Source organism: Erinaceus europaeus, chromosome 19 (assembly GCF_950295315.1).
Source record: "Erinaceus europaeus chromosome 19, mEriEur2.1, whole genome shotgun sequence".
Classification (NCBI taxonomy): domain Eukaryota; kingdom Metazoa; phylum Chordata; class Mammalia; order Eulipotyphla; family Erinaceidae; genus Erinaceus; species Erinaceus europaeus.
In genome coordinates, this window is record NC_080180.1 from 9,324,319 (window position 1) to 9,396,407 (window position 72,089).

Genomic DNA, 72,089 nt, shown 5'->3' on the forward strand with positions numbered 1-72,089 from the left:
CCTGTTTCACCTCCTGTGATGCCACCCCCCCACACACCCACACAGGTGGGGAGCTGGGGTTTCGAACAGGTTCCCCGGAACTTGTGCTTTGAGCCACAGACACCTAACCCACTACCGCCTGACCCCCCCATTTTTGTTGTTGTTGTTTGTTTTAATTATGTCTTGGTGTGTATGTATGTGGGTTTACTTTGTGTAACATTCTTTGCATTTCTGGACTTGCACATCTTCCCTTTATTCAACTGACAGAAGTTCTAAGCTCTTATCTCATCCGCTCTCTATTCTCCAACCTTTTCTTCTTCTGGGACACCTATCATGCACATGCTGTTTCACCGGATGTTGTATCATAGATCTTTAATTGGATTCTCTTTGTCTTCTACACTCTTGTCTTTATGTTGTGTGTTTGCTGCTTCATACTCAAACTCATTTGCTTAATTTCCAATGTTTGTCATTCTGCTGATGGGTTTCAATCTCCAATTCAGTATCGCTGTCTTTTGCTTAACTGTTGTAGCCATTAGTCTAGCAACTTTGGTCTTCAGTTCTTTGTTTTCTGTCTCAGTTTGGTTCTCTCATTTTTTTCTCTGTTCTTAAGGTATTCCTTCATTAGTTTCCTCATTTTGCAGAGCATGGTAGGGACTAGTGGGTTGAAATCCTACTCAGGAGTCTTACTTACCTCTTTTACAATTGTGACTTTTCAGGGATCTTGTCTTCATCTCTTGATGTAGGTATTTTCTTTATTTTTAAAAATTTATTTATTAGGGGATTAATGTTTTACATTTGACAGTAAATATAATAGTTTGTACATGCAGAAACCTTTCTCAGTTTTCCACATAACAATACAATCCCCTACTAGGTCCTCTGTCATCCGTTTCCAGGACCTGCACTCTCCCCACATCCACCCATCCCAGAGTCTTTTACCTTTGTTGCAACACACCAGCTCCCATTCAGGTTCTTCTTGTGTTTGCTCTTCTGATCTTGTCTTGCAACTGATGCAGGTATTTTCATCTATTTTCTTCTTCTGTTTTATTGTTTTCCAGCAGCCTGCGTGTGTATCCTTCCTTAAATGGGCCTCACCAGGTGCAATTTCTTTTTTGTGTTAAACACTCCTCTATATGTTACAAGAATATTTCTTAGCTACAACACTTCTGCATTCTGAAATCTAAAGAAGTCGTTGCTTGTCTGTTTGAGAACTGGTTACCAGAAAGCCTATGAAAGAGAAGTGTCTGCTTGCATAAATTATGTCAACCTCTTATAGTTAATCTATTCAAATATTGTTGAATGCATTGGTTTGTTACATCATTAGTTAAATTTAGACTACCTCCACTGCCAAAGTGTCTAATCATGTCCTACATGACATGATGCATTTAGATACAACCATCCCTTATCTTCAATTGAGTATCTCATGGAGTTTTCTTATTATCAGTTAAACAAAATATATTATTAGATGTGCATTTAGCAATTAAGATGATAGCTTCATGCTTAACAAGAATTAGTGAAATATAGTCATTAAATATCTTAATTAGATAACCTTAGAAAACCCATTATCTCATGAAAGTTGACTATTGACCCAATAACCTTGAAAAAGAAAATGGTTTGTTAAAATAAATAAGTACATCAGAAAAAAAATGAGGGGTCAGGTGGTGGCACACCTGGTTAAGAGCTCCTATTACAGTGCACCGGGACCCAGGTTCCAGCCCCTGATCCCTACCTGCAGGGGGAAAGCTTCATGAGTGGTAAAACAGGTTTGCAGATATCTCTCTTTTTCTCTCCCTCTCTATCTCCTCTTATCTCAGTTTCTGTCTGTCTCTAGCCAATAAGAAAGGATGAAAGAAAATATATAGGGGATAGTACTTAAAAAATGGGGGTTGGGCAGTAGTGCAGTGGGTTAAGCCCACAGCAAGGACAAGCATAAAGATTCAGCAACCCACCTGCAGGGGAGGGGAGTCGCTTCATAAGCGGTGAAGCAGGTCTGCAGGTGTCTTTCTCTCCCTCTCTCTGTCTTACCCTCCTCTTTCGATTATTCTCTGTCCTATCCAACAAGGAACAACATCAATAACAATAAGGGCAACACAACAAAAAGGGAAAAAAATGGCCTCCAGGAGCAGTGGATTCGTGGTGCAGGCACTGAGCCCCAGCAATAACCCTGGAGACAAAAACAAAAAAAAAAGAAAGAGAGAGAGAGAGAGAGAGAGAGAGAGAGAGGAAGAGAGAGGGAAAGGAAGGAAGAAAAGAAAAGAAAAGAAAAGAAAAGGAGAAAAAATGTGTCTGTTCGAGGTGGCACAGTGACAAAACTTTGAACTCTCAAGCAGGAGGTCCATAGTTCGATCCCCGGCAGCACATGTGCCAGAGTGATGTCTGGTTCTTTCTCTCTCCTCCTATCTTTCTCATAAATAAATAAAATCTTTAAACATAAAAAGAATAGCTTTAAAAATGTGTCTGTTCCCAGAGACATTGTTAACTTCTCTTTCAACTTTTCTTTCATTTATTCTGTAGCCAAATTTGTGTGTGTGTGTGTGTGTGTGTGTGTGTGTGTGTGTGTGTTTGCTGCCATACTTAATTTGATCAAGAAGTCTGGATTTCTCCTCTGTATCTGCTTTATTTTACCATATTACTAAAGACCATACTTTTTTTTTTACATATTTATTTTATTTATTTATTCTCTTTTGTTGCCCTTGTTGTTTTATTGTTGTAGTTATTATTGTTGTTGTCGTTGTTGGATAGGACAGAAAGAAATGGAGAGAGGAGGGGAAGACAGAGAGGAGGAGAGAAAGATAGACACCTGCAGACCTGCTTCACCGCCAGTGAAGCGACTCCCCTGCAGGTGGGGAGCCGGGGTTCGAACCAGGATCCTTATGCCGGTTCTTGTGCTTTGCGCCACCTGTGCTTAACCCACTGCGCTACAGCCCGACTCCCAAGACCATACTTTTTTTCCTGCTATTTTTTATTTGAGCTTCTATGTGTATGGTATTACATGTCCAGGTTATGGATAGACTTTATGTTATACATTCAGAAAATAATGGATAACATCCCAAATGCATAACTTGTCAGGCTTTTGATTATAATATTAAATAAAAAACATAAACACATCATCCCTGCGCAATGAAAGTCCAGTGGTTTGCAAGGAGCAGTTAGAGACAATGCATAATATATTGGTTTACCTTGAAGGAGGTATTTATAAGTCTAGTAACTTCATCAGTTACTATGGATGTGACCTTTCAAAGGAGACTGTATACTAAACAAGGAATCTTTGAAATATTATTTTTTCTTTTTTAGATGAGACTGGGCATGTTTAAGATGGTATGGCCATATACTGCTTTTTCTCTTTTATATATCTGCTTAGAAAGTCCCCCTTACAACTGAATTTCACTTCCTAAATCCCTTATGAATGTGTGTGTGTGTGTGTGTGTGTGTGTGTGTGTGTGTCCAGATGAATACAATTTCATGAAGTCTAAACTTATTTATTTGGCTTTGGAAAGTTCCAGATTGTATTTGTTTTCCAAAGTTTACTCTAGTAATTCTGTTCTTTCACATAAAATTACTCATTTGGAAATTTCTATTTTGTTTTATGAATTTGAAATTGTTTCTGGGCTTCTGGTAATAAAGGAAAGGAGTAGAAAATTGGATAAACTTATCATAGAGATTAATTCTACACTACCAGTTTCCTCATCACTGTACACAGGCAAGAAACTCAGGCAGAACCTACCTAATTTAATGAGGTAAGAGGAGAGTGGCATTTGGGAAACATGATAAGACAGTAGTTTGAGCAGATTAACAGAAAATAGAGAACTACTGATTACTACACAAGGGCCTCCTTAATTATTTTGCTTAATATTAAGCCCTGACTCCAGAAGTATAAAAAACAAACAGTCACTTAATCACTAGGTACATGGAGCTGGAAATTCCTAGAGCTCACAAAACCCGAGGATATGTTCAAGTTCTAGCTGCTGTGAGTGAAGAGTATGCCTGAAATATCCAGGCATTTAATTGAGATGGCAAAAGCATCACACTGGCATAAGACAGGATTAGCCTTAAAATATAGCTTTCTCCAACACATCTATATAATGTATTCATTGTCTGCAAAGAATATTTGGAAACATCCATTATATTTTTGTTACTAAAGAATTGCACACTTAGTAAAAAGTCCACAGTAATCATTATAACTGAAACTATGTATTATAAATAACTATGTCCTAACAGTTGTGCTTTTTAATAGAATCATTTCATTTGTCAAAGATTTAACTCTTTCTGGGTCTTTCACTCAAAGCTAAAGGATCTGAGGTGAATATGAATCCAAACTCATTTGTTTGCATTTATACTTGGTATGATAATGTCATGTGCCTGATAATGACATATGTGCTCAGCCTGGTACATCACCACCTGGCCCTGAAAGAGTTAAATCTTTAGCAAACAAAATTATATTTAAAAAGATCAAATGTGGGGGGCTGGTGGTGGTACATGAGGTTAAGTGGTAGAAGAAAGTTCTGGGGGGGGGGGTGTGGACACACGGAGAAAGAGAGACATGCAGCTCTGCGTGCCAAGGCAGATCTACTGGTTGCAAAGCTGAGAGTGAATAGCAGACAAGGAAGTCAGACCAGTACCATATCCCACAGATCAGAAGGTTTTTAGACCCGGTGAAGAACAAGGTTTGGTGGAGATATTGCACAGTAGAAAGGTGGCGTGGTCCAGTTGTCTTCCTTCATGTCTCCACCCCCCACACTTTTTTCTATCACTTAATGACATTACCATGGAAAATATAAATGTGAATGAATGAGTTTAGATTCATTTTCACCTCAGATCCTTAGTTTTGAGTGAAAGATACAGAAATAGTTTATTATTTATTGGATAGATATAATCAGAAATTGAAAGGGAAAGGAGAGGTAGAGAGCAAGAGAGACACCTGCAGGGAGTCAGGGGGTAGCGTGGCCGGTTAAGTGCACATAGTGCAAAGCACAAGGACCAGCAGAAGGATCCTGGTTCGAGGCCCTGGCTCCCCACCTGCAGCGGAGTTGCTTCACAGGCGGAGAAGCAGGTCTACAGGTGTCTATCTTTCTCTCCCCTTCTCTGTCTTCTCCTCTTCTCTCCATTTCTCTCTGTCCTATCCAACAACGGCATCAATAGTAACTACAATAATAAAACAACAAGGGCAACAAAAGGGAATAAATAAATATTAAAAAAAGAAAAACATTATTTAAAAAAAGAGAGACACACCTGCAGACCTGCTTTACCACTCGTGAATCTTTCACCTTGCACGTGGGGACTGGGGGCTGGAACTGGTCCTTGTGCATTGTAACATGTGCACTCAACCGGCTGGCCTGGCCTGAAAGAGTTAAAACTGTATCAAATGAAATTATTGTATTAAAAAGATAAGCTGTGGGGCTTGGTGGTGATGCTTGAGGTTAAGTGTAGATATTAAGTGCATGGACCCACACAGGGACCCGATTTGAGGCCCTGCTCCTCACCTGTCGTGAGTTCATTTCACAAGTAGTAAAGCGGGTCTGCAGGTGTCTGTGTTTCTCTCTTCCTCACTATCTCCCCCTCCTCTCTCAGTTTCTTTATGCTCTATTCAATAAAATAGAAAAAAAAATGTCCACTAGGAGCAGTGGATTTGTAGTGCCAGCATGGAGCTCCACAGATAACCCTGGAGGCAAAAATAGCTTTTCGACTGTAGTTATTTATAATACACAGTTTCAGTTACAATGATTACTGTGGAAGAGGAAAGGGTCTATGTTGTTATGGGTAATGATATCTTGTTTTGTTTGGAACTATAGTGGCTTTCATGGTCAATTGATCATTCCAAGGTCTGTGGCCAAAGCTCCAGGAAAGGTCAAGAGCAGTTGATATAAAGGGCACTTCCTCATTCTGAGATGCTCACTGAACAGAGTATGCAGATGGTTTCTTTAACAATTTGTTTGTCTTCACAAATGTTTGTTTACTCATTGCCTTCCTAAAGCAAGTTAGTGAACATAGCTTTGCACATTTATCTCAGAAAATTAACTATTTTTTAAATTTTATTAGTGATTTAATAATGGTTAACAAGATTGTAAGATAATAATTCCATACAGTTCTCGCCACCAGAATTCTGTGTCCCATCCACTCCATCGGAAGCTTCCTTATTCTTTATTCCTATGGGAGTATGGACCAAAAGTCTTTATGGGGTGCTGAAGGTGGAAGGTCTGGCTTCTGTAGTTGCTTCTCCACTGGACATGGGTGTTGAAAGGTCGGCCCATTAACCACCCCTCCGAACCCCACTCCACCCCATTTCTGTCTTTCCGTTGTGAAGTAAAGCTCTGGAGAGTGAGACACATAAGTGAGGTTGTCTGTCCAAGGAAGTCAGGATGGCATCATAGTAGCATCTGCAACTTAGTAGCTGAAAGGCTATTAGACAAATTGCTCAATAATCAGGAACCCAAAGGTAGGAATAGAGCTGATGAATTTAAGAGTTTTTATGTGGGAAGAAGCTAGAAGATCTATTTTAGGTATATTCCAAGGGGCACATGACTTTAGTAATTTTTGCCTGAGTCTGATAGTTAACATGCAGGTGGACTGAAAATACTGTCTGGGAAGATGGTTTCAGAGTTGAGACTGGGGCTAGAAAGCTGGACTAGGGTAGAGAGTGGTTCCCAAACATGAGGAAAGTATATTAATAATACTGTTAACTGTTTACCCCCTTGATTTGAGCTGAGTCCCATATATATTCCTATTTAACATATGTTCCTAGCTGTGACCATGGAACTTAGATTGACAGGGACTAAGAGAATAAACTACTGTAAGGATATGAATTGACCCAAGATGCATTGGATCGACCTTCTCGTGGTGCATCCCGTGAGTACCCATTCATTGGGGAAACTGACGATCCTTCCTAGCCGACTGAATCCACATGGATCCCAGTCACTTTCAAAGCCAGCAACAAGCAACTCCTGACAGCTTTCAACCTGACCTGTTGACTGGCTATGGAAGAAGGGCAAATGCTAGAAGAAGAAGACCCAAGATACCACAATATTTGTATTCTCTGTGTCTTTTCAATGTCAGTGAAAACTGCAGAGCTCAATGGCTCTGGTTGCATATGCTTCATCACTATTTAGAATAACCAAAGCAACGATTGCCATCTCAACATGCTTCACCTCAGAATGTATCCAGAGACTTCACGTGTGGAATGACAACCCTTCAGCTTCATTACTTGGGTGAGACCTTTCCTTTTATAGTACACTCTAATTTCATCTCAGGTAGTTCACTTTCTAACAAAGTCCCATAACCTAGACATACAACAGTTTCTGTGAGAGAGAGCTTATGTTCACACATATCCATAAACTACTGCAAAATATATACCTGAAAGCAGGATTACACTAGAGTTTGCAGTGAGTACCTCCCTAATACTTCCTCTCCACTATTCCAAACTTGGGATCCATGATTGCTCAACAAATTGTTTGGCTTTGTATGTTAACTCTCTTTTCAATCACCAGGTTCCAGATGCCACCAGGATGCTGGCTAGGCTTCCCTGGATTGAAGACCCCACCAATGTGTCCTGGAGCTCAGATTCCCCAGAGACACACCTTACTAGGGAAAGAGAGAGGCAGACTGGGAGTATGGACCGACCAGTCAACGCCCATGTTCAGCGGGGAAGCAATTACAGAAGCCAGACCCTCTACCTTCTGCAACCCTCAACGACCCTGGGTCCATGCTCCCAGAGGGCTAGAGAATGGGAAGGTTATCATGGGAGAGGGTGGGTTATGGGGATTGGGTGGTGGGAATTGTGTGGAGTTGTACCCCTCCTACCTTATGCCTTTGTTCACTAATCCTTTCTTAAATAAAAAATTAAAAAAAAAAAAAAGAAAAGCCTCTCAGCAGGAAACTAGAACAAAGTTCTTAACTACATTCTTAATGCTGTAAAAAAAAGTTGGTTGTGTATCTTACAGATCCAATTAAGAACAAAAAAATCCTAAGGCAGGGAGATAAAAATACTGAAAAACTGTATCAGATGAAAGATTTTTTTTCTCTGTGATAAACTGTCTTTCAACTGCTTTTGGTTGCACTAATTAATTTTTCTTGTTTTTGAGTATACTAATGGGTCAGACAAAATGTTTTGAAAGAAAATAAGCTATTAATTTTTAAACTGAACACATACAAAAGTGACAAAAATGAAATACTTGTAAGTATGACAATAAAAGTTCAAACTAAAATAATTCACTTTAAAAAATCATATATAGGGCTGAAGAAATAACTTACTGAGTAGGACATATGCCCTCTTGTGCTCACAGCCCACGCTTGAACCCAATAACACAGGAATGCTGCAAGGCCAGAGAAAGTTGTGCTGTTTCTTCTCCTCCTTCCTCTTCCTCCTCCTTTGTCCTTTCTTGGACCCTCCCACACCCATCCCAGTCTCTCTCTTTGTCTATCTGAATTAAAAGTTGACCTGGGGATGGTGAAAACACACATTAATGAAGTCCAAATTCAACAACAACGAAAAGTTATAGAAATTATATTCATTCCAAATATATTTCTTTTCACTCTAATTTTGAGAATCACTTAAAAAAAAGACTGCATACTTTAATGAAACATCTGTTCTTTCTAACTGACAGTTTCTTGTGACTTAGTTTATGCATGATAAAAGAGAGATTAGTAGAGTCAAGTTCTATGTACATTTGTAAACTCTAGGACATTATCACCAACTAAAGTTCATCATCCCTATGGGTCATCAGCATGAAGTAAAGAACTTTTAAGTTCTGTTTAATTCATCTCAGTGTAGGCTTGAGTCATCTTCTTTATCCTCAGTGTATTTTTTTTTTATTGAAATGAAAACTTCTATCTGGCTTTATCAGCTTTTACAAATTTACAAATTTATGCACCGATCACACTAGAGGGATTAATATCCACCACAAAGTTGCTGATTCTTTAGTACATGACATCAAATTTGTAAGACAAACACCTCTTGCCAGCAGTTTGTCTCCCCTCTGCAAACACAGGCACAAAACATGTCAAATTACCATCAAAAATGTTTTCATTTTAATATCTTGAAGTGTCTTTTCTGCAGGTGAAAACTCCCAATAATTTCCACCTTCTTTCTGGAAAAAATATAATCTATTTAATTACTTTAGAAGAGAGAGAAAGAGCAAGGAGGAGGGGGACTAGAATGCCAGTTTGACCTGGCATTATGTGGCACAGGAAATCGAACAGCCTCAGACATTAAAGATGGCTGCTGGGCTACTTTACTAGCCACAGTGTTTACCTTCTTTCCTGGCATTTAGTTTTTGTTTCATTTTGTTTTTTCCTCACCAGAATGTCTGGTTCCTGAGAGGAAAAAAAGCCTTGCTTCTCTAAGCTCTCTTCACCTAGAGTAGGCCTGGTTTACAGTATAGACTCAATGTAGAGTATATCAGCAAATAAACACCAGTAACTAGGGCTGATATAGCAAAGTGGCCGTCACTTTGCGGAACACTTTGATGCATCAGCTCATTTATTGTTGAGGAGAACACCCGGGGAATTAAGGCAGGCAGGGGTCATGGACCAAGTAACTCATTTACTTAATGTCACATAGCTAGTGTATGGTAGAGCAGAGGTGGGAAGTTGCACATTTTGGCTTCAAAATGTATGCTTTTGCAATGTTTTCTGAGGTTTCAAATTACCCACACCAAAAAAAAATTTTTTTTCCTCATCTCAGAGCACCTTATACTTGAGATTTGTCCACACCATTGACACTGACTTATGCACTGGAACAGGTGTTAAGGACCTGCTAAAGGAATGACAGTATAGGAGTTCATAGATGGAAGCACCTCTAGCAGGACTTTTTGTCAGAACATCAGAGACAAGTAATGTGATTTAGCACAAGCAGATCTGAGTCTGAACTGAACTTTAGTGATCCACATAAAAGATACACTTTTGTTCCTTTGAACTGGAAGTGGTGAGTAGTAATGGAGTGTCTCTTCAGAAGACTTTCGGTATGAAAGCAATGATTTAGTCTTTATAAACTCCCTTTAAAAAAACATTGCTTATTTATTATGTGATTATATAGAAATTGAGAGAGGTGGGGGAAATAGAGAGATAGAAGGAGACAGATGTAGACTTGTTTTACTGCTTATGAAGCTTCTCCACTCCAGGTGGGGTCTGGGGGTTTGAACCTGTGTCCTTGTGCATGGTAATGTGTATGCTCCATGTGTTCCACAACCCAGGCACCAAATGCAGTCATTTTATCTCTTTTAAGATTTATAGTAAAGTTTATAACACCAACAATTTAGAACATGGCACCTATATAAATTAAGTTCAAATAGATCTTCCTATAACTTCTTTCTGACACTGTTCCTTGAGTAAATGTGGTTTTCCTTCATTCTAATAACCTTTTTCAGAGGGTGGGATTATGTTGTCCCTTTCCTTTCTCACATTTTAGTTTTGATCTAGTGTGGTCACATCTTTTCCACAGTGAACTGAAACTATGCAAAGAATACCACTAAGAGGGCTGGGGACATAGCATAATGTCATTTACTGTCTGAGGCTCTGAGGTCCCAAGTTCAGTCTAGCACCACCATAAACCACAGCTGAGCAGTGCTTTGGTGTCTTTGTTTCTCAGTATCTCAGTCTTTGTTTCTCCTGTGTATCGCATTAAAATACATGAATTATGTGTTAAAATAAAACAGAAATACCAGGGAAGATCATGTGTGGCAGAGTTCATTTTCACGCGATTATTAGAATCTAGCAACACCTAGGCTTTCAGGGTGCTTTAGGGTCTACCAGCATAAATTTCAGTTTAATTTGCCTACAACACTATAGTTGAGCTTGCTGTCACGTGGTCCTCTGGCAATGGAGGCAGCATCCTTATGCAGCTTGCTTTGGAGCGTGACTTTAGAAGGAGTTCTAGGCATTCAAGCCTCAGCATTCTTAGGGGTAATAAGCATAATGATAGGAAGTAGGAAAGACCATTCTACAACTATAAAATGTAATAGTTCATCAGGCTCTATGTTTTTAAATATTTATTTATTCCCTTTTGTTGCCCTTGTTGTATTATTGTTGTAGTTATTATTGTTATTGATGTCATCATTGTTGGATAGGACAGAGAGAAATGGGTAGAGAAGGAGAAGACAGAGAAGGGGAGAGAAAGATAGACACCTGCAGACCTGCTTCACCACCTGTGAAGCGACTCCCCTGCAGGTGGGGAGCCGGGAGCTCGAACTGGGATCCTTAGGATGGTCCTTGCATTTTGCGCCACCTGTGCTTAACCCGCCGCACTACCGCCCGGCTCCCTTTCAGGTTCTATGTTATCAATGACCAATAACATTTGAAGTAGTTTCAAAGGTCTATTAGCATGCTTATTACATTCTTTGATAATCTGTTTGGGTCTTGTATTAATTTTATTCATTGGGTTGTTTGCTTTCTATTAAGGTATGTGAGTTGCTTTATAAATTATGAATACACATGCTTTCTTACATACTTGTAACTGAATATGATTCACATTCAATAATTTAGGTCAATGGGATAGACTAGTACACTATAGAAAATACTGTTTGAGAAAGTGCCATATGCGAAAGAATGAAAGTGAACCTTTGTCTCACACCATCACAAAGATCAAATCAGAATGTAACAGTGATAACAAGACTTAAATGGCAGATCTGAAACCGTAGAGTAAAACATGGAAACATCCCACATCATTGGTATTGGCAGCCATTTATGCACCAAGTGCTCAAAGTAGAGGCAACCAAAGTGATAGCAGACAACAGCGTCTACCTCCAACGCAAACTCTTCTGCACAGCAAAGAAAACAATCAGTAGACTGAACAGACATCCTAAAAAGTGGGAAAAGTATCTGCAAACCACTTCTTTGCTAAGGAGTTAATAGCCAAAGTATGTAAGGAACAGTTACACAGAGCTACATTTGTTAAAAACTAGTTAACTACACATGAACCAGACATATGATTTTCAGATGTACTTAACTTTACAGAATCCTAAATAGATGCCTATATATGAAGAACAAAATGAATGAGGATGCTTTTAAGGACTAATATATATGCTGCTTGAGATACTTAATTAATTCTCCAGAAAGTTATTTCTGTTGGAGAAAACATGATTTGCATTTGCTGAAATTGGAATAGTGAATAGGAGAAACAAATTATATATGTTGCTATGCTACTAACAGGCCTTAGTTTCTCACATGTAATTCTGTGATCTTGTTTTGTGTTTTAGCACCACTATGATTACTCAGATCATCTAAAAATACACATTTTAAAAATAAACCATTAGTTACTAATATGGAGGGACACTTGTTTTCCTTTTATTACTGATTCCTAACCAGCTGCCATTAGACAATCAATTTTGTGGAAGAAGTTCTCTGCTGAGTAAGCCAACTTTTATAAACTAGAACAGTTTGAACTTTGCTCTTCATGTTAATCCAGTCTGCAATACAGGTATTTCCTATTGCTTGGCAAATTCTAGATTTTACATTGAGTTTTGTATAGAAAATGTTGTAGTACTTAAACATTCTAGATGCAAATTTAAATTACTTTCTAAGGTAAGTGGTATATTGAAAAATAACCATCTCTTCGAGGCATTGGCTAAGAATTATGCCAAGTAATGTAAGTTACAAATAATTTGCAAACTTGTTCACTAATTAATTTCTCCCTGTACTCAAAAAAACTTGTAAAAAAACAGCTCAGCCTAACACCCTTTGTATCTGGAATAACTATGTTCTCAGGTAATTAATCATTTTCATTCTTATTATATGATGTAATAACATAGAACAGTACATGGGTAAATAATATTTGATGTTCACAAAAAATTTTAAATATCAACATCAAATAATTTATGTAGAAACTTCACAATAGTTGTATTTTATTTTTTAGTGGGGCATAATTAAGTCTTTATAAAGTGAGATAGGAAAATATGAGTAATCACATTGGATACAATCAAAATTAGACTTTGCAAAGTACAGATTTTAAAAGTATATTGTATTGTATTTTAATGAGATACAGATGGAAAGAGAGAAGGAGAGAAAAAGAGAGACAGACTAGCCAGAGCACTGCTCAGCTGTTTTTTTTTTTTTTGGGGGGGGGTGCTGGAGACTGAACTTGGGAACTCAAAATCTCAAGGTTGAAATTTTTTGCATAACCAGTATATTATCTCTCCTGCCTGCAAAGTTGAGATTTTTTAAAAAAACAAACACCATAATTACGGATTGATGCAAATGTTTTATAATACTATAAACACAACTAAATGTTAGGTTATTTTTTTAAATTTATTCTCCCTTTTGTTGCACATTTTTAATTTTTGTTGTAGTTATTGCTGTTGATGTTGTTGTTGTTGGATAGGACAGAGAGAAATGGAGAGACGAGGGTAAGATAGAGAGGGGGAGAGAAAGACAGACACCTGCAGACCTGCTTCACTGCCTGTGAAGCTAGCCCCTTGCAGGTGGGGAGCCGGGAGCTCCAACTGGGATGCTTATGCCGGTCCTTGTTTGTGAGTCACCTGCACTTCACCCACTATGCTACCACCCGACCCCCTAATTTAGGTTATTAACGCAAAAGCAATGTAATGTTTAAATCCAGAAACATGCAAAAACAAGAGTATGAAGGTATTGTTCTGCTTTTGACTTAAAATTTAATGCATTTATCGGCATTATATTTCATTTATTATTCTATTTGAAATATATTTCTAATATATAATTACATTTATTCTATTGTATATTTTGATAATTGAATTATGAAAATACATTCCCTTTTATTTCCTTTAATTTTATGTCATATAGAATTATTCTCTTTACTTAATATCATATTGAATTTATTCTTATCCAAGTGCTATATTTAACAATTATGTCTCAAAATTTCATAAATGTTTAGGTGTCCTTTTGTAGGTATCATTGTTCTATACGTAATGAATATTTCATATTGACTTCAGTATAAAGAGAAGTAGATAATGTATTTTAATAAGTTTATATTGACTACAACTATATTCTAGATATGTTTCTTGGTTAAACTAAACTGCTGTTGCTTCTGAAAAAGTGGATATTATAGAAATATATCGGGGCTAAATATAGATGAGGAATAGAAGTTTTAGTTACAGGATTTGGTAGGAAGTTCATTACATGTAGGGAACAGGGGATAGAATCTATCAGTTTGCAATAATATAATCTGGCCATTTTGCTTTTACTGAAACAAATAGCCAGTGGTTTTCACTAGTGTTTCAATGCCTCGAAGAGAAAGTTGGATGGCCAAGCAAATATAGTCAATGCAATGCATCCTACTGAGGTTTCTGGAGAAAAAAAATGACTTCAGCATGAGAGTTACTTCTAGACCTCTTCAGCATGAAATAGAGTAGAGAAGTGCCCTCAAGAAGGAAGGAAGGAAAGAAGGAAAGAAGCTAGGAAGGAAGGGAGGAAGAAAGGAAGGAAGGAAGGAAGGAAGGAAGGAAGGAAGGAAGGAAGGAAGGAAGGAAGGGAGGAAGGGAGGAAGGAAGGAAGGAAGGAAGGAACCTGACTTCAAGCCCTCGGTCCCCACCTGCAGGGGGAAAGCTTCACAAGTGGTGGAGCAGTGCTGCAGGTCTCTCTCTCTCTGTCTCTTCTATGTCTCTCTCTGTCTCTTCTCTGTCTCTCTGTCTTTCTCTCAGTCTCCCCCTTTCTTCTCAGCTTCTGGCTGTTTCTATTAAAAAAAAAAGATAATTTAAAAAAAATAAAAAAGAATGATGAGGTCACCTTTACCTCATGAGTCTTGTTAAGTGAGATAAGCCAGAAAGAGAAGGATGAATGTGGGATGATCTCACTCATGGGCAGAATTTAAGGGAAAAAAAAGAGGAAACATAAAAAATTAAAATTGGACTGACTCGTAGGGTGTATTGCACCCAAGCAAAGTACTCTGGGAAAGGAAGATAGAGGGGTGGCTTTCAGGTCTTAGTACATGATGGTGAAAAATGACCTAAGTTGTAGGTGAGAGTGATTTGCCTCTTGGTGAGGTAGAAAATTGTCTTCATGCCAACAGCTATACTGTAAACATAAACATCCACAATCAAAATAAATTAAAATAAACTAAAATATGTAATGATGTGCTGCATCAAAGTCAAAGACTCTGGGGTGTGGGGGAGGGTTCAGGTCCTGGAACATGATGGCAGAGGAGGACCTAGAGGGGGTTGAATTGTTACGTGGAAAACTGAGAAATGTTACACATAAACAAACTACTGTATTGTACTGTTGACTATAAAACCACTAACCCCCTAAAAAAGAAAAAATATATATAAGTAATCATAAATAATCAAAAATAAAATTGACAAAAATATCCCAAATCAAATACTGTATAACTCATAGCATAAATGTCACTTTTTGAAACTTGAGCAATTGACTATAGTCCAATCACACTTAAAATGCAATTTTTAATATATATATATTCATATTCATACTGAAATCACACAGTACATATATAATAAATATCTATGATTGTATAAGTAGATCTTCACATATCAATCTGTATTCTAAATATCATGAGGATGCAATATATATGCATTATATATACATATGCTACAGGATGTATGTTTTATTTGTTTTTGAAACATGTCATGTTATGTAATGATTTTGGCTTTAGAAACACTTGATTATTCGCTTGTGAGCCATGGTATTTTGAAAAGTGAAAAGTCTGGGAAAAATATTTTTAAAAGTTAGATTTAAATGTATATGATGCCATAAAAGTATCGCATGCCATAAAATACATAGAAAAGTAGTGAAGTTGCTGCTTGTTGGTATAAAATAGTAGCATTTTATGGTATAGGGGGAGTTTTATGATATCCCCTAATGATTTGCTTTGTTTGGCTAGTGGACAGCACTTTAACATCCCTAGTTTTCCACGTCTAAATTGCTAGTCCCCACGTATGCGTGGCTTTCTTCCAGTTATTTTATGAACCTCGGCTTATTAGATTTCAGTGTGGGAAATGCAGTTTCCTCAGATTTAAGGTGGCCTGTATCACCTCAGTGTGGATCATTTCTTTGATGTTGCGCTTGTATTTAATGACTGTGCCTATACATCAGAAAATAAAGTGGTGAGTTGGCAACTGCATATTTTGTCGATATTATTTATGGCTAGAGAAGGAATCTTAAATGTCTAGCTAGCTCCAACATGACCAAAGTTACTTTAAAGATAAGGAAATTGAGATACAGGGGTTTTAAATAGTTTCTTCAAGTTCTCTCTGTTCTCTGTAAACTGTATTTTGAATTACTTCAGTGTTGAGGTAAAATTAATGTTGGTGAGATTCCAAATGACATGCAATATCTACATTAAACTAAAAGTCTGTAAAACTGGGATCCTTTCAGTTAGAAAAAAAAAATCTCCCAATAGTATTTGTATGATAGTACACCCAGCAGAGTGCACATCACACATGACTGAGCACTGAGACCAAGATTCAAGCCCCAGGTCCTCACTTGCAGGGGAGAAGTTTTCATGAGAAGAAGTGGAGCAGTGCTGCAGGTTTCTCTTCTTCCCTCTGCCCCCCACCCTCTACTGTATCTCTCACTCAAATAGAGCAAGAAAAAAAATAATAACATGGCTGCTGAGAATGTTATAGTTGTGCAGGCACCAAGCTCAGGAATAAAACTGGTGCAGAAAAACTAAAAAATAAAACTCCAAATAAGTTGATAGAGTAACATGTGCATTCAACCAGATGCTCTACCGCCACGCCCTGTACATATAGTGAGGCAATGTGGAACCAGTTCATTTGAAAAATATACTTCATAGATGTAAGAGCAGAGCCTTGGGAGGTGTGCAAGGTGTGTTTGAGGATCGTATACAGCTGATGGAAATTCTATAGGCAAATCTAGGTGCATCCATTTAAAACTGCTGTTACTTTGCCTCACGTATGCTGGCACTTTTTAACCCAATAGCCTGAATTTCTAAATTTTCTTAGTAGAATCCCTTAATAATTACATGTCTAAGTATGAAGCAAAATCTAATTAGCTGTTACAAACCAAAGATAATCTATAAATAAAATAGGACCCAGGAGTCGGGCGGTAACACACCAGATTAAGCGCAGGTGGTGCAAAGCTCAAGGACAGGCTAAAGAATGCTGGTTCCAGCCCCCAGCTCCCCACCTGCAGGGGAGTCACTTCACAGGCAGTGAAGCAGGTCTGCAGGTGTCTTTCTCTCCTTCTCTCTGTCTTCCCCTCCTCTCTCTATTTCTCTCTGTATTATCCAACATCAATAACAATAATAACTACAACAATAAAAAATAAGGGAAACAAAAGGGAATAAATATTTTTTAAAAATTTAAAAAAAGGAAAAAAGTAAAAGGGGACCCAGGAGAGAGCTCCCTGGGTAGGGTGCATGCCTTGACATATCAGCAACTCTGGACTGAGATGGAGTACCACTGGGAAGTGGGGGTGACCTAGCTCTGGAGGAAGCTTCAGTGCTGTGGTGTCTCTCTTTTTATGAGAATGACAATGTGCAGACTGGTGGTAAAAATCACACATGAGTTAAATGCTGGTTCTGCTCTCTAAAAAAGAAGATAATCCATACTTGGATTGTAGTGGGAAATGTTAAATATTCATTTCTAGGACACTTTTTCAAACATGAATACTGAAAAAAAAAGCTACTGATAAATTATTTAGATTTTCCTATTGAATTATTATAATGCCTGCTATTTCGCTGTGAACTTCTTTTTAATTTTTTTATTGGGGGATTAATGTTTTACATTCGACAGTAAGTACAATAGTTTGTACATGCATAACATTCCCCAGTTGTTATATGGGAAACTGGAGAACTGTTTTTTTTTATTATTACTAACAGCTATGTATTATACTAGACATGTTAAAAATTCATTGTTATCTCTGTAGTTCTGTTTCTGGCCCCCAGGGATGTTTTGGCCATAGTAGGATAAACACAAATAATAAATGATCAATAGGCCCTTCAGGCTTATGTGAATCCTGCCTTCTCTGACATCCCTGAATTACACCTTTATCTTTGAAATGAGGTCAGGATTTGCAGAGTAAACATAGAATCTGATATAAGCACTAGAATTGGAGATGATAAATCTGATAGAGTGGTCTATATACGCTAAAGAGATCATTCAATTTTGCATACCCTCAAGATGTATATTTTTATGTATAACCTTAAGGTTTAAGATACTTGACATAATGGTATGCACATATACCCAATAAACAGAAAAACAGTGAACTTGCTTGAAAGAGAAATATTAGAAAGTGCATGAAACATTCTGCAGAACCTCATGGTAAGATGCACACTATATTGCTATATTTCAGCCGCTACATATCCCCTCTCTTTTCTCACTATTGATGATGTAATAAAGTCTATTTCTCAACCGTAAGATGTTAATGAAACACTGTCTCCCCAGTACTCAGAGAATCACAGCTTGATTTTTCAACAGAATGGTATTAAAAGTAAGTGAATTCCATCAAGGCACTAGAGCATACCTTTTAAATATCTCAAATTCAGTGTTCCTAAGTTAAGGATATTCTTTAATTTGGAGTGAAGGGGTGGGTGTTTGGGAAGCAGGAGGGAGATGGAGGACCCATCAAGAAGAGGAAGGTCACCCAGGATCTACCTGGAAAGAGGTAGAAGATCCTGGTGGTTGGAGTGAGAGGATGACTTTCTACAAAGTTAAGTAGGGTTGATTGGTAGAAAAATTCAGATCTAAGCATATTGAAGAGATAGATGTCTAGCACTGTGCTCAGTGCAACTGCTCTATTGCAACTGAATTCTCAGTGAATTCTCTTATGCTAAATGTCACTGACTCTCTGGAGCTGGTGCAAGAAAAGAGCAGTCACAGCACCAAGCACATATGAATTGATCAAAATGCTTGCTTCGGTCCTTGCACAAAGACTGTTGTCAGGACACGATTATCCTGTGTGAATGGTTGCTTGGTAAGGTATTGCATATTAAGATGCTCATAGAGTTCAGGTGCTGTTTGCAAATACAAAACTAGGAAAGGGCCCATACCACTTGCAACTCTTACTCCTTTCATCACATTTCTGACAGTGTAGATCTCCTTGAATTATTTATAGCTGACAACACGAACTCACCGATTTAGTTCATTTTAACTCAAAATTATATACAGTGTTTCAAGAAATTCCCTTAGTTTCTGCATTATTGAGAGATGATATAATAATAAAGATCCTCTGAAATTCAATTAGACTTTGGATCTAACTTCTTTTTTTTTAAATCATATTTATTGATTTGATAGAGATACCTAGAAATAGAGAGGAAAGGCAGATTGAGGAGAGAGACAGAGAGACACCTGCAGCACTACTTCACCACTCATAAAGCTTTCCTCTTACAGGTGGGGACTGGAGGTTTGAACCTGGGTCCTTGCGTACCATAACATGTATGCTCCACCAGGTGCACCACCACCTGACCCACTAATTCTTTTCTAAATTTAACGTAAGTTATTCAGAAAGATACAGGGAGAAAGATGAGAACACTGCTCAGCTTTGCTACTGGGAACTGAACTTGGGGCCATGGAGGGATTTAGTTCCTATTGTCCTTATAAAAGATCTGTGAGTTTGTTTATTTATTTATAAAATTAGAATACAAGTTCCTTTTTTTCTTTTTTATTATCTTTATTTATTGGATAGAGGTAGCCAGAGATCGAAAGGGGATGGCAAAGACAGAGAGGGAGAGAGACAGAGAGACACCTGCAGCCCTGCTTTACCACTTGTGAAGCTTTCCCCCTGCAGGTGGGTACAGGGCCTCAAACCTGGGTCCTTGCACACTGTAATGTGTGTGCTTAACCAGGTGTGCCACCGCCTGGTCCCTCCTTTTGGCTTTCATATGTCTGATTAAATACATAATAGCATTTAAATGACTTAGAAAAATTATGACTAGTACTGCCATGCATCTTGGGCATTCCTGTTCTATTTCATCTTATGGCTGTTGTAGTTGCTTTTAGTTCCATTTTATTTATGGTATTCTTCCTGTTCTTTGATTTTTCTTAAAACATATATCAACCTTCTTTCCTCTTTTCTAATTAGGTAGTTTAATTTATGTGTCTTTTAATTTTTTCAACTGTTCCCCTATATTTGCGATTCATTCAGGATGTTTTCTTTAAAAGTTAAAATGTATAATAGAAGATGTAAAATTCTGGAAGAAACTGTGTAAATACTGCCTTTCACCTTCCCTTGATGAGAAGGTACATGTATAAACAATTCATGATTGAAAATGAGAAGTTAATAACTAAATTGCCCAAGGACAAAGAAAAATAATTTGACAGTTAAGAAATTTGCTGTGTTTTCCAAAAGAAAGCTCTTGCAACAATCAATTATGCTTATACAAGTACTTTAAATTATGTGTATTAAAATATGGTATTGCTGTCACAGACAGAATACAAAATAAAAGAAAGTTAACTTCATAGTCAGTATAGAGGCACCCTGTGTCCTAGAGGCCAACAGCCCCTAACATTGAAGAATGGGTGACCTGGAGGCAGGGAGCTGGGGCAAGAAAGAAGCTGTCTATCATTACATAACCTTTCAGGTTATATGTTAGTAGAGGTTGCAATTTTTGCTATTAACTAAATTAAGCTTAAAATGTTTTAATGAGTTAATGGGTAAAATAAAATTAGTGGTAAAAGAAACTGATACATAAGAAAGATTAGGGGACTAAAAAGCACAGGGGCCAAGTCACAAGATATTTTTAAATGGCTGTAGAAAAAAAATAATAAGGATAAGCAGAAGCAGTAGCGTGAGTTTGAAAGAGTGTGGTCTGTAAATCCTAAAAATACTTCTCTCCCTTCACAAGTAAAGTTATAGATCTCTGACATATGGCATTTATTTTGGTTAGAATTTCTTTCTTTTTTTTATTTAAAAAAGGAAATATTTGCAAAACCATAGGATAAGAGGAGTACAACTCCACACAATTCCCACCACCAGATCTCTGTATCCCATCCCTTCCCCTGATAGCTTTCCTATTCTTTATCCCTCTGGGAGTATGGACCCAAGGTCATTGTGGTATGCAGAAGGTGGAAGGTCTGGCTTCTGTAATTGTTTCCCTGCTAAACATGGGCGTTGACTGGTTGATCCATACTCCCAGCCTGCCTTTCTCTTTCCATAGTAGGGTGGGGCTCTGGTTAAGCAGAGCTCCAGGACACATTGGCGGGGTCCTCTGTCCAGGGAAGTCATCATCATCCTAGCATCTGGAACCTGGTGGTTGAAAAGGGAGTTAACATACAAAGCCAAACAAATTATTGAACAATTATGGACCTAATGTCTGGAATAGTGCAGATGAAGTGTTGGGGGTCCTCCATTTTGGTTAGAATTTCATTATATTTTTCTCTTTCCATAATCAATTTTATATGAGCTTGCCAATATTGGGGGAAGAGGTAAAAATCATACCCCTGAAATACCAACACTACCCTCAATAAAAATAATAAAATAATTTATAACATTTCTTTTGACTATTTGGAAACATATAAAATAATTGCTTTCTTATGTCTAAATAGCCCCCTTTTTTTTCAAATAGAAAAGTAGAAATAAGAATCAACAGTTTAGGCTAGAGACAGAAGAGAGAGATTAAAAGCAATAACCAAGAAGAATTGGCCTCAAGGCCTAAGAGCATTGGGAATCAAAACGGGTTCAAGTGGCAAAAGAGAAGCTGGCGATTCGTGATTCACAAGTCGCGAAGGGCAACACATTACCAAACTGCATATGCACATGCTGACATACACAGATCAAGCAGTCATGGTAGGCACTCAAAAATATAGTGGTTCTGTTTCTTTTTTTCACAGAGGTTGTCTCTAGGGTTCAATGCCACATAACCCCACTCTACCCAGAAGCTATTTTGTGTGTTTGTCTTATAGAAAGTGGAGATAGAGAGAGAGAGAGGTGGGAGAGACAGAAGGAAAGAGAGACACAGAAAGCACTGATTCACCACTCCTGAACCTTTCCCCCTGTCAACATTCTCCTGTGAAGAGCAGCGATTTGAACCTTGGTCATCACATATCATAAAAGTAGCCTTTCTTTTGAAAGAACTACCACCCACGTCTCTCAAAAATAGATCTAAAACAAAAATTCTATTAATATATATATATATGCATTGCTGTTGAGAACAAATACAATAGTTAGTGTTTAAGTTCAATTAAAATAAACTATATAGGGAGTCGGGCGGTGGCGCCGTGGGTTAAGCGCACGTGGCGCAAAGCGCAGGGACCGGCGTAAGGATCCCGGTTCGAGCCCCCGGCTCCCCACCTGCAGGGGAGTCGCTTCACAGGCGGTGAAGCAGGTCTGCAGGTGTCTATCTTTCTCTCCCCTTCTCTGTCTTCCCCTCCTCTCTTCATTTCTCTCTGTCCTATCCAACAACAAAAGCAACGTCAACAACAGCAATAATAACCGCAAGGAGGCTACAACAACAAGGGCAACAAAAAGGGGGGAAAATGGCCTCCAGGAGCGGTGGATTCATGGTGCAGGCACCGAGCCCAGCAATAACCCTGGAGGAGGAAAAAATAAATAAATAAATAAATAAATAAACAAACTATATATTAATTACTATGAGAAAAAGTGATGTATTCTTAATATCAATTTATATACTTTTAATTATAGTCTAAATTATCAATAACTACTATTAGTACTGAAATTAATAGAGGGTGAATTCTGTTTTTTTACATATTTTATTATTTAATTTTATTTTTATATTATTATTATTATTTTACCTCCAGGGTTATTGCTGGGGCTTGGTGCCTTCACTACAAATCCACTGCTCCTGGAGACCATTTTTTCCTGCTTTGTTGCCCTTGTTGTCATCATTATTGTTGTTATCATTGCTGCTGTTGTTGTTGTTAGATAGGACAGACAGAAATTGAGAGAGGAGAGGAGACTGAGAGGGGGGAGAGAAAGATAGAGAATTGCTTCACTGCCTGTGAAGCGACCCTCCTGCAATTGGGCAGCCAGGGGCTTGAACTGGGATCCTCCTGCCGGTCCTTGTGCTTTGTGCCATGTGCGCTTAACCCGCTGTGCTACTGCCTGACCCCCTTCATTTTATTATTTTAATGAGAAAGATTCAGTAAGAAAGACATAGAAAGACCAAAGCACTACTCAGCTCTGGCCTATGGTGGTCCTGGAGATTGAACCGTGGACCTTGGAGCCTTGGAGTCTTTTGCCTAACCATTATGCTATCTCCCTAGCACAGAGGGTGAATTCTGTCTAGTTAATTCTTAACACGATTTACAAGATAGAACCCCTAATCTGAGAAAATGTGTGCTTGCATTCTTCTCAAATTCTAGATTACTTGTGGTAAACTGGTGGCAAAGGAAAAGGCGTGCAAGTTCAAGGACACTGTCTGCTCCCATACAAGTTCTACCAGAAATCATGCCAACATAGTGCTGATAGTACCTATTGAGTTTTTTATTGATTATGCAAGAGCTTCGTATATACTATCATTGACTAGACAGAAGACACCTCTCGTAGTGGCAGACCACAAGTGCCAGAAAAGTAGTATAGGAAAAGCATTTTAGTAAGACGTCTGAAAACCTTTTGCTGGGTGCTCTAATGTTGGGTCATGCTTCTAGTCGAGACTACTCAGAGACCCAAAGCTATTAAACTTTCTCTAGGTAATGGTAAATGGCAATTTTCCTTTAGAGCATTTTCTTTTGAGAACTGTGACAACTATGCTATCAAACTGTGAATTACTATTAGCTTGTTGGCTTTGGTTTCCATAACTGTGCCACTCAAATTTATTGTGAGGCCCTTCTGCCATGAAAATGCTGAAAGAAGTTTCCCAAGTAGGGCGCATGTGCCAGGTAGTGCCGTGATGTTTGCTGTCAACACTTTGTCCTCAGAAGAATTGTAAAATATTGATGAAACGTAAATATTTCAGAATTAGAGGAGATTAATAGCAATCATACATTTAGTATAGATACTTTTTAGATTAATTTATCCCAAATATACTTCTGTCGACAGTTTCCCTGGAAGCAAATATATTTCATAGTGCCATAAATCTATAGGAACTTTTATGTGATTGCCTGTTTTTTAACATTAAACAGAGGGAGGATATTATCATTGAAACACTACTCAATGTAATACTTTCCAATAGTCATTAATCCATGGAACCTTGACATTTGCATTCTGGCAGCAAAGAAAATAAGGACAGATTTTGGAAAAATTTGAGTATATGTTATCTGCCAGTTAGTATTGCTGTGTCAGGTCTACACACTCTGCTTTGCAATTTTGTGGATCAGATTTTGCCTACTGCATTGTTGTCAGGTATGTGCCTCCCTGGAGAAGTGTCCTAATACCTTGAGATAAGGGGGGGGGGGGCAACTTGCCTTTTCCTGGTGTCCTTCTCTTGCAACATGAATTCAGTGAGGACCCTTTGTCTTGACAGGGTGTTTAGACGTGTGTGTGTGTGTGTGTGTGTGTGTGTGTGTGTGTGTTGTCAAATTCCCACCATCTCAATCCTCTCATACTATCCTGGACTTCAGAGGACACTGAAATCACTTCTCAAGTTTCTGGGTACTGATGACTCAAATGATGACCTGTTATTTGCCCAATGATTTCCACAGTTTGTACTTTATAGCTGTTTCTTGTGCTAATTCCCAGCTGTCAAAAATAAATGATATTGCCTCTGTTTTTCATACTGGATCATGACATAAACAATATTGAATAAAATGTGACATTTTGATTTAAAAACTGCATTTCACACAGTGATTACTGACAATAGGGTCTTCCCTGATACAGGGGGGAAGATCTAGCAGATGGAGACTTGTCTCAAGTGGCCTCCCCCAGGGCTCTGTTCTGGCTCCTACGCTATTTAATATTTAATCAATGACCTCCCAGAAACTTCTTCAAGGAAGTTCATCTACGCCGATGACATCTGCTGTGCAACTCAGGCATCCAAGTTCAACATCCTCGAGGAAACACTCACGAAAGACATGTCTCTGATATCTGATTACTGTAAAAAATGGCGACTAATCCCTAGCACTGCAAAAACGGTATCATCTGTTTTCCATCTATACCATGCCTCGGCCTCGCGTGAGCTTAATGTGCAGCTTGGTGATACGAGAATCCAGCATGAAGCCCAGCCAGTCTATCTTGGTGTTACTCTCGATCGCACTCTGTCATTTCACAAACATCTCATAAAAACTGCAGCAAAGGTGGGCGCGAGGAGTAACATCATTGCAAGACTGGCCAGCTCCTCATGGGGCGCGAGCGCTTCCACACTAGGATCATCATCTCTGGCATTATGCTATTCCACTGCAGAATAATGTGCCCCAGTATGGTTCCGTAGCCCCCATGTCCACTTGGTCGATTCCAAATTATATTCCTCCATGAGGATCATTTCTGGAACCATCCGTTCCACCCCGGTTCCATGGCTGCCAGTTCTTAGCAACATCGCCCCGCCAGATATTCGTCAGGATGCGGCATCATCTAAGTTCATTTCCCACGTCTACGCTCGACCGGACCTGCCAATATACACGGATATCTTCGCCCACCCTGTCCAACGCTTGACGTCTCGTCACCCAATCTGGTCCCCTACGCCTACACTGAACTTCTCTGTTCCAGACTCTTGGAAACAGAATTGGCAGTCAGCTGAGGTAAAGAACAAACACCTCATCACAGACCCCTGCAAGCTTCAACCCGGCTTTGACCTAGCACGTTATGATTGGGCCCTCCTCAATCGCTATCGAACAGGCCATGGCCGATGCGCCGCTATGTTCCATCGCTGGGGAGCCAGAGACGACCCGAACTGCCCCTGCGGCTCCAGACAGACTATGACCCACATAGTCAACGACTGCCACCTCTCCAGATTCAAAGAAGGTCTCGAAACTTTACATTAGGCTCAGCCTGACGCTGTTGACTGGCTACGGAAGAAGGGCAAATGCTAGAAGAAGAAGGGGGGAAGATAAAGGAACTCTTACAGAGAGAGCTGTTACATTGTATCTGCAAATGCCTTTGACAAGGAAGGTAGCTCAATGGTGGAAAGCAGAATTGCATCTGTAAGGTCCTGAGTTTGATTCCTGATAGATCATGTGCCAGATCATTTGCCTCTCATAAGTGCTTTTTTATTTGAAGAAACTATGCTTATAAACATTTATTAAATGGAAGGCCCTATTTTTCTTAGCCCAATTCTCTAGTGTTTATTTTCTTTTTTATTTAATTTTGGCACCAGGGTTTTGCTAGAGCTTCACATTGGCACTATTCCAATGCAACTAGTCTCTCTCTCTCTCTCTCTCTCTCTCTCTCTATTTTTTGGACTAAGAGTGAGAGACAGAGAGGAACAGAGGGAGAGACACAAGAACATTATCCCACTTACCTGACAGCGTCTCCTCTGCATGACAGAGTCTGATCTCTGTCTAGCAGGTCTTGTGGGTGTAGGTTTTTGGAATCTTGAAGACAGTCATGAAGATTGGCCCTGCTTTTCCGTACTTCTATTTGACCAGTGACATACAAAGTGGAAAGTAAGCTAGGTATTTGAGTAGTTGCTAATATTCTAAGTGGTGTTCCTTCAGTCTAGGCCTAGTTGTGATTTTTTTTTTTTGTCACAGCAAATAGAGATTTATGTATCTTTAGCTAGAGTCACTAAACATCAAAGAAATAAAAGAAAAACAATGAGATAATTGATTGTAACCCTTTACAGAGGATGAGAAGTCCTGGCAATGTTCCTTAGTTTAGTAAAGGTTATGTACAAAAACCCTGAAGTAAGCACCATGCTCAGTGGTGAAAACCTAAAGCAAACAGTCATTTAATCATACTATTTGATTCGCTAGTTTTCTTTATCACATTTTATTTCAGAGAGATTTGTACTTACATAACTTATTTCTGAATGTGAAGAATTCAACTTTGAATGAAATCTCTAAAATAAATGTCTGCTGTTAAGTGATGGATGCATATCTTGATAGTATTCTACTAAAATTTGATTCTTAAATATGAATAATGTGTTCATAACTAAAACAATTGTGATTTGGGGAAATTTTTATTCTAAATATTCTCTAAGTTAAATGAAAGAGGACTAGCTAGTGATGTCTGAGACATAGAACTAGACCTGCCTACACTAAAATAAACAATAAAAGGACACTTGGCTGTGTTTTACTCTTAATAAAAAAAACCTTAAATTCATAAAGATAATTATATACTATAAATCAACTATTTTATACTATATTTTAATTTCAAATTCTCTCTCTCTCTCTTTGTTGGGGTTGTACCAGTTCTTGTCTCTTCGAGGGAAACAGATATCTACACACATGCAGAGACAGAGACTGAGGGGAGAGAGAGAGTGGACAGCATGCACACTTGCTTCAGTGCAGTGAGGACTAGGCTCAAACCTGGGTGGACTACATACAGGTCAAGGCAGATACATTGTTCAGGTGAATTGTTTTCTTGGCCAATCTTATTTTTATTGTACATTTAAATGCTTCTCCCTAATTTTATAAATTGCTGTTAGCACTTGGTTTTGTTTACTGTCTTATTGACTACCAGGATTTCATTTGCATGAAAGATGAATAGCAAACTTGAAAGTAAAATAATAAGGTTTTAATATGCTGCCTAGAAATACTGATTTAGATCATTGCTTTAATGGGATGCAGACTCCGTTGCCCCCTTGTGAGAGAACCCCAAAAGATAAATCCCTCTCCCTGAGTTTGCCCCCTTTGCTTTTGATTTGCTATTGAAGTATGCTATAAACTAGACCCTCCAGCCTCTGACGATCCTATTAACAATCTTCACTATAAACTGAACATGTGAAAATAGCCTAAGCTTGACATTTGTCCCCAAACTCTGTTTCCATCATCTTAACTTGTTTTGTATTTGTATTTTCCTCTGAGTAAAAATAATCAGCCTTTGACAAAGGTTTCTACATACTCCCATCTGCTCTGCATCCCATTTATTTAGTAGTCCAGTTGAATTTTCTTGATTGAGATAAAAGGAAAGGTAAAATGGAAAATGCATTTGATGGTTTCTATCCAGTTTGCTGTTGTTTTTGAAATTAAGGGCTCTAACTAGAACCAGATATCTTAAGTTCTACTTAGGCTAATAACCTCAGGCTCTGTAAAGTTGTACAACTGAGTAATATCTTCTAGTCATTGCTTACTTATTCTTACTTAAAGGCACTTAAGTTACGTTTTCTCCATTTTTCCAATGTTCCAGCACCTTTAGATTTGAATTAAGCTTTCTATAAAATTAACTTCCATTTAGTTATTTAAGATATGTTTGAACTGTTTGGATTCCTTCCTATCTTTTATTTAATATTTAATGATTACTTTTCCATTTCATAAGAGTAAACAGTTTCAGAAGTGCAGAATTTCAGAAGCCATAGACATTGAAGGTACTTGAATGTTGTTATTCCAGCACTATTGTTAGTGAAAGGTGAATTACGGGGCAGTGTGGATTTCAGATCTAGAAAAGCAGCATCAGGATCAGAATCTCCCCATTATTTCAGTTGAAATGTTCTCTGATATGTACACGTTCTGAAGAGTATAGTGTGGGTGATTACCAGGCTGTCTGGAGACCTCCAACAGATGGGGAGATTTGGAGGTGGGGCATGTGTGTGAAATTTACCATGGGATAAAAAAAAACTAGAATAATGGAGAGAAAGGAAAAGGAGGTGCAGTACTAGACTTCCTAACACATTCACTTATTATTTTAAGAAAGTGATTAGACATTTAAGAAACAAAATGCTTTATTTTCAAGGTTTAGGCATTTATTTAAATGTTAATGATATAAATGATATTTAGAGAATGAATTCCAAAGATTATGAAAAATTGTGAGAATCTTTTAAGGCAAATTTTATACACCTTATGTCATTCCTAGCTGGATCCCATTTACACTTTTAAGCTTCACTTAAAAATAACTACATGCCACATAATTTCAAATGGCCTTTCTCATCACAGTGTGGTTATTTAAAAAATCTAATTTGCATTATCATAATTCTAACTGACATTTAAATTGGTGGACTTTACATTCCTCACAGAGTGTAAATTTTATCTGAAAATGATAAAGAGTATATCATCATTAAGTCAGTGATCAGATATGGAAATAAATTCAATAAATTTCATAGCAAAATATCTGTCTGATATCAAGATAATTAAATTGAAGTGTGGTGAATTTGAATTTGAATTCATCTGTTACTTAACATGCTTTGAATACTTAATTAAGCATGTGTATGTTAGTACATATGTACATGTATGCATGCAACCAAGCACATATATGTACCTGTAAGATTTTTTTCATGACAGCTTCATTCAGCCATACGTGCAATATACATAGATACATCAAATCAAAATTATATATACATAGTGAAGTTAATTTGATTAATTATACTAGTCAGTCAAAATTGCATTTATAAATTTGATACCTATATATAAAATATCACAGTAGTTTATATAAAATTAAAGATAGATAAATTGGTATATTATTATTTTTAAATGAGATAGGGATGCATGAAATTAGCAATGTAAATGTTTCAGTGTTTGAATAATAAGTGAACCTTTAAATTATCACACATTGATTCAAATATTTCAGATAGCAAAATAATTTGTTTTATATTCCACCTGCTTATATCTCTCCAATTTCAACTGATGTGTTTCTCAACAACTAATAAGAAATACAGATAAAAAAAATGAGGTTAGTGACCCACTAGGAAGAAATAGAATGCCCCACTAGGGATATGGATTGACCTGTCAAGGTTCATGCTCAGTGGAGAAGCAAATACAAAAGCCAGAACTCCTACCTTCTGCTCCCCCAAAACAACCTTGATCCATACTCCCGGCAGGGGAGAAGTTATAGGACAAAGATAAGAGGGCTCTGAACTCCAGCTCCATCAGCACCCAGAGAGAGAGGAGGAAAAGGAGAGGGACATATGGAGGTAGTTATGATGTCATGAGTGGCTTTGAGGGGGAGAGAAAATTGAATAAATAAAAATAAAATTGGGGTGGGAACTGTGTATAGATGTGGACAGATATTTGTAGAGATGGTGGTTGGCCGATGTCTACAACCTTAGGGGAACTATGGTGGATTGCAGTGGGAAGACTGAAAATTCAGAATTCTAGTGGTGGGAATGGTGTCGATTCTAACTCTTGTTGACATGGAATTCTGTAATAAACAAACAAACATGTTAAATTAAATATAATGAAAAGAAAAATGATATTAGTTCTTAGTATACATCCTTCTATATCTGGCTCATTTCAGCTAGCATCCTGTTATTTTTTTGTTATATATTCAACATTACAGTGTTGCATCTTTATATTTCTGTATATTTTTTGTTAATTTGCTTAGTCTTTCTTTAGATGATAGATATTTTCTTTGGGCAAGAATTCCCTCTAATCATTTAATCCTTTTGAGACTTCTTCTTTAACTTTTGGGGCCCAGAAAAAGTTGCAAATGTGTGAAGTTCATTTCTTCAACTAAAAGTGTGACTTCTCCACAAATGTCAGTAAATATATTTTGAAATCCCTGATGACTGTATGGGCTCGTAGTTATTGTAGTCAGATATATCTCCCTTTCTATTTGAGTTCTGACCATTACTAAGTGTACCACATCTCTCTTTTCCTAAAGAAGCTCCCTTCTATTTATTTACTTATTTGTTAGTATTTATGAAGTTCCATTCTTTCATATAAAACCTAGCAACCAGCAAAAATCCCAGTGAGAACCTAGGCAGATATTTGAGGTTCTTTCTGACCCATTTTCCTTCCATTTTCACCATTTCCGTACATCGTGGATCCTTTGTATTCTGATTCCATCTTCTTGCTTCATTAAAGACAAGGACAACTTCATAGTTGATTTAATTTGTGTCTCTTCTTTCAGGATGTCCTTCGTTTCTTGACAGATTAAATGTTTGAAAGTGGAATGTCTTTCAATGCTTTTAGGGTTTTTTTTTTAATTTAAAAAAGGAGACATTAACAAAACCATAGGATAAGAGGGGTACAACTACACACAATTCCCACCACCAGATCTCCGCATCCCTTCTCCTCCCCTGTTAGCTTTCCTATTCTTTAACCCTCTAGGAGTATGGACCCAAGGTCATTGTGAGATGCAGAAGGTGGAAGGTCTGACTTCTGTAATTATTTCCCAGCTGAACATGGGCATTGACTGGTCGATTCATACTCCCAGCCTGCCTTCTCTTTCCCTAGTAGGGTGGGGCTCTGGTTAAGCAGAGCTCCATGACACATTGTCCAGGGAAGTCTGGTTGGAATCATGCTGGCATCTGGAACCTGGTGGCTGAAAAGGGAGTTAACATATAAAGCCAAAAAAATCGTTGAACAATCATGAACCTAAAGGCTGGAATAGTACAGATGAGGTGTTGGGGGTACTCACTGCAGACTGTTGTGTACTTTTGCTTTCAGGTATATATTTTGCCCTAGTTTATGGATATGTGTGAACATATGCTCTATCTCGTGGGACCTGGTCTATATCTGGGTTTTGGGACTTTGTTAGGAAGTGAACCACCTGGAATGGAATAGAGAATAATATGAAAGGAAAGGTCTCACCCACATTCCACACCTGAAGTCTCTAGACGCAGTCTGAAGTGAAGCATGCTGAGGTGGTACTTGTTGTGTTGATTAGGTTGGTATCAGTGGATGCAATATTACTTGGTATGAATTGATAGAAGCATGCAGGAAAGTGCGCCCCACCCTCAGGTTCCAGGACTGGGGAAGATATAATAAGCTCTATAGTGGAAATGTGAGGTTCCTGCTGTCTTAGGGTTCAAGAAGACAATAGATAGTTATTGTTATAATCACATTAATCGGTAATTGGGTTAACTTTGAAAAATAGGACAGAGAGAAATGAGAGAGTAGGGGAAGATAGAAAGGGGGAGAGAAAGATAGACACCTGAAGACATGTCTCACAGCCTGTGAAGCAACTCCCCTGCAGGTGGGGACCAGCATAAGTAGTTGTAAAGAGTTCATGTCCAAGAACATCAAGGTTGCTTATAACTCTGCTTCTTTCCTCAGTTTTAGTTCACATAATACCCTCCTTCTTAATTATCAAGTACATATGATTTTATTTTTACATATCTAAAATTCTTTTTATATCTTCACTTTGCACTTTTGAATTCCAAACTTATGAATAAAGTGAGAAAGTTCTTTTACACTAGTACATGTTTCCTTTCTTAATTTCAGCTCATAACCTCCATCCTCCACCAACCTCAGTGTTTCATAATACATGTAGAATACTAGTAATATACAGAATTTAAGACATTTTGGAGCTCCAGTGGTGCAATTGGTTAGCACGCGGTACTTATACAGAATTTAAGACATTTTAAGATGACTCTCATTGTAGATGTTTTATAGTGATATGCATCTCTTTCTGGGGGAAAAAAATCATTCTTTCCCTGTGTTGCCTGGCCTAGGTCGTTCTGAAGAAAAACCATCTATCTATATTTGTACTTAGACAAATACACAAGCTGCGGCGCATGCCATATCCCCCACATTCATTCTGCACAACAGGCAGAAATTTGGCTTATTTATTCACTTTCTATAGCCTAGTAAAGATGCTGAGTCAAACATCTGACATGTAGCAGTATGAAGGAGAGGGAAGCAGTACTCTTCTCACTAACATGAATAATGTGTCAATGGTGTGTCATCAGTAAGCTACCGCTATTATTCAGAAGTTAATATAACTTCGAGCAGTTTTGATTGAATATATCCATATTTTTTATTGTGTCTTAGTGATCTCTCCCAGCCATTTTGATAATCTTTTCTGGTATGAATATAGGAAATATAGGTAGAACTTGCTTACTGATTTCATTTTTTTCCCCCAAAGACAAAATGCACTGAGTAGTTAAAGTATCAAATTCTTGACTGGCTTTTGCTGTTTGAATTTCTTTAGTAAATCACTATTATCCTGAGACTGGATCAAATTCGAATTTCCATGATAAATTTTTCTTCTTCACACCTGTGGTTACAAGGACTGGAGGCCTTAGAACTATGATGTCCTAAATTTCTGCCTGGCATCTTCAGATGAGGCTTTTTATTTCCTGCTTACTCATCATTCTTCTTGTACAACTAAGCCCTAACATTTAAATTATGGAGTGAAAGTTCTTTTCAGTTTTCTTGATCAACTAACTGCAACAAGCACACAGGTTGGAATATGGAAATAATCCATGAGTTTCCACAGGATATACTTATAATGAAGGTTAAGAATATTATTCACATGTAGCAAGAAAACACAAACACAAGTCCATGTTTTTCAGGTGTCTAATAAGAATTTCCCTATTAGAAAAGGATGCATTTTACATTTGAAATATAAGTCACTAAGACCCTTAAGAGATATTTTACCTGAAGAGCCAAGATTTCAATTTATCTAGTAGCCTTTTGTACCTCACCAGTCACAGTCGGAAGCTTGCTGTGTGATTAGTTAAGTCAGGTGCAAGCCAAAGGTCTGTATATTTTCAAAATAAAAACTGAACCAAGCTGCATCAAGCACTTTTGAGAGTGATTTTTATGTAGATCTATTCCTCAGTAGTTAGTACATTTCATCTTTATTCTGGACAAGGGTCAGTATGTGCTTGCAGATATCCCTGGAGATAAACACAAAATTACAGCAGTTTAGGTACAAGTTAACTCTCTCTTGTTTGCACTTGTCACACAAGTGTAACAGTTACCAGCAGCTTCATTCAGTTAATTGTTCAGTAATTCTCTATATTCATGTGTCCCATTAGGATTTTGTTAAGTACCTGCTTTTGGTATCCATTTTAGCTTGTTGTCAGTTATTTATGTCAGTATTGAAGTGGTTATAAGTACTTTGCATGTTTTCCTTTTATGCATGTTTTGTTTATTCTGTGCCTTTCTTCTTCCCCGCTTCCAAATGCAGTCTTTTAGTTTATTTCTTTGACATTTTTATTAGGTACAAAGTCACCACCAATTACAGAGAGATTGATTAATAACTAATAATAATAACAATCTACAAGGTATTATATTAGACTTTTATGCCTAATTTATTAATCTTAACAGTAATTTGGGAGAAAGAAGCTACTGTCTGGGATATACAGTTACAGTTTGTTTAAAAAGTTTACATAATACCAGTTAGAAAGTACTTCATGATAGGAAGCTGCAGAGAAAAATAATATCATAAAGAGTTAAGGCTATGAACTTTAGTCAAATAAATATTTTGAGGATATATAACATTTCTATAAATGCGAGGCTAAAAATCAGTAATTCTGGGACAAAGACATGACGATAGTTAACACGTGCTATTCCTTGTATGACAGGAACTACTCTGATCACTTTTTTTTAACTTATTAAATCATCGCAATAATCCTTCTAGATAGGTCTGCATTACTAACCTGGGGTATAAAGAAATCCTTGTACTCACACATATTTCATAGTTATTAAGCAACAAAAATAAGTTGTATATTGTTATTTGTGTCCACATTCTGCACACATTCACAGGATAGTAGACACTTCCTTCCCTGTAGATCAGTTTACTGGGAAAAAATGTGAATAAGAGTGAATAATCTGCTTCTGTATCTATATCAAGATACGAAAGAAAAGCTATTAGAAGTAATAAATTAATGCAATGATAAGCAGGCCACAAAATAAAGAAATATAAATCTTATGTTTCTTTTTTTTAGACTTTTTTATATTTATTTTATTTATTCCCTTTTGTTGCCCTTGTCTTATTGTTGTAGTTATTATTGTTGTTGTCGTTGTTGGATAGGACAGAGAGAAATGGAGAGAGGAGGGGAAGACAGAGAGGGGGAGAGAAAGACAGACACCTGCAGACCTGCTTCACCACCTGTGAAGCGACTCCCCTGCAGGTGGGGAGCCGGGGTTCGAACCGGGATCCTTATGCCGGTCCTTGTGCTTTGCGCCACCTGCGCTAAACCCGCTGCGCTACAGCCCGACTCCCAAATCTTATGTTTCTATGCACAAGTACTGAATTATCAGAGAAGGAATTCAGAGAACAATTCCATTTATAATCACGCAAAAAAGAATAAAATGGCTACAAATAAATTTAACTGAGATGAAAATCTTGTTTTTTTTTTTTTTTATTCTCTGAGCAATTTTAATGATTTCTGAAAGGTATGGGCATCCCATGTCAGTTTCCAGAGTGGAATAAGGGCTTAAACCCAAAGAACCCCCTCCCTCCAGCCCAGTGTTTTCCATAGTGATCACAGAAACCCCAAATGCAGCTTGAGTCTGCTTGTGCCTCCATCTTCTTTCTTATAACTCGGTGAGATCATCATTGAAATGAAGCGTTATTGCAGGCAAGTAAAGGGGGTCATCCATTTTGAGAAGTTCAAAGTCATCCTCCTCATTGTAGATCCCATTTTCTTCCAGAGTACGGTCCATGTTCAGTATCCTCCCATCATATTTCCATGTGTAGCTGGCAGCATGTGCATTGTAAGCGAGGAATCGGTGTACGATTTCCCACATGGTTTCCAGGGTGCCAACCTCCAATATGTGCTCTTGTGCGGTGAGCAAGTTCACGAGGCGGATGTGCCGGGTCTTAGAGATCAGTCGTCCCACCATATATTGAGTCCCCTGCCACCAAGGCTTACCATAATCAGTCGCCCAGTCCGAACGGGGCAACTGGGGTGGAATATGGATGAAGCGGCCCCACGGGGTGCGGTATCTCAGAGTATTGGTTAGTGGATCTACGTGCTTGCGGATGTCTTTTGTCTTCGCATCAAACCAATGGCTGATATCCGTCCCTGCTGCTTCTACAATGGGTTTCAGGAGTATGTTTCCCTTGTACTCCTCGGCCAGTGGCGTTAGATCGTACACATGTCCAAGGTAAGATACCCAGAGATCTCCCTCTTCTTTGTGTTGAGCGACCTCAGCAGCTGTGAAAGACCGACGCTGGAAATAACGAAAATCTGGTCCTTTTACCAGGCCCCGGCGCTGTGAGCTTTTTCTCTTATTATCGGAGTCCGTAGCTGCTTCTGCACTCTTCGACATGTCTTCACAACTACACCCTTCCTCTGGCCCTAGAGCTAAGACTAGTGTGCTTATCTGCTGGTATGGAAACCACTACGCAGCCAAACCACTGCTGAGATCACAAAGGGAGGAGGGGCATGGAATGTCTGCCATGGGAAACAGTCCCTTTCAACTGCTCAACTAATTTAAGTCCCTCAAAAGTTGTTTGTGTGCAGGGGTTTGGGGAGGACATACTGGCTGCCTTTATTGAGTGGTCTCAGCTACAGGAGACATTTACTGTAGAATCTCTTGTGAGCCATAATTAGAGGAAAAACCTCTTGTTAGCCATAATAAGAGGAAAAACACAACAGTGAGAAAGTATTTTCACTAAAGTCCAGGTCTTCTTCTTCTTCTCCTTCTCTCTCTCTCTCTCTCTCTCTCTCTTTCTCTCTCTCTTTCTCTCTTTGTTGTTGTTGTTGTCACCACCAGGGGGTTATCTCTGGTATCGAGAAATCACGGATCCCAGGGGCCATTATTTTTTATTTGATAGATAGAGAGAAATTAAGAGTGAAGAGGGAGCAACAGAGGGAAAGAGAGAAAGACATGTGTAGCATGGCTTCACCACTCCTGAAACTCCTGAAGTTTCCCCCTCTACTGGTAGGGATCAGGGGTTTGGACTCAGGTTAATGTGAGCAAGAGAAATGTGGGACTGATCAACAAAATGAAGTAATATTTTGAAGAGATTCCATTGATTTCTACAATGATTGCAACAATTCCTATTCCCATGAAAATCTTATACCCTACAAATGTTAAGATATTATTAAAATGAACAGAATAAAAAAATAATAAAAGATTCTGTGCTCATCAGTTGGAAAAATGGCCTAAGTGGCTATTCTACCTAAAACACATTCTAATTGCCAATTTAAATATGCAAGTAAATATGAAAAAAGTCTTTAAAAGGAATTACAAATCTTCAACAAGTTATGCTGAACAAATTTCATTGTTTGGACATCTCTAACTTGTGGCTACTGACACTTTCTTTTTTATGTTTTTTATTATTATTTTAAAATATTTATTCATTCCCTTTTGCTGCTTTTGTTGTAGTTATTGTTATTGATGTCATCATTGTTGGATAGGACAGAGAGAAATGGAGAGAGGAGGGGAAGACAGAGGGGGAGAGAAAGAAAGACTCCTGCATACCTGCTTCACCACTTGTGAAGCGACTCCCCTGAAGGTGGTGAGCTAGGGGCTCGAACCCTGATCCGTAGGCCAGTCCTTGTGCTTTGCGCCACCTACATTTAACCTGCTGTGCTACTGACTGACTCCCTTTATATTTTATTTTTATTAGTGATTTAATATTGATTTACAAGATTGTAAGGTAACAGGGTATAATCCATATAGTTCCTAACACCAGAGTTCTGTGTCTCATCCCCTCCATAGGAAACTTCCCAATTGTATATCCTTCTGGGAGAATAGACAGTAATTCTTTTGGGGGAACAGAAGGTGGGAGTTATTAGTGATTTCATATTTATTTACAAAGTTATGAGTTAAGAGGGGTATAATGTCACACCATACTCACCACCAGAGTTCTGTATCCCGATCCCTTCTATTGGAAGCTACAGGAGTTCTCCTAATGTTGCAGATATGGGTTAACTATTATTTCTACAACTACCTGTCTGTATTTGTATATATTTGCCCATTTTTTTTCCCCTATGGTCCCATCCTCTCTTCCTTTCCAAGTCACACCTAAACCTACTACTACTTTCAAATGTCTTATTTTTTTTCTATTCTCTTTCAGGATCTTAATGGAGATGGAGTTTAGAGTCCTCTCGTCATCTTCCTCCTATCATTTCTTAACCGCTGTGAGTGTATTTCTTTTTGGGCTGCATAAAATGAGAGATTGGGTTTCTGTATTTGTTTCTCTGCTGGACATGAACATTGGAAGGTTGATTCATACCCGCAGTCTGTTTCTGTCTTCCCCTAGTGGGGTAGGGCTCTGGAGAGGTGATGTTCTGGGATATATTGGTAAGGTTGTCTGTCCAGGGGAGTCAGGATGGAATTAAAGTAGCTTCTGCAACTTGGTGGCTAAAAGGTGGTACGATATAAAGCAGGAGAAAATGATTAATGAACAGGAACAAAAAGGTAGGGATAAAGCAGATGAGACTAGGGATACTAGCAGGAAAATAAGTGAGGAACTTTATTTCAGGCATATTCTTAGGGTCTTTTGGCTTGAGTTTGATATGTAACTGGAGTTGGACAAAAAATATTGTCTGAGATGATGGTGTCAGAATTGAGAACAGGGATTGATAGTTGCATTAGAGCAGTGAATAGCTCTTAATCTTGGAGAAAATCTATGAATAAAATTAACTGTTTACCCCATCCACCTTATCCAGCGCCAATGTATATTTATATTTAGCACAGGAGCCTGTATAACCTCTGAGTCCCTGTCAGTCTGAGCTCACAGTTCATGGTCACAGTTGGAAACATTCTTTTTTAAATATTTATTTATTTTCCCTTTTGTTGTCCTTGTTTTTATTATTGTTGTTGTTGTTATTTTTGTTGTTGGATAGAACAGAGAGAAATCGAGAGAGGAGGAGAAAACAGAGGGGAAGAGAAAGAGAGACACCTGCAGACCTGCTTCACTGCTTGTGAAGTGACTCCTCTGGAGGTGAAAGCAGGGGTCTCAAACCGTGATCCTTATGGTGGTTGCTTTGCGCCACGAGTTGGAAAGATTGTAAGCTGCGCTCATTTGAGAACCAGTCTTCCTCGAATGGCAGGGCAGGATGACCCAGCCTTCCTTTGGAGAATACTACTTTATGCTTATTGTGAAAACGTATTAATACCAGAATAAACCTATTGTTTCTTTTGTTTTTTTATTTTAAATTTTTTATTTAAGAAAGGATTAATGAAGAAAAACATAAGGTAGGAGGGGTACAACTCCACACAATTCCCACCACCCAATCTCCATAACCCACCCCCTCCCCTGATAGCTTTCCCATTCTCTAGCCCTCTGGGAGCATGGACCCAGGGTCATTGTGGGTTGCAGAAGGTACTTCTACCTTCTGGCTTCTGTAATTGCTTCCCCACTGAACATGGGCGTTGACTGGTCGGTCCATACTCCCAGTCTGCTTCTATCTTTCCCTAGTAAGGTGTGTCTCTGGGGAAGCTGAGCTCCAGGACATATTGGTGGGGTCTTCAGTCCAGGGAAGCCTGGCCGGCATCCTGATGACATCTGGAACCTGGTGACTGAAAAGAGAGTTAACATATGAAGCCAAACAATTTGTTGAGCAATCATGGATTTCAAGCTTGGAATAGTGGAGAGGAAGTGTTAGGGAGGTACTCACTGCAAACTCTAGTGTACTTCTGCTTTCAGGTATATATTTTGCAGTAGTTTATGGATACGTGTGCACATAAGCTCTCTCTCACAGAAACTGGTGTATATCTAGGTTATGGGACTTTGTTAGAAAGTGAACTACCTGAGATGAAATTAGAGTGTACTATTAAAGGAAAGGTCTCACCAGAGTAATGAAGCTGAAGGGTTGTCATTCCACACGTGAAGTCTCTGGACACAGTCTGAGGTGAAGCATGTTGAGGTGGCAATCGTTGCGTTGGTTAGGTTGTGATTGGCGGATGCAATATTATTTGGTTTGAATTGGGAGATGCATACAGGAAAGTGGGCCCTATCCAAGGGTTCCAGGACTGGGGGAAGTAGGGGCTCTATAGTGGAGATGTGAGGTTCCTGCTGTCTTAGGGTTCAAAAAGACAATCGATAGTTAATGTTATCATCACATTATTTGTTAATTGGGTTAACTTTGAAAAGTCCTTTTGTTATGGTTTGCTGTACAGTATCCAGTATCTTGTATATAGCTGTGCTATTGGATGCTTCTGATCTACTTGGTCTAGGCTTTTTGAGAGTCCACATACACAGCCTATATATTAAAAAGATTCAGTTTGTGTTTTGAAAAACTTTGAGACATACAACTGATTTTCCCCCTCGCATATTAATTAACTACTGATTTATATATCTACATTTTGCTAGGAGTGTACATAAACACCATTCCCACCACCAAAAGACTGTGACCCATCCCTCCCACCCACTCCCACCCCCCACTGGCCCAGGAAGCTGCATGTCTACCCCTCACCACAGGGTTTTTACTTTGGTGCCCTACTTACAATTTGGTCAGGTCCTGCTTTTAGTTTCCCTTTCAGATCTTCTTAGTCAACTTCTGTTGATGAGTCGGATCATCCCATACTCATCTTTATCTTTCTGACTTAGTTCACTTAACATAATTCCTTCTAGCTCTGTCCAAGATGGGTCAGAGAAGGTGGGTTCACTGTTCTTGATAGCTGCATAGTATTCCATTGTGTATATATACCACAGCTTTCTCAGCCACTCATCTGTTGTTGGGCACCTGGGTTGCTTCCAGGTTTTACCTATTATGAATTGTGCTGCTATGAACATAGGAGTACACACCCCTTTTTGGTTGGGTGTTATGGAGTCCTTGGGGTATAACCCTGGAGAGGAATTACTGGATCATATGGAAGGTCCATGTCTAGCCTTGTGAGAGTTTTCCAGACTGCTCTCCACAGAGGCTGTACCAATTTACATTCCCACCAGCAATGTAAAAGGGTTCCTCTGTCCCCACAACCTCTCCAGCATTTGTTGCTGCTGTCCTTTTTGATGTATGCCATTCTCACAGGAGTGAGATGCTATCTTAGTGTTGTCTTAATTTGCATTTCTCTGACAATCAGTGACCTAGAGCAGTTTTTCATATGTTTGTTAGCCTTTTGGATCTCCTCTGTGGTGAATGTTTTGTTCATTTCCTCTGCCCATTTTTGGATGGGGTCATTTGCTTTTTTGCGGCTAAGTTTGCTGAGCTCTTTATATATTTTGGTGATTAGTTTCTTGTCTGATGTATGGCATGTGAAGATCTTCTCCCATTCTGTTAGGGGTCTCTCTGTTTGTTTAATAGTTTCTTTGGATGTGCAGAAGCTTTTCAATTTGATGTAGTCCCATTGGTTTGTTTCTGCTTTAGTCTTCCTTGCAATTGGGTTTGATTCATCAAAGATGTCCTTGAGATGTATGTGGGAAAGTGTTTTACCAATGCTTTCCTCTAAGTATTTGATTGTTTCTGGTCTGACATCAATGTCTTTGATCCATTTGGAGTTGATATTTGTTTCTGGTGAGATAAAGTGGTTCAATTTCATTCTTCTGCATGTTTCAACCCAGTTTTCCCAGCACCATTTATTGAAGAGAGCCTCCTTTTTCCATTTAATCCTTTTGGCCCCCTTACCAAAGATTAGATGCCCATAGGTGTTGGGATTTACTTCTGGGCTTTCAATTCTTTTCCACTGGTCTGTTTGCCTATTTTTGTTCCAGTACCATGCTGTTTTGATGATGATGGCTTTATAATATAGTTTAAGGTCTGGGAGTGTGATGCCTCCATTTCTGTTTCTTTTCCTTAAGATGGTTTTGGCAATTCTAGGTGTTTTCAGGTTCCAGATAAATGATTGTAGTGTTTGTTCTATTCTCTTAAAGAGGCTTGGTGGAACTTTGATGGGTATTGCATTAAATTTGTATATGGCTCTGGGGAGAATATTCATTTTGATGATATTTATTCTTCCAATCCATGAGCATGGGATATCTTTCCATTTCTTGGTATCAGTTTCTATTTCCTTGCGTAGCGACTCATAGTTTTCAGCATACAAGTCTTTCACTTCTTTGGTCAACTTTATTCTTAGGTATTTGATTGATTTTGCTGAAACAGTAAATGGGAGTGATTTCTGGATGTCGTCTTCTTCAGATTTAGTGTTTGCATAAAGAAATGCCACTGATTTTTGTACATTGATTTTGTAGCCTGATACCTTGCTATATTGCCTAATAACTTCCAGTAATTTTCTACTGGATTCTTTACGTCTTTCTATGTATACTATCATATCATCTGCAAATAGTGAGAGCTTGACTTCTTCCCTTCCAATCTGTATTCCTTTGATTTCTTTCTCTTGCCTGATTGCTATGGCAAGAACTTCCAATACTATGTTGAAGAGTAACGGTGACAGTGGACAGCCCTGTCTAGTCCCCGATCTGAGGGGGAATGCTTTCAGCTTCTGTCCATTGAGTATGATGTTGGCTGTAGATGTGCTATATATAGACTCCACTATCTTGAGGAATTTCCCATCTATTCCCATTTTCTGTAGAGTTTTGAGCATGAATGGGTGTTGGATTTTGTCAAACGCTTTCTCTGCATCTATTGAGATAATCATGTGGTTTTTGGCTTTGCTTTTATTGATGTGGTGAATGACATTGATTGACTTATGGATTCATCCCAGCCTTGCATTCCTGGGATGAATCCCACTTGGTCGTGATGAACAATCTTTTTGATGTGTTGCTGTATCCGGTTGGCCAACATCTTGTTTAATATTTTGGCATCTATGTTCATCAGAGATATTGGTCTGTAGTTTTCCTTTTTTGTTCTGTCCCTATCAGCTTTTGGTATCAGGGTGATGTTGGCTTCATAAAAGGTGGAAGGGAGTATTCCTGTTTCTTCAATCTTATGGAATAGCTTAAGAAATATGGGTATTAACTGTTTCCTGAAAGTTTTGTAGAATTCGTTTGTGAAGCCATCTGGTCCAGGACTTTTGTTGTTGGGGAGATTCTTAATAACGGTTTCAATTTCTTTGTCTGTGATTGGTGCATTTAGATTTTGTAGTTCTTCTTGGTTCAGTTTTGGAAGTGCATAGGTTTCTAGGAATTGTTCCATTTCTTCCAGATTCTCTAGCTTGGTGGCATATAGTTCTTTATAGAAGTTTCGCAGGATTCTCTGGATTTCTGTGGTGTCAGTTGTGATATCTCCTGCATCATTTACAATTCTATTAATTTGAGTCTTCTCTCTTTTTTGTTTGGTGTGTCTGGAAACCTATTGTTTCTATAAAAATATATTATGGCATGGCAGTTTACCCTAAGCTATACAACTCAAAAAGGAACTACACTCGGGATGATTTACAATTCCTGTGTACAAGTAGAAAGTCACATCCTTACTGTCTTATAATTTTGTAAATCTCTGATATATCAGTAATAAAAAGGAAGTATTAAAACAAATAAATGTACCTTGACATATATGTATATATATATGAGAGAAATTAGACTGTATATTCACTGTAGTAAAAAGGAAAGTCTAAGGTGAAATAACTTTGTCAACATTGTACTGTATCTTTCTCCCTTTTTTTTTTCATCTAGGGGGTTGTGGGGACAGCATGAGTTCATGATTCCACTGCTCCCCATAGTATACCCCCACCGTCAAATAGACTGTGAGAGAACAGAGATTACAGGAGATACCACTTCATCATTTGTGAAGCAAAGGTTCTCCAGTGTGGTGATTGGGGAGCTCAAACCCAGGTTCTCAAGCATAGTCAAGTGTGTACTGAGAGTATCTCCTGACTCCCATCTCCTGTTTTGTCTAGCTGCTATTATGAGCTCACTTTTGAGCATCATATGCTCAAAATATGCTATTATTGCTTTAGAACTCTTATCCACTTATATTTCAGATATCAGTTAAAAGTTTGAATCTATTCCCCAAAACTCAATTTAAAATCGATTTAAAATGTATGTTTAGATACAGTATTTAGTTTAGAGTTAAATCTACTAGAGTGAAAATAGTTGCTTTATTAAGTTGAACAAAATTCTGTGGACCTGAGTATTTCCTCAAAAGAAAACTATCTTAAGATTACCATAATGAGCATCAGTATAGTAGGACAAGCCAAAATAAGGGGTGTGCTGTTTGCATTTATTTTTATAGGAAAATATAGAACTCTAAGAATGACTGTTCCTAATGCATTTCACCTGGTAGGTGGAGCTGAAGTCATTGAAGGTCATATGGTCCTCAGGAGAAAATATTCACTCCTAGCATGACTCTAACGAATACTGACTACACAGATTTAGGGAACATCTCCAGAAATAGGCTATTTTACTGGATTCACATGTCTTAAAATAGAGCAAATATCTAGAGACATGAGTCTGCCTTGTGAAGTTGTTCATTTTCATGGTGTTAGATCCCTTCTTTTTGTTTGACATTTCACACTCCTATCATACTTCTTTTTTTTTTATTTTATTTATTTATTTTCCCTTTTGTTGCCCTTGTTGTCTTTTTTTATTGTTGTTGTAGTTATTATTGTTGTTGTTATTGATGTGGTTGTTATTGGATAGGACAGAGAGAAATGGAGAGAGGAGGGGAAGACAGAGGGGGGAGAGAAAGATAGACACCTGCAGACCTGCTTCACCGCCTGTGAAGCGACTCCCCTGCAGGTGGGGAGCCGGAGGCTGGAACCCGGATCCTTACGCCGGTCCTTGCGCTTTGCGCCACCTGCGCTTAACCCACTGCGCTACCGCCCGACTCCCTGCCTATCATACTTCTTAGCTGAGCATACAAAGCCTCAATTTGTTTTAGTTAGAATTCACAGCTATATAGATACTCCTTGTATATAATGAAATGTGATCTTGTCCTTCAACTACCTGGCACCTAATTATCTGCATTTTTAGCCCAAGAAAGTTCCAGGAGATGGGGAAATTCTTTATTGTTTCTCAATAAAGGAGGGGCATGTGTGTTTTCTCTCTCTCTCTCTCTCTCTCTCTCCCCCCTCACCTGAGATGAAAGCAAATGTGCCTAGTGAGACTTGGGAAAGACTGATGAGTCACAAAATTACTATTTTAAAAGTATGAGAATTGGGGTCAGGTGGTAGCACATCTTATTAAGCGCTCAAATCACAATGCATAGGACCCAGGTTCAAAACCCTGGTCCCCACCTGCAGGGGGAAAGAAGTGGTGAAGCAGGGCTGCAGGTGTTTCTTCTGTCTCTCTCCCTATTTTCTCTTCCCTCTCATTTTTTCTCTGTCTCCATCCAGTAATAAAGAAATAATTTAAAAAGTAATTGTGATAATTGTAAGCTCAACACTCTAACGGGACAGGAAAAGGTTGTACGAAGATATATAAATTTATTGTGTATTTAATCACCTGATCACCTGTTTATTGTTTCAGGAATCAAACCCTTATATAGACTGCCTTATATAGACTCAGTTATTTTATATTGAGATACAATTGAGACAGCTTTTATATCAAGACAGAGAAGATTTATTATTCATAGTGCTGCAATAATAAAAAAGATAATTAAGAAGCCAGGTGGTGGCACACCCAGTAGAAAAAACATTTTGCCATGCCAAAGGACCCAGGTTCAGGCTTCTGGCCCCCACCTGTTGGGAGGCAGCTTCACAAGTAGTGAAGTAGTGCTGCCTGTGTCTCTCTTTCTGTTTTCCTCTGTATCACTTCACTCTCTCAATTTCTCTCTCCTTCTATCCAAAATAAAGACAGAGATATAATGCCTTTGAATCAATATTGATTCATCAATCACTATTTTATTTTTGATATTGTTATGTGTAGAAATAAAATTAAAATGTGTGAAATGATCAAAAACAACTCTCATCCTAATAGCTCCGAACTTGGGATAAATAATATATGAATGAACAATCTGTCACAAAATGGAAATTCATAGAAATAAGTGGGGGCAGATCCAAGATGGTGACTTGGAGATAACATCTGGCACGAGCTCTGTAAGGAGGCTGCTTTAACCCTGGGAATTTTGGGTGAGGGTAGGATTTCCCAGGTCAGTGGTTGAGTGCAGGAGGCAGCCAAGGTGGAACCAAGGGAGACCCTGTAACCTAGCCTTAGGCTGGCAAATGGACACTGAAAAGGGCAAAGGAATCAGAGTTGGCTGTGGCTGTGGGGTTTGCTCTTTCCCTCTACCCCCCAAGACCAACCCCCACAACAGAAGGGTGAGGGAGTCAGCTGCAGACAAGGAGGTGCTCCTTTGAAGTCAATCTTTATTTTATTATCCTTATTATTTTTATTTATAAAATGGAAATACTGACGAGAACATAGGATAAGAGGGCTACAACTCCACACAATTCCTACCACCAGAACTTCGTATCCCATCCCCTCCCTTGAAAGCTTTCCTATTCTTTATCCCCCTGGGAATATGGACCCAGGAACATCATAGGGTGCAGAAGGTGGAAGTTCTGGCTTCTGTAACTGCTTCCCCGCTGTAATTAAATGATTAGTTATTGGTAAAATGAACCTGAAGAAATAAACCAAATGTAAAGAAATGTGCTATATCAGGTACCACCCTTTACACTGTTTGTAGAAAATTGCTAATGAAGGCTTGTATTGAGGTAGTAATAAATGAATAATATGTTAAATGATGATTTCATGAAAAGTTTTGAAAGATTTTTACCCACTGTACATGTTGCAATAAAATTGAAAACATTTACATAATGAAGAACAAATACAAGGGGCTGGGTGGTAGCACAGAGGGTTAAACACACATGGCATAAAGTGCAAGGAACTGGTGTAAGGATCCCAGTTCAAACCTCCAGCTCCCTGTCTGCTGGGGGCGGGGGTTGCTTCACAAGCTGTGAGCAGATCTGCAGGTGTCTTTCCTCCTGCCTGTCTTCTGCTCCTCTCTCGATTTCTCTCTATCCTGTCCAAGAACAACAACGGATATAACAAAAATAACAACTACAACAAGGGCAAACAAAAATGGGAAAAAATAGCCTCCAGGAGCAGTGGATTCATAGTGTTGGCTCCAATAACCCCACGATAACCCTGGAGGAAAAAAATAAAAAAAGATTTGTGGGTATGTCACATAATGAGCATGCCAGAATGGAATCTATTTTTAAACTGGTATTTTTAATTCATTAAAATTAATTCATTGGCATGTATTATTAGATAAAAGTGAAAGTTGTAAGAAGAAACTATAAACTAAACTAAGTGTAAAAAGGGTGAAACTTGGGGCCAAAAATAGAACTCACCTGAATAATGCGTCTGTTTTTACAACACTGGGGGAGACTTGAGTGCTGTAGTGTTTGTCTTACACCCCTTTCTGTCCTCTCTCTCTCTCTCTCTCTCTCTCTCTCTCTCTCTCTCTCTCTCTCTGACTCTCTCCCTCTATCTTATACAACCAACCTGAAATTATGAAGTTGCCGGCTCCAGCAAAAAAAAAAATGAAGCATATCATCTGTCATAATTTTTTTTATAAAAATAATGCAGTAGCACCTAACTTGAAATTGGCTTGAACAGAAAATTGCACATACAATTTGCGTTTAAGAAATAGTTGAGTGAATGATGACCGGCTCCACACAGAATTACATGCACAACCTATCATGCTCTTTTCACATTTTCTGTTAAGTCTCAACCCCAGTGAGAATCCTACTCTTATTATTCCAGTCTCTGTAACAGGAAATTGAGAAATATACTCAGCAATTCAAAATTAGTTCTGACTTTAACATCTGTGCTTCCAATAGAATGAATCTCACTACTAATTGGGCATCTGAATTTCAGATGGAATTTAAATTGCACAGATTTATACCATTACTAACAGTCATTAAAACTAAAAAAGACTATGCCTATCATCTATATTTTAATAAAATTTCATGACTTTTACTTGAATTCACATTCCTCTATTAATACATGAACAACTGTGTGGCTTTTAATATGTATCTGTTTCCACTTATTCAGTGATGTGATTGTGTCATTGTTCCTGGTTTTTGTTTTTTCAAAACATTTTCTTGCTTTTCAGAGTTCCATAGAGAAGCCAGAATTCTGACTCTCGCCTGCTGTCCGTATAATATGTTCCCTATGTAAATATGGCATGCTTATGCTGCTTGCATGTTCTTTCTGTGTTCGAAGATTATGATGCTGTGCTTTGGCTACCTCTATTCATATATTTCTGCTTTGACTTTCAAGGTAAATTGGCCTACCAGATGACTAATTGGATGTTTTTTATTTATTTATTTTTTGCTTCCAGGGTTACTGCCGGAGCTCAGTGCCTACACTATGAATTCACTGCTCCTAGAGGATATTTTTCCCATTTTGTTGCCCTTGCTGTTATTATTGTTATTGTCGTCTTTGCTTCTGTTGCTTAATAAGACAGAGAGAAATCAAGAAAGGAGGGAATAATGGAGAAGGGGAGAGAAAGACAGACACCTGCAGGCCTGCTTCACCGCTTGTGAAGTGACTCCCCTGCAGGTGGGGAGCCGGGGGCTCGAACCAGGATTCTTAATGCTGACCCTTGCATTTCGCGCCATCTGCGCTTAACCTGTTGCACTACCGACCCCCCCCCCCATTGAATATTTTTGCAGGGGTTTTCTATAATCAATTTAATTTAAAATTTATACTGAAAATAATGACAGTTATTACATCAGTACTCTCAATTTTTCAACATTGGTACAAATGGTTGGAGCAATGAGGAAGTGTTAATTGATTGCTTGTGGGATATTCACGAGTTGTCAGTTTCTTCAGACATTTTGACCTGAGAAGATAGGAGATAAGAGTGACTACTTCTACTATGGTGGGTAAGGTTAATTAAAAAAGATGAGGAAATGTTGTCTTTTATTTTATCATTGTTTTAGGGAAGAAAGCAAAGTTGGTTTTGGTTTAGCCCAGTTTAATTTTGAGATGTTATACAGTCATAAGACTAACGCATAATCACTCAGAGTTTAATGATACAGATAAAAATATAGCAGGCAAAAAGGCTAAAGTTGAGTATGAGAGAAGTCCCCTTACACAGGAGTTAGGAAAGAAGGAAACCGCACTAGAGAAGATTGTTTAGGATAAGATCATTTGATAAGTGAAAAACTAGGACATTGTGGTGTTACTTATGTTTACTTGAAGTAAATGGCTCAAAGTTTCAAGAGAACTGATCAGCTAAGTCAGTTGCTAATGTATTACATGAGACGAAGAAGGAAGTATTGCTTTTGCATTAAGCACAATCATGAGAAAAACAAAAAACACACAAAGAAAAAAAATGGTGGTGAATTTTAGAGGAAGGGAAGTATACTTTTTATTGGGGAATTAATAGTTTATCATAAATGCAATTAATATGTGTAAAATTTCTCATTTTTCTGTAAAACACTTGCACCCCAGGCCTGTATCCTCTTCCACTGTCATGCAGCAGGACCTGAAAGACCCTCTCCCCAGAGTCCTTTAATTTGGTGCAATACATCAAACCCAGATCAAGCTCTATTTTGTGTTTCCCCTTTCTGTTCTTCTTTCTCATCTTAGTTCCATGAGTCAGGTCATTCTATATTCATCCTTCTCTTTCTGGCATATCTCACTTAACATGATTCCTTCAAACTCTATCCAAGATGAGGGGAAGTGGGTGACTTCATCACTTTTTTTTGCCTCCAGGATTATTGCTGGGCCTCAGTGCCTGCACTATGAATCCACTGCTCCTGGAGGCCATTTTTCCCCTTTTGATGCCCTTGTTGTTACCCTCATTGTCATCATTATTGTTGTTGTCATTGCTGCTGCTGCTGTTGGATAGGACAGAGAGAAATAGAGAGAGGAGGGGAGATAGAGAGGGGGAGAGAAATATAGACACCTGCAGACCTGCTTCACCACCCCGTTAAGAGACCCGCCTGCAGAGAGCTGGGGGCTTGAACTGGAATCCTTATACTGGTCCTTGGGCTTCATGCCATTTGTGCTTAATCCATAGCACTACTGCCCAACCCCCAACTTCATCATTCTTAATGGCTGAACAGTATTCCATTATGTATATATAGGACTACTTACCAGCCACTTACTTATTCATTGTTGGATATGTAGGTTGGATATGTATTTCAAATTGTGCTGCTGTGAACAGAGGTATACCCAGATCTTTTTGGATGAGTGTGTTTGACTCCCTAGGATGTCCCTAGGAGAGGAAATCTGATAAAATCTAAGAGAATGAACAATTGATGATGCAAAAGAGAAAAAAAAATATGCCATGTAGCTTGATAGATTCATGAGATGAGTCAATTTCCTCAGTAAAAATAACAAGCAAGTTCTTACTTTAGAATAAGTTGAGGAAATACCAATGTGATACTGAGATTTTACGAATAGTAAGGAATAGTTATATCAAAGCAAAAGAATGTGACTAGCAACACATTGTAAGACTCCCGTCCACAGAAAGTTTTTTTTTTTTCATAAACTTGGGAACACATCTGTATTTTCCCATCCATTTTCAACTAGAAAGTTGCAGGTAGAAGAGGGTTAGAGCAGTGAACTTCAAGCAGGTTCCATTGAGCTAAAGGGATTGAGTGAAAGGGGAGACAGATGCAATTGTTGAAGGGTAATTAGGATGACTGAGCATAGATTTTTATCAGAAGAAGAAAATTGAAATCAAGAGCGTAGTGAGTAAAAGTGAAAATTAGTGGGATCAGTAGTTTTCTGCATACCATTCGTAATTTTTCAAGTTTTGTCAGATACTGGTAAATGCTATGAAAATAACAGGTTCTTGATAACTTTTTCCTGAATAAGTAATATGGCCATGTAGGTAATAATACAATAATTTAATGTGTCAAGTAATACATACTCAACATGAGTAATTATGTTCCAATAATATTAGCTTGAAATAGGAATAAACATAAAATATAATATCTAGGGACTTCTAAACATCCTATTCTGTAAGAATAAATACAACAATCATGGTATCTTTGCAGAAATCTATAAATATCTGCAGTATCAGACACATTGTCATGTAGACAGGCAGCTTTGGTGCTTTTGACAAATTGTGATGGCTGGGACTTTTCCCAGAATCTCTGTGTGATGCGTATGCAGATTCAATCTAAATTAGTGGAGGTCAGCCCACTTGTTACATACTTGCAACTGGATAAGAATTAATGTGCACTGTTTCGGGAAAGGCTCAAAAACATGTATAGTGAAGGGAAGCCTATTGCCAGTGATCATTATTTATCCCACACCATTTATTTCAGACAGGAAAAGATAATATCACTGAAATGCTTATATTATTTAAGGGATGTGCACTCCTCCATTGTCAAGTATTCAGGACCTTATTCTGAATATCATAGAGCTATGATATTCAGAATAAGAGCATAGCTCTCATATTACTACATTTTTGGTGAGGTTATATAAGACAGTTTTGCTTCATGATCAAGAACACTGAGATTTCCTTAGTAATTTACTCTCATTCTTGTTGACATCTTTCATCTCTCCTACACATGACAGTCATTTAGAAAGCAAATGAATCCATCCTAATGAATAAGTATAGGGATTTAAAAAATTGCGATATGTCATTTTTAAATGACATTTGTTTTTAAGAAAATGTTTTTTTTAAAAAAATGTTTTACTACTTATTTATTGGATAGAGACAGAGAAAAAATGATAGGGAAGGGGAAAATAGAGAAAGAGAAACATGTGTAGCTCTGCTTCACAACTCTTGAAGCTCCCTCATCCCCTACAGGTAGGAACTGAACACATGAACCTGGAACCTTGAGCACAGTAATGTGTGCGCTTTACCAGCTGTGCAACCACCCCATCCCACAATACCATTTTAATTTCTATAACAGATGTATTAGGGACAGATAGTTTTTTTTTAATGCAAAGATAGAAAATCAATGTTTTTTTCTTCAAAATTGTCTTCTATTTTAAGTTTTCCTCTAGTTTGATAAAAGTGTATTTAATTTCAGTGAATCAAGACTATAACGTAATTTTCATGAAAAAATGCAAAGTGTATAATAAGCCCTACTCAAAGTTTTCTTTATGTGTCTGTGTATGAACACAGGTCACTGGGAATTTACTACTCTGACACCACTTTTCAAATACAGGCACAACCCTACGGGCAGAGGAAGAGAAGGAAAGATGACAATGAAGCAAAGCCTCCTGTGGTGTGTTGGGGGCTGGACTCAATTCTAAGCGCTGTGCATGGCAGAGTCAGTGCACCATCCCGGGGGAATGTCTTGCTAGCCTTTAAAAATTTTAATTTATCTCAAGCATTAATGTTGTGTTTTAGACATCAGCGTTGATGATATCTGTATATTTGTAAATTAAATGCAAAGTATCAATATTCTTATATATTGAAACATGTATGCAGATTATTGCAGGGGGCTGGGTGGTGGCACGTCTGGTTGAGAGCACATGTGACAATGTGCAAGGACCTGGGTTGCAGTTCTTGGTCGCCCACCTGCAGGGGGGATGCCTTGTGAAGCAGTATTGCAGCTGTCTCTCTGTCTCTCTCCCTCCCTATCTCCCCTCTTCCCTTGCAATTTCTGGCTGTCTCTATCTAATAAATACAGATAACATAACTTTTTTAAAATAGCTATATTTCAGTGAATTTATAGATGAACTTTTTATATTGCATGCATGTTCACTGAAATATTAATGATTAATTTATAAGTACTGAAAGGGTCAGGAGATAGCTCAGCTAGTAGAGTACATACATTACGATGTGTGATGGCTTGAATTCAAACCACTTTGGCACTCACTGCAGGGGAGCACAATTCACAGGGATCATTTCCTAATTAATGAAGTGAAGCAATACTGTCGTGTGTCTTTTACTCTCTATTTCTTTTCCTTTTGCTTTAATTCTATCTGTGATTGAAGGGGGGAAATGCAAACAGAGAATAGTGGGATCATAAAGACCCTAAAAAGCCTATATGCCAAATAATAAATAAAAATAAGTTAAAATTATGTACACCCATACTCACAGCAGAACAATTTCTAACAGTTCAAACTTGGAAACAACCTAGGTGCCCAACAATTGATGAGTGACTAAAAAATAAAATTGCATTATACATTCACAATGGTATATTAGAACCCTATTAAGAATGTCGAAGTCACCTTATTCATCTCATCTTGGATGAAATTTGAAGAAATCATGCTAACTGAGTTACGCCAAAGTAGAGAAGGATGAATATGGAATGATTTCACTTGGAGAGAGAACTTAAGAAACAAGAACAGAAAGGGGGAAAAATAAGTAAAACTTGGACTTGGTTGGTGTATTCCACCAAAGTAAAGGACTCAGGGGAAGGAGAGCAGAGAAAGCACTTGGGGAGGGGAGCCTTTAGGTCCTGTGCACAACAGTGGAAACGGATCTAAATTTGGGATGAAACTGCTTTGTAGACACCTGTCTTGATGTGATGAAAAATTGTACCCATGTGACAACAACTATACTATAAATCATTATGCCCTCAATACAATGATAAAAAAAATTTGAGACTATGGATAGTATTATCTGATTTAAGTCATCTACACATGATGCGGATCTATGTTTTTTGGTATGTTTGTTTGTTTTGCCACTAGAGTTATTTCTTTTTTTTTTTTTTTAATTTTTTATTTAAGAAAGGATTAGTGAACAAAAGCATAAGGTAGGAGGGGTACAACTCCACACAATTCCCACCACCCAGTCCCCATAACCCACCCCCTCCCATGATATACTTCCCATTCTATAGCCCTCTGGGAGCATGGACCCAGGGTCGTTGAGGGTTGTAGAAGGTAGAAGGTCAGGCTTCTGTAATTGCTTCCCCACTGAACATGGGCGTTGACTGGTCGGTCCTTACTCCCAGTCTGCCTCTCTCTCTCCCTAGTAAGGTGTGTCTCTGGGGAAGCTGAGCTCCAGGACACATTGGTGGGGTCTTCAATCCAGGGAAGCCTAGCCAGCATCCTGATGGCATCTGGAACCTGGTGATTGAAAAGAGAGTTAACATATGAAGCCAAACAATTTGTTCAGCAATCATGGATCCCAAGCTTGGAATAGTGGAGAGGAAGTGTTAGGGAGGTACTCACTGCAAACTCTAGTGTAATCCTGCTTTCAGGTATATATTTTGCAATAGTTAAAGGATACGTGTACACATAAGCTCTCTCTCACAGAAACTGGTGTATATCTAGGTTATGGGACTTTGTTAGAAAGTGAACTACCTGAGATGAAATTAGAGTGTACTATTAAAGGAAAGGTCTCACCCGAGTAATGAAGCTGAAGGGCTGTCATTCCACACGTGAAGTCTCTGGATACAGTCTGAGGTGAAGCATGTTGAGATGGCAATCGTTGCTTTGGTTAGGTTGTGATCGGTGGATGCAATATTATTTGGTTTGGATTGGGAGATGCATACAGGAAAGTGGGCCCTATCCAAGGGTGCCAGGACTGGGGGAAGTAGGGGCTCTATAGTGAAGATGTGAGGTTCCTGCTGTCTTAGGGTTCAAAAAGACAATCAATAGTTAATATTATTATCACATTATTTGTTAATTGGGTTAACTTTGAAAAGTCCCTTTGTTATGGTTTGCTGTACAGTACCCAGTATCTTGTATATAGCTGTGCTATTGGAAGCTTCTAATCTACTTGGTCTAGGCTTTTGAGAGATTCCGCATATCAAATACGTAGCCTATATATTAAAAAGATTCAGTTTGTCTTTTGAGAAACTTTGAGACATACAATTGATTTCCCCCTCTCATACTAATTAGCTACTGATTTATATGTCTACATTTTGCTAGGAGTGTACATAAACACCATTCCCACCACCAAAGGACTGTGACCCATCCCTCCCGCCCACTCCCACCCCCCACTGGCCCAGGAAGCTACATGTCTACCCCTCACCACTGGGTTTTTACTTTGGTGCCCTACTTATAATTTGATCAGGTCCTGCTTTTAGTTTCCCTTTCAGATCTTCTAAGTCAGCTTTTGTTGATGAGTGGGATCATCCCATACTCATCTTTATCTTTCTGACTTAGTTCACTTAACATAATTCCTTCTAGCTCTGTCCAAGATGGGTCAGAGAAGGTGGGTTCACTGTTCTTGATAGCTGCATAGTATTCCATTGTGTATATATACCACAGCTTTCTCAGCCACTCATCTGTTGTTGGGCACCTGGGTTGCTTCCAGGTTTTACCTATTATGAATTGTGCTGCTATGAACATAGGAGTACACACCTCTTTTTGGTTGGGTGTTATGGAGTCCTTGGGGTATAACCCCAGGAGAGGAATTATTGGGTCATATGGAAGGTCCATGTCTAGCCTTCTGAGAGTTTTCCAGACTGCTCTCCACAGAGGCTGTACCAATTTACATTCCCACCAGCAATGTAAAAGGGTTCCTCTGTCCCCACATCCTCTCCAGCATTTGTTGCTGCTGTCCTTTTTGATGTATGCCATTCTTACAGGAGTGAGGTGGTATCTTAGTGTTGTCTTAATTTGCATTTCTCTGACAATCAGTGACCTAGAGCAGTTTTTCATATATTTGTTAGCCTTTTGGATCTCCTCTGTGGTGAATGTTTTGTTCATTTCCTCTGCCCATTTTTGGATGGGGTCATTTGCTTTTTTGCGGCTAAGTTTGCTGAGCTCTTTATATATTTTGGTGATTAGTTTCTTGTCTGATGTCTGGCATGTGAAGATCTTCTCCCATTCTGTGAGGGGTCTCTCTGTTTGTTTAATAGTTTCTTTGGATGTGCAGAAGCTTTTCAATTTGATGTAGTCCCATTGGTTTGTTTCTGCTTTGGTCTTCCTTGCAATTGGGTTTGATTTATCGAAGATGTCCTTGAGGTGTAGGTGGGAAACAGTTTTACCAATGTTTTCCTCTAAGTATTTGATTGTTTCTGGTCTGACATCTAGGTCTTTGATCCATTTGGAGTTGATTTTTGTTTCTGGTGAGATAAAGTGGTTCAATTTCATTCTTCTGCATGTTTCAACCCAGTTTTCCCAGCACCATTTATTGAAGAGAGCCTCCTTTTTCCATTTAATCCTTTGGGCCCCTTACCAAAGATTAGATGCCCATAGGTGTTGGGATTTACTTCTGGGCTTTCAATTCTGTTCCACTGGTCTGTGTGCCTATTTTTGTTCCAGTACCATGCTGTTTTGATGATAATGGCTTTATAATATAGTTTAAGGTCTGGGAGTGTGATGCCTCCATTTCTGTTTCTTTTCCTTAAGATGGTTTTGGCAATTCTAGGTGTTTTCAGGTTCCAGATAAATGATTGTAGTGTTTGTTCTATTCTCTTAAAGAAGCCTGGTGGAACTTTGATGGGTATTGCATTAAATTTGTATATGGCTCTGGGGAGAATATTCATTTTGATGATATTTATTCTTCCAATCCATGAGCATGGGATATCTTTCCATTTCTTGGTATCAGTTTCTATCTCCTTGAGTAGTGACTCATAGTTTTCAGCATACAAGTCTTTCACTTCTTTGGTCAACTTTATTCTTAGGTATTTGATTGATTTTGCTGAAACGGTAAGTGGGAGTGATTTCTGGATGTCTTCTTCTTCAGATTTAGTGTTTGCATAAAGAAATGCCACTGATTTTTGTACATTGATTTTCTAGCCTGATACCTTGCTATATTGCCTAACAACTTCCAGTAATTTTCTACTGGATTCTTTAGGTCTTTCTATGTATACTATCATATCATCTGCAAATAGTGAGAGCTTGACTTCTTCCCTTCCAATCTGTATCCCTTTGATTTCTTTCTCTTGCCTGATTGCTATGGCAAGAACTTCCAATACTATGTTGAAGAGTAATGGTGACAGTGGACAGCCCTGTCTAGTCCCCGATCTGAGGGGGAATGCTTTCAGCTTCTGTCCATTGAGTATGATGTTGGCTGTAGGTTTGCTATATATAGACTCCACTATCTTGAGGAATTTCCCATCTATTCCCATTTTCTGTAGAGTTTTGAGCATGAATGGGTGTTGGATTTTGTCAAAGGCTTTCTCTGCATCTATTGAGATAATCATGTGGTTTTTGGCTTTGCTTTTATTGATGTGGTGAATGACATTGATTGATTTACGGATGTTGAACCAGCCTTGCATTCCTGGGATGAATCCCACTTGGTCATGATGAACAATCTTTTTGATGTGTTGCTGTATCCAGTTGGCCAAGATCTTGTTTAATATTTTGGCATCTATGTTCATCAGAGATATTGGTCTGTAGTTTTCCTTTTTTGTTCTGTCCCTATCAGCTTTTGGTATCAGGGTGATGTTGGCTTCATAAAAGGTGGAAGGGAGTATTCCTGTTTCTTCAATCTTATGGAATAGCTTAAGAAGTATGGGTATTAACTGTTTCCTGAAAGTTTTGTAGAATTCATTTGTGAAGCCATCTGGTCCAGGACTTTTGTTGTTGGGGAGATTCTTAATAACGGTTTCAATTTCTTTGTCTGTGATTGGTGCATTTAGATTTTGTAGTTCTTCTTGGTTCAGTTTTGGAAGTGCATAGGTTTCTAGGAATTGTTCCATTTCTTCCAGATTCTCTAGCTTGGTGGCATATAGTTCTTTATAGAAGTTTCGCAGGATTCTCTGGATTTCTGTGGTGTCAGTTGTGATATCTCCTGTATCGTTTACAATTCTATTAATTTGAGTCTTCTCTCTTTTTTGTTTGGTGAGTCTGGCTAGGGGTTTGTCAATTTTGTTTAATCTTTCGAAGAACCAACATTTGGCTTCATTGATCTTTTGTATGGTTCTTTTATTTTCGTTGTTGTTCATTTCTGATCTAACTTTAGTGATTTCTGTCCTTCTGGTTGCTTTAGGGTTCCTTTGTTCCTCTTCCTCTAAGTCCTTGAGGTGTGTAGTAAGGTCATTCATTTGGGCTTCTTCTTGGTGTTTAATATGTGATTGTATGGCTATAAGTTTCCCTCTCAGTAATGCTTTCGCTGTGTCCCAAATATTTTGATAGGTTGTGTCTTCATTTTCATTAGTTTCCAGGAACATTTGAATTTCCTGTTTGAGTGAGTCTCTGACCCAGTGGTTCTTAAGGAGCATGTTGTTTAGTTTCCAAATTCTATGTCTCTTAATAATTTTCCGTTTGTTGTTAAAAGTTAGTTTTACTCCACTGTGGTCTGAGAAGATACTTGGGATGATTTCAATGCTCTTGAATTTATTGATGCTGTCTTTGTAGCATAACATGTGGTCTATCCTTGAGTATGTGTTATGTGGATTTGAAAAGAAGGTGTATTCCAGTTTTTTTGGGTGGAGGAGTCTGAAAATGTCCAAGAGGTCTAGTCTGTCAATCTCTTCATTCAATTCTCTTGTATCTTTATAACTGTTGATCTGTCTAAGTGTGAGAGTGGGGTATTGAAGTCTCCCACTATTATTGTATTACTATTGATGTATTTTTGAAATTCTTTCAATAGGTGTTTAATGTATTTAGATGGTCCCTCGTTGGGTGCATAGATGTTAATAATTGTTAAGTCTTCTTGGCTGATTGATCCTCTTATCATTATGTAATGTCCTTGCCTATCTTTTATTACTTTATTTAATTTAAAATCTATCGTGTCTGAGATGAGAATGGCTGTTCCTGCCCTTTTTTGTGGACCGTTAGCCTGTATGATAGTTTTCCATCCTTTCACTTTAAGTCTGTGTTTATCTTGTTGTGACAGATGTGATTCTTGCAAGCAGCATATGGTTGGGTTATGTTTTCTGATCCATCCCCCCACCCTGTGCCTTTTGATGGGTGAGTTTAAGCCATTGACATTTATTGATATTATGGATTTAATGTATTGTAGTGCCATTGTTCTGAAAAACAATTTGTTTACTCTGATGTATTGCAAGTATTATAGTGATGTTCTTGTTTATAAGAGGTCTTTTAGTACCTCTTTCAGGGCCGGCTTGGTGATAGTTGCCTCCTTTAACTTTGTTTGTCTAAGAAGGTTTTGATCCCTCCATCTAGCTTGAATGAAAGTCTAGCAGGATATATTATCCTTGGTTGAAACCCTTTTTCATTCAGGGCTCGATAGATATCTTGCCACTCCCTTCTGGCTTTTAGAGTTTGAGTTGAGAAATCTGCAGATAGTCTTATGGGTTTTCCCCTGTATGTGACTTTTTGTTTCTCTCTTGCAGCCTTTAGGATCCTTTCTTTATCCTTACTTCTTCTCATTGTGACTATGATGTGTCTTGGTGTCTTCAGGTTGATTCTGTTTGGTACTCTCTGGGCCTCTTGAACCTTGATATCCTTTCTAGCAGGCCAATTATGCGAATGTTACTTCTTTTGAGATCATCCCATATGTCTCTGTTGTTGTTTTCAGTGTCTCTCAATCTCTTTAAGCTCTTTTCACCTCTTTCTTAGTTTTCTCTAACTCATCCTCTGTCTGACTAATTCTGTTTTCTGCTTCTGTTAGTCTGCTTTCCCTTGCCTCAGCTTCTTTCTTCATTACAGCTATTTCAGCTTTCAGTTCTCTAATTGTCTCAAGATAGTCAGTATTTTCCTTGGGGGTCTCAACTGTTGTTTCCCTAATATTGCCATTCCTTTCCTCCAATGTTGTTTTCATTTCTGTGATTAATAAGTTTATTATTGCTTGCATACTTTTCTTATCTATGGTTACTTCTGACTGATTTGTGGTTTCTTCTGGGCTCTTGTCTTCATTCATTGGGGTAGCAGTTTTATTTGTTTTTAATCTACCCTTTTTTTTTTATTTATGTGTTTCTCTCTTTTTTTTAATGCTCTGTTGTTCCTCAGTTGTTGTGTTTTGAGCACAAGTAACACTGTACTAAATACCTTTATGACAATTGCACTCACCAACCTCCGGAATAACAGTAGCAACTGAAGTAAGTATTGAAGGAGTTTAATCGTTACCAGTTAGCCAAACAATTTTTCCAGTCCGTGAAAAAATAGTAACCAAATCCCAGTGAAGAAAGAGAAAAGAGAGAGGATAGCAAGAATAGACAGTTATGCAAATCTACTATCCAGTGTATATTCTAGGGGTAACAAGAGTGTAAAGGGAACTAGAGCAGAGATACACACATAGAGAGTCCACTCTGGGTCAGATTTCTTCCCCAAAGTAATTCACAAATTCAGAAAGGCAAAGAAGAAAGAAGTGTATGACAAGATAAAAAAAAAAAGAGATAGAGAGAGATAAGAGAGAGAAAAGGGAGAAGATAAGAAGAAGAGCTGTAATTAAAGAGCAGTGCGAGGAACTTCCCAAATGTGTATCAGTGAATTAAAAAAAAAAAAAAAAAAAAAAAAAAAACACCCTGTTTGGTGGTATGGGGTATCCTGCTAGTAGCTGGTCCCAGGCATTGCTTATGGGGGGGGGGGGGGGCGGGAAGGATGTATGCTTGAAAATTAAAAGGAAGAAAAAAGAATTTTTTTTCCCCTACTCTAATTCTTAACCCAAATTAAGTTAAAGACACCTCCTTGTTGTTACCGCTATGGCCCCTTATTGGCTGGCCTGCTAAAGGCAGAAAATCCTATTGTTTACACGAGATGTGTCCGGAGCTCCAAGGCTAGCAGCTTCTCAGTCCGCCAGCTTCCGGGAAACCCCCCCCCCCCCAGACTTTTTTAAAGGATTTCTCAAAAATTAGCTCCAAGTCCTTTGATCCAATGAGAGCTATACTCAAGAAGTCTTTGGATCCGCCCTCAGGGTCGCAGTGGACCCTGGAGACTCCCAAGAGGAAGACCCCGAGCTAAAGTGCTCTCTCCGGGTCCTCTGCCCGCAACCGGGGGAGGAGCCGCCTTCCTGGGCTGGCGGAGGACAATGCCCGGCGCACTCGCCTTGCCCAGCGCCGCCTGGGAATTCTGGCGCCCCGCTAGTCCGTGTCTCCTTTACTCTAATTCTTAACCCAAATTAAATTGTAATCACTTTTTGGTGTCCCCCATTATTGACTGGCCTGCTAAAGGCAGAAAATCCTACCGTTGCCGACGATGTGATCAGAGCACTCGCTGTTAGTGACTTCTCAGGCCGCCATCTTCCTAACTCCCCCACTAGAGTTATTTCTGAGGCCTTGTGCCTGCATGACAAGTCCACTGGGTCCTTGCATGTGGCAACATGTGCACTCTGCCAGGTGCACCACTGCCCAACCCTTCGTGTAAATTTTCTTAAACTACAGAAATGACTAATGGAAAGATGTACATACAGTATCATTTCCAGCCATGAAATACTTTCTCCTACCCTGTTTCTACTTTCAAATACTACTGGTAAAATTCATATGCCGTTTTGTTCTTTTACTTTTGTTATAAATTTCCTCTTATTTTGGATACAGACAGAGAAACTTAGAAGGGAGAAAGAGAGAGAACAGAGTAGAGAAAGAGAGTCAACTGCAGCACTGATTCACCTCTTGTGAAGCTCCCCCCATGCAGACTGGGACCAGAGTCTTAAACCCAGATCCTTGTGCCTTATAACATGTGCACTTAGCCAGGTGTGCCAGCACCTAGGCCCTGTTATTTTCATTATATTGGATGTTAAAATCAGATATAATATTCTATAGACCAATCATAGAATTTTAAGCACAAATTTGGTAGGTCTGTAAGATATTTATTTTTCTACCCAATCAACCAAATTAACAAATTGTCTGAAGTATTTTTTACTGTCCAGAATTTTCTATCTACCAAAGCTATTTCTTGTAATTTGCTACAATTTATCTCATTAATGATCTCTGTTAGGTTCACAGTCTTTGTTGCCAGTAACCTGGTTAATCTTGGCCAAATATGCTAGTAATTTATGGACTGTTTGGTTTGATTCATTTATAAGCATTCACTGGTGCTATATTAGAGTGTCATCCACACTTATATTTTTAAGACTGGTCACATAATGCTATAGTATTGAATTACCGATACATAATTTTCAATAAACTCAGTCATCTATATCCAAAATAGGGAAGTTTGATCAGCAATTCAAATTTTAAACATAAAAAAACTTTATAGGTATTAATACAACAACATAATCCACAATATAGGTTTGTACAATTCTTGAAAAAGTTGTATAATGTATCCTTATAATTTTTATAAAGAAAATGTAAACATTAGAGAAACCTAAACATATACCTTGTAAGTACATACACACTCCTGCAAAAGCACACAGCAAGTTTTAGTAGTACTAATTAGTGTATATGGTTATCTAGTTCACAACTTTACAGTATTAGTGTAGCACTTGAGCTAATTAAAATACAAACAGTACTTCCTCCAAATATTAGTAAAACAAACTTCACTAAGGTGTATAAAACATACATTATAAATGAATTATAAAACATATGTTAATACATGTCTATTATGGAGCAAAAAGTTCTGGAAATAAACTACAAATCCACTGCTTTTAACGGCAGTTTTCTCCATTTTAACTGGGTAGAACAGAGAGAAATTGAGAGAGGAGGGGAAGACAGAGACATCTGCAGACCTGTTTCACCATTTGTAAAGAGACCCCCCCCTGGTTGGGGGCTCAAACCAGGATCCTTGCACGGGTCCCTGTGCTTCACATCATGTGTACTTAACCTGGTGTGCTACCACCCAACCCCCTCATATGATCTTTTTATCACTCAATCTTATTTTCCCATTGGAATAGAATCATCAGTTATCAAAGACCATTTGAAATATATAGACTAGTGGAAGATAATTCAGGATCTACAGTATACCCAGGATAGTTTAGTGGATTAGTTGGTATCTGAATCCTATATCAGGAATGGAATTGACTTTTTTTATTTGTGTACTTAATTGTTCAGTGATATAAGAATTGGCATCACTACCCATTAGTAAAGTAATAGTAAGATAACAAAGTAGACTGATTGACATGAGATACAGCCAGGTGCATTGAAGTTGCACTCTGTAGTATGTTTTCCTTGAAAAATTTATGTCTGTTTACACAGATACGGGGATATATATGGCATGTTAATGTAAAATAAGTTGGGGTTCATCTTAATGAAAGGCATAGATGCATGGTCCTTCTAAGGTTGTTCATCTTGCTTCATCTTAGTGTTTACTTAGTGAGACATCATCTACTGTCATTGATGGATACTCAAAATATGTGTAATATGGCAGAAGTATATAGTATACATAATACACTAAGAAAAATATCAGAAACATAAAGTAGGCACAATTTTCATGTTTCCAGATCACAAGTAGCATTCACGTGTCGTAAATGTGCAGTTGATGTGCAGTTGTCATGATTAAACACACAAGTTCAAGCCCAATGTCCACTGTTTTACTTCTGATAGATGATTTTTTTTGTTTCTACTGTAACAGCTTACAGTAAACTTAGGGTTTACATGAACATGAATGTCATGTCTTAGAGTTCTGTATGATGATATATGTCTCATCTGTTTAAAATCCAACTGACTTTGTGGTCACAGTCCTTTCTGGAGTAGGTGAGTAGGGATGCATCCTTTACCTGGTCTTTCTTTACCTGTTAAGGCACCTATTTTTTTATTTATTTTTATTTATTTTTTATTAAAAAACGATTAATTAACAAAACCATAGGGTAGGAGGGGTACAACAAAACACAATTCCCACCACCCAATCTCCATTTCCCACCCCATCCCCTGATAGCTTTCCAATTCTCTATCCATCTGGCAGCATGGACCCAGGGTCATTGTGGGTTGCAGAAAGTAGGTCTGGCTTCTGTAATTGCTTCCCCGCTGAACATGGGCATTGACTGGTTGGTCCATACTCCCAGTCTGCCTCTATCTTTCCCTAGTAGGGTGGGTCTCTGGGGAAGCGGAGCTCCAGGACACATTGGTGGGGTCTTCAGTCCAGGGAAGCCTGGCCGGCATCCTGATGACATCTGGAACCTGGTGACTGAAAAGAGAGTTAACATACGAAGCCAAACAAATTGTTGAGCAATCATGGACCCAAAGCTTGGAATAGTGGAGAGGAAGTGTTAGGGGGATACTCACTGCAAACTCTAGTGTACTTCTGCTTTCAAGTATATATTTTGCAGTAATTTACAGATATGTGTGAACATATGCTCTCTCTCACAGAAACTGGTATACTAGTAAACTATATCTAGGTTTTGAGACTTTGTTAGAAAGTGAACCACCTGAGATGAAATTAGAATATACTATGAAAGGAAAGGTCTCGCCCGAGTAATGAAGTTGAAGGGTTGTCATTCCACACGTGAAGTCTCTGGACACAGTCTGAAGTGAAGCATGTTGAGGTGGCAATCATTGTGTTGGTTAGGTTGTGATCGGCAGATGCAATATTATTTGATATGGATTGGGAGAGGCATACAGGAAAGTGGGCCCTATCCAAGGGTTCCAGGACTAGGGGAAGTAGAGGCTCTATAGTGGAGATGTGAGGTTCCTGCTGTCTTAGGTTTCCAAAAGACAATCAATAGTTAATGTTATCATCACATTATTTGGTAATTGGGTTAACTTTGAAAAGTCCTTTTGTTAGGGTTTGCTGTACAGTAACAAGTATCTTGAATATAGCTGTGCTATTGGTTGCTTCTGATCTACTTGGTCTAGGCTTTTGAGAGAGTCTGCATATCAATTACACAGCCTATATATTGAAAAGATTCAGTTTGTGTTTTGAAAAACTTCTAGACATACAATTAATTTTCCCCCTCTCGTATTAATTAACTAGTGATTTATATGACTACATTTTACTAGGAGTGTACATAAACACCATTCCGACCACCAAAAGACTGAGACCCATCCTTCTCACCCACTCCCACCCCCCACGGTCCCAGGAAGCTGCATGTCTACCCCTCACCACAGGGTTTTTACTTTGGTGCCCTACTTACAATTTGGTCAGGTCCTGCTTTTAGTTTCCCTTTCAGATCTTCTTAGTCAACTTCTGTTGATGAGTGGGATCATTCCATACTCATCTTTATCTTTCTGACTTAGCTCACTTAACATAATTCCTTCTAGCTCTGTCCAAGATGGGTCAGAAAAGGTGGGTTCACTGTTCTTGATAGCTGCATAGTATTCCATTGTGTATATATACCACAGCTTTCTCAGCCACTCATCTGTTTTTGGGCATCTGGGTTGCTTCCAGGTTTTACCTATTATGAATTGTGCTGCTATGAACATAGGAGTACATACCTCTTTTTGGTTGGGTGTTATGGAGTCCTTGGGATATTCCCCCTCAGATCGGGGACTAGACAGGGCTGTCCACTGTCACCGTTACTCTTCAACATAGTATTGGAAGTTCTTGCCATAGCAATCAGGCAAGAGAAAGAAATCAAAGGAATACAGATTGGAAGGGAAGAAGTCAAGCTCTCACTATTTGCAGATGATATGATAGTATACATAGAAAAACCTAAAGAATCCAGCAGAAAACTACTGGAAGTTATTAGGCAATATAGCAAGGTATCAGGCTACAAAATCAATGTACAGAAATCAGTGGCATTTCTTTATGCAAACACTAAATCTGAAGAAGAAGACATCCAGAAATCACTCCCATTTACTGTTTCAGCAAAATCAATCAAATACCTAGGAATAAAGTTGACCAAAGAAGTGAAAGACTTATATACTGAAAACTATGAATCGCTACTCAAGGAAATAGAAACTGATACCAAGAAATGGAAAGATATCCCATGCTCATGGACTGGAAGAATAAATATCATCAAAATGAATATTCTCCCCAGAGCCATATACAAATTTAATGCAATACCCATCAAAGTTCCACCAGGCTTCTTTAAGAGAATAGAACAAACACTACAATCATGTATCTGGAACCTGAAAACACCTAGAATTGCCAAAACCATCTTAAGGAAAAGAAACAGAAATGGAGGCATCACACTCCCAGTCCTTAAACTATATTATAAAGCCATCATCATCAAAACAGCATGGTACTGGAACAAAAATAGGCACACAGACCAGTGGAACACAATTGAAAGCACAGAAATAAATCCCTACACCTATGGACATCTAATCTTTGATAAGGGGGCCCAAAGGATTAAATGGAAAAAGGAGGCTCTCTTCAATAAATGGTGCTGGGAAAACTGGGTTGAAACATGCAGAAGAATGAAATTGAACCACTTTATCTCACCAGAAACAAAAATCAACTCCAAATGGATCAAATACATAGATATCAGACCAGATACAATCAAATACTTAGAGGAAAACATTGGTAAAACAGTTTCCCACCTACACCTCAAGGACATCTTTGATGAATCAAACCCAATTGCAAGGAAGACTAAAGAAGAAACAAACCAATGGGACTACATCAAATTGAAAAGCTTCTGCACATCCAGAGAAACTATTAAACAAACAGAGAGACCCCTCACAGAATGGGAGAAGATCTTCACATGCCAGACATCAGACAAGAAACTAATCACCAAAATATATAAAGAGCTCAGCAAACTTAGCACCAAAAAAGCAAATGACCCCATCCAAAAATGGGCAGAGGATATGAACAAAACATTCACCTCAGAGGAGATCCAAAAGGCTAACAAACATATGAAAAACTGCTCTAGGTCACTGATTGTCAGAGAAATGCAAATTAAGACAACACTAAGATACCACCTCACTCCTGTAAGAATGGCATACATCAAAAAGGACAGCAGCAACAAATGCTGGAGAGGTTGTGGGGACAGAGGAACCCTCTTACATTGCTGGTGGGAATGTAAATTGGTACAGCCTCTGTGGAGAGCAGTCTGGAAAACTCTCACAAGGGTAGACATGGACCTTCCATATGATCCAGTAAGGCACCTATTTTTTTTTTAACTTTCACTTTCCCTGTTTTGGTACTGAATCCGTCTGCCACGCTGCCTGCCTTCTCTCTCTTTTAGAAACCTTACTTATATATTGGGCTTTGGTGGATAATACATGATAATTTCTTTATTACAGTGTGAGGGAATTAGCAAACATATTTCTATCCTCAAACTTAATTTTCCTTTGCCATGTAAAATAAAACATTCATAGGCTCCAGAGATTCAGATATCAGTGGTAGAGGAAGGTAAGAAAGCCTTTAGTTTTCCTTTCTCACTAAGTAACCACTGAAGTCACACACATCAGAAGTATATCTTGATGGCACAGTGTTACCATGGGCAAGGTTTCTGCTTGGAAACCAAGCCTCTTGCAAGGGGAGGGAGGTTGCTTCATGAGTGGTGGAGGAGGTCTGCAGGTGCCCATCTTCCTGTCTCCCTTTCTGTCCTATTAAATAAAATAACAGCAAAACAGAACAAAAAATGCCAAAAAGAGCAGTGGATTCATAGTACTCGCACGTGAGCCCCAAAGGATGTTAGTAACAAGAAAGAAAGAAAGAAAGAAAGAAAGAAAGAAAGAAAGAAAGAAAGAAAGAAAGAAAGAAAGAAAGAAAGAAGGAAAGAAAGAAAGAAAGAGAGAGAGAGAGAGAAAGAAAGAAATAAAGAAAGAAAGAAGGAAAGAAAGGGAAAGAAAGAGAGAGAGAAAGAAGACTTAGTATATAAAACTTTTATCATCTTTTATAAATGGGGACTTCATAATATTTCTTGAAGACTTTTATTTCTGTAAACATAAGTAGAATATTATTAAGAATTAAATGAATATATCATAAAATACATTTTGGACAGTTTTCTATTCCCTGTAACTAGTTTATAATGCAAGAGTTATAAAAGCTTACACCTCTTCTGTATCTACCTCAGGGAGAAATCAGTGGAAATTTCTTAAGTTGAGTTCTTATGAAGCTCTCTGACATAGAAGCAACTCCAAAGGCTTCAGGAAAGAGAAATGTTCACCACAAAGTAACACATCTCCGGAGTCAGCCTGTTTGGGAGATTTGCTGCCACTTTCTTGAATTCCTCAGGGGTTTATTCCTTAAGCATTTACTCTCAAATGCATGAGCAAGAAAAGGCCCTAGTCCTGTAATACTTTAATATGTCTCTTCATGTAAATATTTACTAGAACTAAGAACAATGTTATAAGTCAAAGCAGAATTATCTGGGGACTTTTGCCTCCTTTTAGCTTGGAGAAGAGGAAAGATAGGAGTTCAAATCCCACTTTTTCACATTTTATTTTGAATTTTAGAACTTGCCTTTTAAATATTGTCATTAATAATAAAGGGACGTAGTAAGACTTATATGATAGTACTGCCACTAGGTTAAATGGAGCAGCTGGCACACTGTGAGCTTCAAATTGGTTCTAAGTTCATTGATATTTCCTTTCAAATTATCCCTTTCTGATTATGTTCTCATTATTGTCTTTTGTATTTTGAATATATATATATATATATATATATATAGCATAAAAGTCATTAAAATGGAAATTTATACCTGTGGCATTTAATATCCTTTGCAAATGTAGTTATATAATTAAGCAGATGGTGTTTGGTGAAGAAAATAATTAAGTTCTCACAAAAAATTTCCTCTTTCTGTGGCTTATGAAACACACCTCTCACCTTAGTCACACTGAAAATTTCTTCCACTAGAGCATTACATATAACTAGCATAATGCTTATCAACAAAAATAGGTGAGAAAATCTAATTTGGGTTGGTTTTATGTTGTCAATAGTATTGAAAAAACAAAACAAAACAAAGAACTTACCAAAATTGGTAAGTTCAGTGGGTTAAATAGAACCTAGCTCTTTTTCATATGAGTAAAAGTAATTCCTACAGCATATTCTGTAGCTAAGAAAGTTGTAGATCTCAAGTGAATGTGTACTCTACACTATTCATGACATGGAGAGAGGCAAGGATTGCTTCAGGGAGTAGATTTTCAATTATCAAGTTGACTGAGGAACTAAGCAAAGAGTACAACTCACTTATATGGACACCTAGTGGCATGACTTCTAATAAAGAGGTGGTCAGGACCTCCTATTTGCATCTCAATGAAATAGCTCACTGAGACCATGCTATTTTCATAATTATGATAAGTAATAATTACAAGATCAAATTATGGAAGCCTGCATGGTATGAGGAAAACGTCCACTGGGTTGGGGAGGTATAGGTGCGAAGGTCTCAGTGCAAAGCTCTGTTTCACTTTTAGTTTCATCATGATTTACCGTAGATGAGAAGTTGACGTTCATTTTTCAGTTCTCAAATGAGCTGCAGGCTAAGAAATCTTAGGATGTTGCACAATGATAGACCTCACCATCCATCCTGTTGCTAATTTTACTCTGACAGAGAGATCTGAGACTGAGAGTGTGCCCACTTTCATCTGTATTATACTTGAACTACCCTGTTGCTGCTAACTTGGAGAATGCTATCTAATCCAACTCAAAGGTATTCAGAAATGTGAGCCACAGTGGAAGTGAGAGAAGGGCTAGGGATAGAATTAATTATCTGCTCAATACCATCAAATACTAAAAAGTGACTTCAAGTAATACAAAGTAAAGGTAAACCTGAGAGTAAAACACAAATAGATGGAGACAGAAAAATAACTGTTTCAGGAATCGGGCTGTAGCGCAGCGGGTTAAGCGCAGGTGGCGCAAAGCACAAGGACCGGCATAAGGACCCCAGTTCGAACCCTGGCTCCCCACCTGCAGGGGAGTCGCTTCACAGGCGGTGAAGCAGGTCTGCAGGTGTCTATCTTTCTCTCCTCCTCTCTGTCTTCCCCTCCTCTCTCCATTTCTCTCTGTCCTATCCAACAACAACAACAATAATAACTACAACAATAAAACAACAAGGGCAACAAAAGGGAATAAATAAATAAAATAAATATTTAAAAAAGAAAAATAACTGTTTCCTTTTATTAAAAATTTGCTTCCTACTATTCAGTGTGAATTGATAAAATTAATAGGACCTGAAGATCTGGAAAAAGAGAAAAAATGCATTTCCAATTCAGTGAGAATGCACTGATAAACAACTTTGTTTCAAGTGTACACACAGAACTACCTTGATAGAGCTTGTCTAAGCCTAGCATTCTTAATAGCAAGAATCTGCTGGGAGAAACTAAAGCAAGCTATTCAGCTAACTTAACTTTCAGTTTCTCTAAATGTGAAATATACTTATCTGTCTATATTGTAGATATTTATATTTTAGGCAGGATGAGAAGATAATGTTGTGATAGACTATTTTTTTCTTAATTTTTAGTAGTGATTTAATATTGATTTACAAGGTTGTAAGATAACAGTGGTATAATTCCAGGCAGTTCACATCACCAGAATTCTGTGTTCCATCCTCTCCTTTGGAAACTTCTCTATTGTTTACCCCTCTGGGAGTATGGATCAAAATTCTTTTTGGGGTGGATAAGGTGGGAGTTCTGACTTTTGTAATTGCTTCTCCACTCGACATGGCTGTTGACATGGTCCCTTTTATTGCTCTTGTTGTTTTACTGTTGTAGCTATTATTGTCGCTGTTATTGATGTCGTCATTGTTGGATAGGAGAGAGAAATGGAGAGAGGAGGGGAAGACAGAGGGGGGAGAGAAAGAGAGACACCTGCAGACCTGCTCCACCACTTATGAAGCGACTCCCCTGCAGGTGGAGAGCCTGTGGCTTGAACCAGTATCCTTATGCCGGTCTTGTGCTTTGCACCATGTGCGCTTAACCCAGGGCATTCAGACTCTCTAGACTGCTTTTTTTTATCTGTTCTTCCACTATGATCTCAACCATTTCCTTCTTTTTTGCCATAATAATTGTTTGTCACAGTAGATGCCCAAATGGCCAGAAGGCATGCCCCACATCCAGATCATTGAGCCCTTGGGTTAAACATTCCATTCCTGGTAAAAAAAAAAAATAATCAAAATATTTTCAAGTAGGTAGTTATATGCGTTGGTGTGACGGATCCCATAGAATTTCATCCTGTCAAATTTTTGAGGTTTTTTTTTTAAGGATAATTGAGTTTCCACAAAATATTGACTATTCTTTGAAGATAAAATAAATACTGCATCAAATAGATAACCCTACACAAAATGTTTTTCTCCAATTGAAAGGAAAAATTTATAGTGTATCGGGTCATTCAGCCTTCCTATCAAACTAACTTTCTGGGTGCTGGGATTCCTTATAGAGCTAGTAGACTCCATTCACTTTTGTCTATTGCCACATTTCTTCATGATAAATTATGACATGATGTGGATTTTGACAGCAATATAAAAGCTATTATCTCACTTCACAGTGATGATGTTGGCAGATGTCCAATGACAGAGAAGACAAATCCATAACTGAAAGTGTTTCATCCTTTGAGCATGAGGTAGTTTTCTTTCCATGACAAAAGGAATCCAAAATTATCCCTTTGTCTAATACTAATGAGCAGAGCCACAATGTAAGCGCTGGTAAGTTAGCTTTCTGACATGAGCAAAAGATCTGTATTTGTACATTTTACTGGTTTTCATAGTGTAAATATTCACATCAATGCTAACTTAGTGCTAGCTATATGATGCTGTAAAGCAGAAAAGAAACATATTATTTTGGAATCTGCTACAGGTTTGTAAAACATCCAATGCTACTGTTGGAAGTATGTAGTCAAAGTTCTGGCAGTAACTATAGCAACCATAACGTGAGAAAGACTTCTTATTTTTCATTTTTTGACCTCACATCTGAACTTGAAATACATAATCTAGAATCCATTCTGAGGATCTTTTTTCCTAGGTGGAAGAGAGAGAAATTAGAAAGAAAAAAAAATGATCAAGAGGGCATCTAAGAACTTTTGCATATAGAATTAAATTCTTGAATACATCTAGGAGGGAATAAATGATTTATATTAAAATGTGGACAGTGTAGGTCTAAAGTACACCATCTAAATAATGTTTCAACCATTTTGTTAAGGATTTCTATATGGTATATCATGAGTATAGCTGTTTGTGTAGTGTGTGTGTGTGTGTGTGTGTGTGTGTGTACATAATGAAAGGACATAACTTATTTGAAGGAATATCAAAATGCACATTTTAGTACATAACAGTTTATAGTGGCAACTGTGCTGCACAGAGTATATTTCTGTAGTCTCAAAAGATTTTATTTCTGTGTTAGGTACCCAGAGTTCCAGATGGAGAGGGACAGATACATGGCATTATTGAATATTCTGATATTGCTTATTTGAAGGATAAAAAGTGAATATACAGGGTCAGGTGGTGGTGCACTTGGTTAAATGTACAAGGTTGCAAAGTATAAGGACTAGAGTAAGGATCCCTGTTGGAGCCCCCAGCTCCCCACCAGAGGGGGTGGGGGTGGGGTTGCTTCACAAGAGGAGAAGCAGGTCTGCAGGTGCCTTTCTTTCCCCCCTCTGTGTCTTCCCCTCCTCTCTCAATGTCTCTCAACAACAATAACAACAACTACAACAAAATGGAAAAAGTAGCCACCAGAACTAGTGGATTCTTAGTGCAGGTACTGATCCACAGTGATAACCCCAGAGGCAAAACAAAACAAAGCAAAATATATATATATGGTGACTAGTAGAAAGGTTGAAGTTGGTGAAAATGAAATAGGACATTAAAGTAGTGTTGAACCGGCGTAGGGATCCCGGTTCGAGCCCCCGGCTCCTCACCTGCAGGGGAGTCGCTTCACGGGCGGTGAAGCGGGTCTGCAGGTGTCTATCTTTCTCTCCCCCTCTCTCTGTCTTCCCCTCCTCTCTCCATTTCTCTCTGTCCTATCCAACAACAAAGCAACGTCAACAATGGCAATGATAACCGCAATGAGGCTGCAACAACTAGGGCAACAAAAAGGGGGAAAAAATGGCCTCCAGGAGCAGTGGATTCATGGTGCAGGCACCGAGCCCAGCAATAACCCTGGAGGAGAGAAAAAAAAAAAAGAAAAAAAAAAAAAAGTAGTGTTGATATTTCTAAGCCACAAGAACATAATAATATCCAGATGTATTAGAAGTTGGTAACTAAATTTGTTTGCAATACTCCATGATAATTTTTTAAATAGACGTACCATAGAGTATCTATTAGCAACAATTTAGACTTTACCAATACATTTTCCTGAATTAATAATAATTTAGTTTTTTTAAGTTTTTTTAGAACTATGGAATATCCCATTAGTAGCCCATACTGC

At 38.3% G+C, this 72,089-nt stretch overlaps 1 protein-coding gene across 1 annotated transcript; it reads right to left on the bottom strand.

The window, feature by feature from the left end:
* Positions 1-35,030: 35,030 nt before the first annotated feature.
* Positions 35,031-35,789, bottom strand: LOC103119132 (cytochrome b5 domain-containing protein 1-like). Its single transcript, XM_060179175.1, has one exon. The coding sequence runs from the start codon at positions 35,781-35,783 to the stop codon at positions 35,046-35,048; it is 738 nt and encodes a 245-aa protein (XP_060035158.1). The 5' UTR covers positions 35,784-35,789; the 3' UTR covers positions 35,031-35,045.
* Positions 35,790-72,089: the final 36,300 nt, after the last annotated feature.

Bases quoted from the DNA above. Each gene is read 5' to 3' on its own strand.
- LOC103119132 (XM_060179175.1), bottom strand. From the start codon at position 35,783: ATGTCGAAGAGTGCAGAAGCAGCTACGGACTCCGATAATAAGAGAAAA.